Here is a 72,089-nt window from a genome sequence, read left to right on the forward strand (position 1 = left end):
AGGTGAATATTTTCGCGTGAAGCGAATTTTTTTCGAGTACAGGCATGCGCAGTATAATTTCAGGCGACGCCACACTTTTCGCTGGCTCTTTTCTCTGCGATTAAGTGAGTTCGACCAGTTTCTATTTTCCAGCTGCGAAAAAAGGAGCAAGCCAATGAGAATTCGCGCGAAAAAAATCGTCTAGTGGAAATCAGGCTTTAAACTATAGAACAAGACGAGGATGTCGATTCCGTTGGTCGCTTCATTTCAAAGCGGTCGCATATGTAGCGGTGATAATCTTAACTGATATAATTTACAGGATAATACAAAGACAAATAATAAATATAACTGGTTTGCAGGCATTGGTCTGTAAGAATGGAGAGAAAACTCATTGGGTTTAACTAATAATTGTTGTTTCTTATTTCGATATTTCATGCCCAAAATTGACATTTTCAACAACAAATATCATCATAGTTTTGGAGAAAGTCAAAAGATAATTATTTCTATATATCTGTTGCTTAATAGGCTGTCAAATCAATATTATACAATCATAAGAATCATTATTGCACTTAAAAGTATTCGCAAACAACTTTGAAATATATCTACTCGCCAACTGTACTTGGAAATCGTACCATTTTTTATTATGTCTACATAATGTAAGTAGGGAGTTGTCTCTATTGTCCAGGTCTGTGGTTAAGCAGATAAGGATACTAATGCCTGGTTGACCAGGGTAACATTACCGCTTTTATTTTCGGACAACCACACTTTCAATAAGAATATTATATATCTGCCAATTCCCCAACTGACAATAGTAAATCATATTATAGGATTAATAGGATTATTCTTTTATTTAAGAAATACTGCAATTCGACTGGCTGACCAGTAAATCAATTTGCATATATCCAATTTGCATATTGGTCAGCCAATCGAATTGCAGTATTTCTTAAAATTTCGATTTTATCTTAGTTTAAGTTTTCGTGAATAAGGGCCCGGATCTATATTTCGTTTCGTTTTTTTATACTTTCGATGGCCTACACTACATGAAGATCTGACCGGTTGTAGCAATAGGTCGCGTCAGAGGTCATACGAGCCGCTTTTGACCCTATGACTTCAGACATTTGATTAACCAATCAGCATTGATGTTACTAGTGGATTACCCACACTTCTGTGTAAAACAAGCATAAAGCTCGCCGTAACATACCGTTTCATTGGCTAATTCCTCACACCATTCAGAACACGTCAGTGATAACAACAAATAAAACGAAATTTTGAACTATAAAAACGAAACGAAATAGGATCCGTGTTTTAATCCGATTGTAATAATACATTGCTTTATAAGAGTGTAAAAAAATTGAACTCTTCTGAAAATATTTTCAACGTTTCAAAAAGGTTTGAAATTAAAATCTTGAAATGAAAAAGTGAAGAAATTGACATTATAGTGTTTGTGTACAACTTTAATAAAGACTATAGATTATGTTTACAGTAGTTAGTTGTTATGATGATAAAAAAAAAAAAACTCGAAATGGTTTTTAATAACAATACTCGTAACTTCTATAATTTATAAAATTATAAAAGATCTTTGTGTTTCTATGTAAACAGGCCCACTAGTTGCATTGTGGTTTGTTTGCTGTCAAGTATGCTCGTGTGTAAAGAATTCAATTTCAAATAATTATCTTAACCCATTACGTTTGTAATTGTTCATATTATTTTTCAATTCTATATTTTTGGTAAAATAAATAGAATCTACATATACTATATCATATCGGTATTGAATTAAAAAATATATATTCATGCCATCAAGAAGCTATTTAAGAACAATCACACGTAAATATTTCAGAACAATATCGAGGGAGGGTAGGAATATTATATATGTTCTGAAGAATCTGTTGTATTCCGGCAAAAAAAAAAGAATATAGTTTTTCCTAAGATTACCTAATGAGAAAATGTGATCCAATGCCTATAATTCTTGCAGTAATTGTTAAATTTATGACTATCATAATTTTCAGCCAATTTACAAAAAAACCCTTATTATATTCAATTTCTAATTTCCCATAAAAAATGAGATGCAATATAATAAAACAATAATCCTAACTAATACTGTTATGCTATTCGAAATCAGAGTTTCCATTTCCCGGTTGGTGCTCAACCACCTGTACAACATGTCCTGAAGCTATCACTAATTCTATACCATTCAGTAACAGTGGCGCTGAACTATATTTTGAGTTTCAATTCTAGGAGGGTAGGGGGCAAGCGGCGGGGATTTTCTCTCCCGCTCTTGAGAATTTTTTGGAAATTTCTGTATTCTAGACATTTTTTAGTATATCTGCGGGAATATACATACCTGATTTTATATATATGGCTGTTTATGGGTTCATAGCTGGAGGCTACTCACGTAGTACTATTTTAAAGAATGAAAAGGGCTTGCAAATTATACCTTTTGCCGACCACATTGAAAAGGTCTATGGAGTTAAATACTTTTAAAATTCGACAATTATTTACACTCAAGCTGGTCACAATTGGTGTCTAAAAGCGCCATACGTCTCGTGTATTACCTTTAAAAATATAAATCAGGTTTTATAAATTCACAAGACACAGCCAAAAACTAAATACTATAATAGCATTCTATGACTTGACCATACACCACGTTCCTTCCTGTACTCTTGGAACTGGTACTTTTGAAAATGAAACATTATCTCTCGGAAACTATAGTATTGAGGTAATCTGGGTCGGTTTTCACCAGCTTTTCTGACGCACCCCACAGTTGCTCACCATTTACCGAAAGCACTTCTGAAAGGAAGCTAGGCTTTAGATAGTTTGTTAATGCTATAATAAGAACTCTGATAAGTTGGTTTATTATAGGTTATATTTGTAAAATCAACTTACAATATGTTGCACTATGATGAATCTTAATATACATGTATGTGTTCAGATACTTTTGTTAAGATGGACGCATGTCAGTATTATGTTGAATGGTTATTTGCGGGACATTTTGAGGTATGATGGGTGGGGTAAGTGATCAAGAAAGGACGACCCCTCTAAATATTCTACCCTATCAGAAATTACATTCTAAAAAGAAGCAAATAAGCATTCTAGGCTTTTTTAAAAATGTTTTTGAAATCTCTAAAAAGTGCTTGGGTTTACAGACACAGGCCCTTTATGTATTTTCGCTAAAGCCACTATTATCGACTTGTATGACAGCTGTTGGCCCATTAACCTTCATTTGACCTTTGCTCATTTTGCTGGGAAAGAAAATATCAAAGTTTTATCAAATTGCCCAATACGAAACTAATCATCATCGAGATCGACCTACCTAGACAAATTGTGACTAAGTTCTTAAACACCAAGATGTGGCAGTAAAATTGGTTTGCACGTTGCCATAAAATAAAAACAAAAAACAACATGGTTTAACAGGTAGGCTAAAATTAGCAATCAGTACTTTTGAAAACGTGTCCTCTTCCCAAAATAGTGTACCAATTGTTTTATCTGTTTGAAATTAAACTAAATCAGCACGAAACCTGTTGATAGAATTGCTAGTAAATAATATAATATGGTTTATTATAGGCTAAATTTGAAAATAAACTTACGGTATGATCCACTATGATAAATCTTGATATCTGTGATTGGATATGTTTGTTGTAAATCTACCAACCACCAGCCTTGTTCAGATATATACATATCAGTACATGTCGAATAATTATCAGTATCTATATAACCATCAACAGCTATAGAAGATGGTTTGCTCAAGGTATAAAGAGAACTCTGAATAGATCTTTTATTATAGGCTATATTTTCTGTAAAACAAAAACAGTATGTTATTACCAAACAAATCATATAACAATTCCTCGTCTTCAACAGAATGTCGTATATCTGTTATACCTCTCTTCTTCTATCGGTAATAATAATAACAGATTTCATTGTTTTCGCTACTTACGGAATCCTCTGGTAGTTGCTGTGCAAAGGTAGAATGAATGTTCACATTATATTTGGTATCTAAATAAGAAGTAGTTTCTGTAGACGCTGGTATTTAACCATTAATATGAGACACCTGGTGGGTTTTACATAATGTTAACAAATTAAAGGAATCCAGAAAAAGGAAAATAGATCTACCGTCATGCCAAATAATCATTACGAATTTTATAACATGTTTATTAAAATATATTATTATAGTGAGCCAGAAAATTACATTGGGGCGAAATAAGTTAGTAAATTATGTTGGGGCGAATTTCCACATTTTTCACACAGTTCGTTTCTCAGGGTGTAATAAGAAAGTATAGAAAATTATAAACCTTTTTGACAAGTGGGACCATACCATCCTTGTTTACATCCTCCAGTACTACATATACCAGAATCTTGACAACTTTCTTCATTATTACAGTTACAGGTTAAACTGTTGTTATAACCAAACTGTCTACCTACAAACATAATAACAGTTACATGCAATACTATTGTTATAACCAAACGCACTACCTACAAATATAATAACAGTCAGATTTCCTACCTACAAACATTATAAATGTTACAAGTTAATCTGTGAGGTAATATGGGACTTACTTGTGCTTCCTTTGTGATTGTAAATAAAACTACAGGTAAGTTCGTTTATACAGCTTTATTATTAAACTGCTTGCAAGGCTTCTATGTTCCACTTTCTTAATAAAGTATAAATAATAGATGCTAGGAATATCTGGGTGAGTTCTGATCAATTTCGCTCAACTCCCTCTTTTATAACCCCCTTATTTCTGTACGTTATTGACTGACCTTGGCGTTAATTTCCTTCCCAAATATGGAATAAACATCCCCATTCTCCCAAGACCAGGGGGAGAACATTACCTTATTTGGTCTACCAAACACATGTCATAAACAGATATAATTTGATGGATATTGTGACAATGGTAAGGATTTTAGCAAAATATCACTGTTTTTGTGTTTATATAAACATGTGATTCGCTTTCATTAGTACGTGGGATTTGACTCTATAGAAAGTGTGAACCAATGATTAGTTAAAGATACAATAAAGTTTTAAGGACCAACGTATTACACCTGTTGTTATAACCAAACTGACTACCCAACTCTTTCTAATTCAAACTATATTTATAGAAGAAAAGAACCTTACCGTGTATCGTAGAAATAAGAGAAAAACATATTATGACGGTCTTAACTAATATCGCCATCGTCTCTAACTCGAATATTTTATACAAGGAAGTAAATTAACATTGCGTCCCCTTTCTTTCTAAAGAAAATGCTGCTCCTTTAGCAAACATTGTAATTTCTAAATTAAAGTTACCGTCTTTAAAGATTTTATCTATGAATACATTCATAACATAAACCTTTTAATTAATTAAAATGGAGGATAGGAGGTAATGGTCACAGTTTCAAATCGCGAACATCGAAGTGTATTTCAACGCTTCGTGAAGTCAACTCAAGGGTATAGCCCAGCGCCATTTACGGCACCTCATTTTTCTATAAGCATTTTTTGTGGTCTACTTCTTGCAGAACGCGTATCAATATCTAGTGAACTAAGACACCAGTTTTGTTATAGATGATCTGACGTGGGTTGAACGTAAGGAAGTGGTCTAGCGTTTAACATCGCTCAATACATATTTTTAATATACTATTCTAGACATCGTAAGGCTCTTACACAAACCCCTAAAATCCCCATCGTTGGTTAGGTCTAAACAGTGATATCTTAGAATGAGTAAAGGGCAACAAAACTCCCACTTGCATAAAGTAGAGTTCGACTAAACGGGCCAATACCTTTAAGTATTAAAAATTGTGACTCCCCACAGTATATACACGAGTTAAAAGAGATAACCCGAGGCGTTTAAACACACAAATAAAACGAATAAGTGATGTACACACGGAATACACCTAGTATTATGATATTTCACACACTATTACCAGCAACACAGATTGCATAATCCTTAACATCAATATTTGAATTTAAATTTACTGCTATTGTTCAACTATTAACACAATTTTCTTTGTGCCAAGATACTTTTTTACAATTTCAACCGAAAATTCGACAAAGAGCAGGTTCCGCGACAGGACCCCCCGGCCCTGGGACAAACAACTCGGAGTAGGGGAATCCGGGGTTGGGGGGATCCCTCCCCCCACCCCCGGGCTCGAAAATATATGAAAAATACGTGTCTCCACCGTCATTTTGGCGTATATCTGGGGTAACTGTAGGTTACATAACATAACATATGACAACAAATACATATACTACGTTTAAGTTTTACTGATGTAATAATAATCAGATGTACAATGTACACGATTTTGACAGGAAATTTTCAAACGGCGTGAAGGCCCGGGTAGGTGGTTTATGGTTTTTAATTCACCAATTTTTTCCCCCAAAAGTGGACTGACAGAAACCGATTCTAATCCTACCCACGCCTCTAGGTACCCACATCTAGAAAAGTCACCGGTTTTCGTCGACCTTACCATCAAGTAACAGTGGTTTTTTATTCTTAATTTACAACCAAAAAATTGTTTTTAAAACATTACTCGGCATACCTCCGGGCCTCTCTAGGCTGCGGGTCCCTGGACAAGTGTCCCAGCTGTCCCTCCCTCTCATGGGCCCCGAGGGCGCGTTTCCTATTCGGAAGGAAAATCAAGCATCTACTAGATCGTAGTGCAAAACGAGCTCCTTGTTTGTTGTTTAATAACTGTGATATACGCAATTCATATTGGTAAACATCTTTTGGCTGTCGGGAACAGCTGAGTAGGCTAATACCAACAGCAGATTTCTTTGAGACACCCAGACACCCGACCTGAATCCAAATGGGATTCCTTGGAGGTAAAATCACCCAGAGGGATACACCAATGCAGAATCTTAACGATGTCAATTAAGTACTACACCAGGGTACGATGGTGGCTTAGTGATTAAGATGTTTGCTTGCTAACCTGGGGGCTCCGTGTTCGATCGCGGTGTTGCTCGAGAAAGTTCATCGGATGGCCTGGAAAGGAACAACGTACATTCGTTTGGGTAGGACGAGGTCCCATGTTGGCGTGCACGTAAAAGAACCCATGACAATGGAATTCGAAATAAGAGTAGGGCGTAGTGTCGCTGTCCGGATAAAATTGAATCACAGCACACTGGATGGCGTATGCCCAACTTCATTAGCCTGGTCGGAGCAGAACAATAGGACGTTCAACCCCATTTCATTTCTTTTTGCTCTATAAGAGGAACGCTAGCTCAGATCCAAAGTCCATCCAGTCAAAGAGGAGGATAGTTCAACAGGTGATCAAGACTAGCAGACACTACACTATATATTGACATTTTTCATTGTTTTCACTGCTCTATTGACAACTTGACCATGAAATGAGATGAGCTGAACTGTGGGATTTCCTATTGATTAGTATTATAGTATCCATGCTGGTTTGCATTTAGTTTCATCAATTTTCCGCCTTTGTTCTTTGCTCCACCTAAAGTTCAGTTTTTTGTCTTTCCTTGCTGATTCAGTGTTCCCTCGAGGCAGTTCAGAAAGATTGAATACCTTTCAGAACGTTAAATAGCTATCATATCTGATTACGATATTGAAATAGGGTGTTGCCATACTTTGTTTGCTGTTTATGAGATTTGTTCGCGAATAAAAACTATATTCCAAAAACTGTGTCAAATTTGATTCCATGGACATACAAGAATTTAATCCGAGGAATTTCTAATCAGTGATGTGGATGATTCCTAGGATATGATCCGGAAACAAATCGTGTGAGATAATAAAACCCCACCGTCTTCAAAAATACCCCAACGTCACATCTCTGTCCCAATTTGTTTTCTTCAAGATAAAAGAAAACATTCAATTGGTTAATTTTTTTAATGCATATTAAATTGTTTAAATCCAGCTTTGTTGTTTTTCAAGTAAATACTGTAACTAAACATATTATTACAGAGCAATATCACAATTTGTATAAATAGTGAACATATATCTACATAACACAATTGATATATATAGTTAATATATATCTATAACATCATTATAGAGTAATATCATAAATGATATTCTTCATCATAATTATAGTTTTTTTTACAAACGGGGTATCAATTACCAATCTATTAATCTATTAAATAAATTATCGACCCACTGGATTCCTTCATTATTATCATTGATATATATATTTGTATTCGAAAATATTAGCACAACCGCAAAGCTGCACTATAATCTTTTACGGTAAACGATGAAAAGTTAAAAGGTCTGGCGACAAGAAACGATTTCAACACTGGTTTAATAACATTTTAACATTTTAAAGTAGTTTTGCTCATTTGGGAAGCTCGTCAGAAAAAAATGGCATTATGCCATAATTCAGAAAGAACCTGTATCGCAATATAAATATCAATAAAGCGAACTATAATAACAATTTAGATTTTAAATTTTTTTGATAAGTTTAAAATTGACTTGGGTAAAACATTTATATCAATAACTAAAATATTCGCTTTAAAAGTTCGGTAAATATTTTCATAAAGTTGTTAATTTTGCTATTTTACGTATCCTGTTGTGTTGTTCTTCCCAGTTTCTTTTTCTCCAGTTTCTCTAATGATTTTATGAACGCAGTTATTCTGTCTTTGTCTTCTGTAATCTAAAAAAAGTGAAAATAAAGACTATTTCTTTCCTGTACATCAGGACGTACATTTCTGATTTTTAACGAATCAAAAAGACGTACTTTTGGCATTTGGTGAATTGGGCAAAACAAACCAACCGTGATACTTTGGTCTGGTTGGGATAACCATATGGCCATTTCTGTTATGTATGAGAGAGGGAAATGTGATTTAACGCCCACTCGACACAAACTAGGTAATATCGGGACAAACACATGGTTTAATTTTATTTCAATAATTCGCTTGCGCGCAGGGGATTTTAGCAGCTGGAGGAAACCGGAGGACCCGGAGAGAACCCACGAAGTTGGACAGGCGACCCTACTCCTTGTTACTTACAACCGGGGAATCGAAACCACGCCAGTTGACTCAATGACAGACCTAATGATATAACGCGCATGCGCTAACCAATCGCTCCCCTCCCCTCCCCATTTCTGTTGTAATTTGTACAACTCAAATTGGGCTATTGCTGTTCGGATAGGGGCGTTATCACCTGCTATTTTTGATTCTGTCATGGTCATCGATTCTTTTAGGCCATTCGTACACGAATAGGTCACGGGCTTGGTCTCATGAGAACGACTTCGCACACTTTTTGTAGGCCGTTCCGACTTTATAATGAACCCTCTACGATTCAAATTTAAATTAAAAAAAAATACATTTATTTATCTATTCCGTTTGAGTTTCTTCTATAGTTAAGGATATGACAGATTATATATCTTCCATTAATAATCAATCTTGATCACTATTAATTTATTAAGCGTATATTTAAAATCAACTTATTCTAATTTGTGACGAAACCGTTTTGGTTATGATATGTATTTCCTAATAAAAAAAACCCGTAAAGTTTTAAAAACTGCTATCGAGAATTGTATTGTTTTAACAAAATTTTAATCAATCTGAACATAAATGGGGTGATAACTCCGAAAATTGCGACTGAAAAACCGAGTTTTACGTGGTTCTTCCTCATAACCAAATGAACAACCTACAATAGACGGGCGGACTGAATAACGACAATAGTCAACCACATTAAAATGCACGCCTATAAAAACGAGGTCCATACCTGGAAGGTTGCTTCCGATAATTTTGCTTTCTTAATAGCTTCGTTATACTTTTGTTTCTCTTTCAGAGCCATGGCCTCAAATTCCAGAGCCTTTCCCTTCTGTGCTCTGGTACAACATGAGAAAGATGATGCTGTAAAATAGAGATCATGTCGAATAACCACAACTCTAACCACCGTTTAAAAATACGGGTCCTGGGAATTGTAACCGAATTGTTATTACAGGGTGCCAAAAGAAATATACATTTTCCATTATTTTTTAGGAAATGGAAACTACGTCTTGAAGAATTGCACCGAAGAAGGATTATTGCTGTCTTAAAGCATAAATACTTACCCGTTTTAGAAGCACCGATTACATAATCCGAGAATATCTGCAAGTCCAATAAAATAATGAATGAAAAATCCCCTAGATATTATATATTATCATACTATTTGGACAATACAGGTTTTAAATTAAACACATTTATATTTATTCTTTTAATTTGATTTTTAGCATTTCGAGTGCTGGAGACCACTACATAAATAATTTGATTATTCTCTTTGATCTGTCTATAACGGTAAAAAAAGTAATTGCCATCTACGGATGCGACATCCACCGGGTGGATCTAAAACAAAATTTGGTTACTGATCTATACATAACTATTTTTAATCGTTAAAGGTTTCTATGGAGATAACTTCAGAACTGTTACATAAGTTTTTTTTCTATATCCGATGTTTATTGCCGTCAGCGTTGTCTATAAAAATGACAATGAGAGGAATCATTTCCTTAACGTTAATAAACCACCTTTATATCTACACTGCTAATGTGTAGAAGAAATAAATCTGGTAGAAGAGTCATCCCTTCTTCTCCTCCAGACATATGCAGCATGTGTAATCTGACGATATAATCTGTTAGATACAAACACGAATCTGTATTGCTGTTTGTTAAAGCCAGCTTAGCTATTTCCATAAATTCTGCCAGCAATACTGCTACATCCTACAAAAATAATAATACTTAATGATATAAAAGTAATAATATTAAATATGAAAAATCGTTTAAAACATTGTTGTCGGGCATCGAAATTTACACTCTCAATTTTATGTCGTCCAAAACATAATTATATTATGCGAATCTTATTTGTACAGAACTGTTTGTACAGTTCTAGTAGCAAATGGATTAACAGCAGCAATGTTAAGCCAGCCAAGAAGATCACGGTATTTAGAAGAATCAATAACTCTACATAACCTGATGAGTGATTCTGACATTTGATAGAGTTTTTTGAATTTTCTAACAATCCCAGACGACGGTCAATTGAGTGACTTCAAAGGTTAACGTATAAAAATGAAAATCATAAGAAAACTTGCACTGTTAGTGGTGTTTCCTCCAAATACTTTCGGTAGACAGTCCTCAATCAGTTCACCCAATTTCTCATTTATTAGGATCTCCGGTTTGTCGGTGACTGTTTTATTCCTTTTACAGCTCACACCAAGCAAAGAAATAACTGAAAAAATATAACACCTCCTTCAATTACTTTGCATTCGCCAATAAAGTTCATTCAAAATAAAAGCGGTTCTTAGCAAATCGTCTGGACCTTAGTAAGTAGGGCAAATTTGAATTGAACGTCAGAATTGTGATTTTTGTATTGGGACATAAATGTTCGATTTATGTGATCCGACTTTATATATTTACCGTTAGATTGATAGTGCCTGGCAGATGGACAAACCCATATTTAACAATAGACGTAAGAAACATAATTATAAAAAATTATGTTCATTATATTTAATAAAGCCATAATTCACAGGATTAAAGGGGGAATACAAAGTGGCATAGCAAATAATTGATCTCTACAAATTTCGTATTATATTACCAAGAAATGTAATAAACATACTGTGAAAAACATATCTTAAAATTCCCAACCAAACATCACGTGATTCAGATAAATTCTAAAAATGAAAGCAAATAATATTATATTTAACCACTGAATAAATAGTTTATCATTTTGATGATCTTAAATGTGTAAATGGCTAGCTAAAGCTCCACAGACAATTAATTCGGTTGACAATCCAACTGCTCCACTAAAATCACAAGGTTGTCACGAAGGTTCCAATGACGGCCGCAACCAATCTGTGAACAGTAAGACCGCAAGACAACCGTGACATGTTGCAGCCGGAGGGAGGGGGAATGGGGTTTAACGTCTACTCGACACAATGTTGCAGCCGAACGATACACAAACATACAGGGATGACATCAGATTCTTTTAATTTTATTTCTTGCGTTTCGTGTGCTGGAGACAACTATATTTATACACTGACTACATAAATAATTTGATTATTCTCTTTGATCTCTGTCTATAACGGTCATAAAGTAATTGCCAACTACAGATGCGACATCCATCGGGTGGATCTAAAACCAAATTTGGTTATTTATTTTTTCAGAACTATTTTAATCGTTAAAGGTTTCTATGGAGATAACTTCAGAACTGTGACAGAAGGTTTATTTTCTATATCAGATTGTTGGTGCATATTTTGGCTAACCTTTCTTAGGATGTCCAATCCAGATATAAATCGAAAAAAGAGTTTGTTTTCTGTAGGCATTTCGCCTTCTTCTTCTTTAGCCCTCGATATTAAATATTTGATTATACTTTCGTGGAATTGTTCGGCTGTAGAACAGCTAAACTGTCCTTTGACAATCTGTAACTCTGCACCACTTATAACAGGCTCAATATGAACATCAAGTACCAGGATTTTAGCAGCCTATAAGGTAACAATAAAACTGTTCGTTTTTTAAAACATTCGAATTATTTACTATAAAACTGATCTGCTGTGGGATCACATTTCTTATAATTTTACTTGACTTCTGTATTCTGTATATCTCGTTAGCTGGAGTTTTCTTGTTTTAGGACGCTATTTTTGTTTGAAAATTACTAAAAAAATTACGACCTGTGAAATTACTACAAAAAATTATATAATCTGTGAAAATGAATTTAGAAAAAAAAGTAAACCTTACAGCCTCGTAATGTGTTGGTTTGGTCTTTTCTTTTTTCTTAACAGGTTCTGGTTCTGGTTGAATCTTTACGGCACTCTTTGATTCTTTCAGTCTTTGCTTCTCTTCCATTCTTTTAATTAACTCCGTCATCTCCTCCTTATCTCCATCAGTCTAAATAATTAAAATAACGAGCCTAAGCCATCGAGATATGAATGACTGGACACGCCCCGTTTAAGCTTTGGTATGTTTCCCACTGACATTTATAAGGGTACCTAACTTTATAAACTACCTTTCCCACTGACATTTATAAGGATAGCTAACTTGTACGCGCCAGCGCCTAAAAAGACTAGTGAATAGATGCTAAAGAGAAATATACCCCCCCCCCCCAAAAAAAAAACCCCAAAACAAAACAAACCCCCCCCCCAAAAAAAAAACAAAAAAACAACACGAAATGTCTTACGTCCAATAAATCTCTAGCTTCTTTCCCACGTTGTATGGCAAGGCTGCAGATACCCTTAAATTCGTACGCTTCGGCCTGTATCTTCAATTTCTGAGCTTGTTGGGCGTGGTCTGGTAAAAATGCTGGGACTTTGTTTTCAGGAAGATAATAAAACAAAAACAAAACAGAAAGCAGTGATACAATGATTAAGAATAACAGAAAATAAATACTATGCAAGGCTGTATGTGCTACATATATGACGAGGTATTCTGGCAAGTTATTTTGACAAATATTGGTTGGTAAATCCTTCCGCCCCACTAAGCCATCTCCGCTAACAGTGCTGTTATTACTAGAAGTTGTATTCTTACAGTTGAATTATATACTTTAAATTACTTTGTGTTATATTACATATTCGACTCACCATTTTTAATTTTGTTCAGAATAAAGTCAGGATATTTCTGAAACAGATTAATTATAAGTCAGTCTGATTAAAATTAGACCTTACGTTTACATTAAAACTATCATCTTTAAAATGTCCGTGTTCAATTGACATGTCCCGGCGCATCATTTAGCCAAGGGAAGGATGATTTTCGTTGTGGAATAATGGTTTTAACTAATTACAATGGCTCTTTCAGTAATGTCGACAGGGATTATAACTAAAACTATTTAAAGAAGCCCAGTAAGATTCACCCGCACAATAAGTTTGGCATGCGAACAAACGAGACCCAAGGTTGGCATACTCCTTTGAATATACCTAATCCCACTTAACACTGCAGTAAAGGAGGCGAATTTCTGTTCCAAATTATGACTGGTCAATACTCCGATTAACAACCAATAGCTAAGTGCGTAACAATATCATTACGCTTTAAACAGAGTTCCAAATTGGACCAAATATGTCTACATAACGTTACGTCATGACTCATGATTTTATTAAGCCTAATTCACCAATGCATAGCAGAATATTGCAGAAAGGCCATCAAAACGGCTACAATGTAAACAAATAATACTTTTACCGTTTTTAATACCTTAAATCACTGTCCAAAGTTTTAGGGAAGACCCCAGATTAAATGAAGGACTGTCACGTTGGTGTACTTAAGAGAGATTTGATTGGAATGGAAGAATAGACACACTCCCTCAAAAGCTCAAGTATCAGAAGCCAATCCAGCAATGACCAGAGAGAGTATCTCGGGCCATTGCTTCAGGAATATAAAGGTTGGCGGCAATGTGAACACATTAACTTTTGGGCGTATGCAAATGATTTAATAAAATAATTATTAAAGGCGAGGGCAGTTGAAAATAATATTTTTATCAGACCATCGTAAATATTCATCATAATTGGTTGCCCCGTATTTAGGAAATCAAGAACCGGATTCACTTACATTTTCATAACAAGTCGATTTAATTGTGGGGCCATGAGAGAATCGAATCATTGTGGCTTTACACATTTCTTACCATTATAGGAAGAGACTGGCATAGCAGTATCAGGAGATCCGTAGCAACGGGATGACATTCAATATACATCAAAGACATTTTACATACATCATCTATCAAGTTTAACAACCTAGTTGTAATGAAATAGGAAGCCGCCACATTACCATCTATATTCGCTGCCTTTGCAATATCGTAAAATTCTTTAAAGATATCCATCTGAAAGATATACCAAATTCAACCATGAATAAAATTGATTGCAACTGGAAATAAACAGATGATGTGTCGAATGGCCTACTTAAATGTTTTGTTGGATTTGAATGTTTTTTTATTTTACAAGAAATACGTTCAGCAGGTTTGGTAATAAGAAGTTAACTTACATATTGCTGTAGCTGTATAACGGTTAGTTTCTCTTTTAATGTATCAATTGTTTTGTCGAACTCAGTCAAGTATATAACTCTTATACGTATCAGTGGTTCACCGTCTTTATCAATTAACACACAAATCGTATCAACCACACTTACAGCTGTAGATTAAATACAAAACAAAATTTTCCTAAATTTCGAAGTCCAAATTTACTTATTGGACCAAAGATATTATACAACTATCGCGACATTTAGCTATAATTTGTTGTTAGTAAGTTAAATAGGTTTGGTAAGCTTACTGTTTATAAGCCACCTAATAACACTTCACATAGCTAACAATATTTCTTGCATTTTTGTCATGTCAGTCAAATCAAAAACAGCGCCAATCCTTCAAGGAAACCAACGCCAGATATTATTTCGATCGATACGATTTTCATATGTAAGAAACTTGCATGAATTGCCGATTTTAATTACTTTCTAACTGACCCCGAAATAACAAACCTTTTATTAACTTGATTGCAGCTAAGATAAAAAAAACATGTTGAAAGTTTAAATTCTGTTGTACTTTTGTTTACATTATCTACCCATTTCTGGTGTGTTTTCTTAACACATTAGCCAACAATGTCTAGGTTACATTTACTGTTGTACTTTTGTATACAGTATAGTTAGCAATTTCGACTGTACTTTTGTTTACATACTGTTGAAATTTTGTATACATTATAGCTAACAATTACTATTGCACGTTTGTATACATGTGCATTATAGCTAACAATTTCTTTTGCATACATTATAGCTTACAATTTCTATTTTAGTTTTGTTTACATTATAGATAACAATTTCTATTGTACTACATATTATAGCTGCCAATTTCTACTGTTGTAGCCAACAAATGCCGTTGTATTTATATAGCTATCAGTTTCAGTTGCATTTTCATGGATCATTTACATTGTATATTACATTTTATGTTGTATTTTTACTATATTTAACAATTTTCGCTGTATTTATGAGATATATTATAGGTAATAATTTATGTTATACTTTTGTTTTCACTTTAGGAATCGTGGTGGATCAGTAAGTAAGACGCTGGTTCACTAACAGGAGGCTCCGGGTGCGTTCAGGACGGAGAGCCTGACAAGGACAGTCACTAGTCGTTCGGATGGGACGAATAACTGAGGTACCCCACATTGGCATAAACGTAAAAGAACCCTTCGAAATAATAGTAGGCTGTAGTGCCGCTGTCCGGGCAAAATGTCTCTTATAGCACGTTGTATCGGTTCAGAAAAGTTGAACGTTAAACTCTATTTCATTTCATTATGTTTACATTTTAGCAATCTATTGCACTTTTGTTTACCTCTAAACACATATCGCATTACAGCAAATAATGAAAGGATATCGTCTGGATGATTCTGAAAAAAAGACCAAAACATTTCGTGAAACACTTGAAACTGAACAGAACATGGTTAAATCCGATTGTTAGCCTTAGTGACCTATTTATCCATCTGATAATGTCCATGCATACTTAAGATCATTTTTACATAATGAATTATGAATGTAATACTACACACATGGGATGATCAAGGGATTGATTTGGTGATTTAAGTGGGTGTGGTGAGAGGGGTGCTTATCTCCCTCTTTAAAGGTATTTTACCGAGTATAATGCAAAAGTCGTTGATCCCTTAAATCATCCCCTGCATGCAAAATATAGCTTCAGCCCATACCTGTGGGAGGCCAGGTTTATTAGAAAGTTTTTTTGGAATACATTGTCGATTATTAACACACTATTGAACGTCAAACTGTTAAAGGTGTGTTGTGTAAGATTGGACAGTTCCCGCTATATTAGCTAAAGTAAAAAAGAAACATATAATGAAACGGGAACATGTTGAAAATTTCAGTCACATTACTTCACTGGGAGCCGAGTTATCGCCGATAGAAGAACAGTGTAGCCTCGATTGTCACTTCTACCGTTGTTGAGATAATAAACAAAGTCACGATTATCCATTTTTAAATTAAATCATTTAATGGCCGAACCGTCCTAATCTACTTAAAATCAGATCCATCCGATGGCATCGAGAGTTGATTATGGTCTTGTACTAATTAATGTCTAATTGGTACTTTATATAACATTAAAGGCCCAAAGAAAGACCTGTAACAGGCAGATTTAGCTCTTGCATAATGCCGTTTAATATAATTGACAATAAATATTATGACCTGGAATGTGAAAAATGCCATACGCTGTGTTAAGAAATCTTTTCCCATTTCCGAATCCAATATCAACACCTCATCCAAATTAGCAGTTAATCTTTCTTGAAATAACTTCCCACTTTCACGATCAAAACAGCCAAGGGTGAGTTTTCTAACAGCTTCACACACTTCTACATTCATATTATCTTGGGCTCTTTGGATAATCACCATTCGTCCATAATGTAGAAATGGATTATCCATGTTTTTCTTTTTGTTCAGGGCTTGTTCTATGAAATAATAATAAAAAAGGTCCAATAGAAATTGGTACATACAAGAAAAAGAAATAGGGTTACGCACACATTAACGTATTCTGAAAAGAAATAAGTATCATTATAGTAATGAAAGCCCCGGCAATGATCAATGTAACGATCATGATAATTTGAGTGTGAAGCAGAATCGGGTGTGGTTAAATTAGATGGGATATAGATAGATAAAGGATAGCACATTTTTTTTATACATCAATATTTCAGCCCGGGCGTATAATGTCGCCACCATGTCCATCGGTCTGGCAACTATTCTCATGTGAACGCAATAGAGGCTACATGTATCAGCATATTATTTTGAGATGGCGAAATGGTATATAAAGAACTATTGATGTTAAAAGTTTTGCAACCTTCATTTCGGAAAGGATGAACCCTGTTGATTTTTAGCATTTAACTATGTTGATCATTAAACGCCATTTAACCATGTAGATCATTAAACGCCATTTTACTCCATTTAATATACATACAAATATATACAGTAGAAATTGACAGCCAATTTTGCTATAAATATTATGTAACTTGTGTGTTATTGTTATGGCAAAATTTTAAATACAGTTTTGTGTATTTCTGTGAGATTTCAAGTTAAATTTCTACTATTAGAATATGTATAACACAACACGTATAGCCCAACCAAAAAATAGTTGCTTTAAGGCGCTTTATAAAACTTAGACATGGAAATTATATTTTTGTTAAAAATAGAGCTACAAAATAAAGATAAATTACACGTGTAGGGTAACACAAATAGATATCGATAAACACATTATAAAACAATTTGATACGATAAAATTGTTTTATAATGTGTTTATCGATACCCATTGCGTTACGGGAAGTGTTCATTAATACATTCGGGCAAAGCGTTATAGAACTATCTGATACATAGGTAAGTATATTTACACCTCTGGTATGTAACTGTGTAACTGTCAAACAACTCTGTGCGTAGTGAAGCGCTTACGCATTTCGGTCGGTGCACTCCCCACAGGGTATGGAACTCCTTCTGTACGCTCTGTGGTATTATTTACAACTAATGAAATCGAGGCACGCGAACTAATTCTGCAATTGACAAAATACATCGAAATACAGTGAATGTGGATACTCGGATAATTTCGGCGAATGTCGAAGCGACATCTGTTACGGATAGAAAGGTCATGTCACGTATTCTCCACCGCGATTTGGGCCCAAGGAAACCAGCTGGTCCGAAGGTCCAGAACAACTTTGTCCGCCCCTGGGCAAAATAATACTGTATAATGGAGGTTGGGCATCAAAATATTTTGTATCTTTCAGAAAATCGGCTCGGCTGTTCCTTGGAAAATTGAGTCTTTAATATTACGTAACAATTCTAATGTGGTGGCAGTGAAGGCGTACTCGGTCCCTAGTCCATTGTAAGCTCGTACTTGTTAATCAAGAATGCAATTAATTCGATATCTTGTCAAGACACTAAACAATTATATGAATTTTCTAAACAGAACTGCTTTACAATGACTTAGTTTATGAAAATGACGTGAAAGATTGAGCTTGGAAGTGGCTGTTCTTCTTACCGTAATTATAAATGATTAACATACCTTATTGTTCTGTACCACACCCAAATTTATTTCAGGAGCCTTCTGACAACTAGTATTTCAGCTGCATTATTTTATAATACTGAGAATGAAAGTAGAGTTTTCCTAGAAAGCACAGGCGCATGTGTGGTTGTTTAGAAATGCAACTACAATATGGAATACCAATGAGGACATAGTCTACACGAAACTCGTGGTCACGGAAGAAAATTATTTCGAAAAAGTAAATGCTTGTGATGGGTGGGGTACGGAATGTAAGGGTACAAAATAGGCTTAAAAATTATTTTGTGACGATATAAGGGAAACAGAAACAACACCTGCACTGTTAATTATTTTAAAAAACCCATACAGACATTTTTAAAAGCTTAAACTGAGAAATAAAGAATGTAAAATGAGTTGAACGTGAACAGATAGGTGGGTAGATATAACAATATGATAGGGGGACCTAGAACAAACTGCAACAGAAATCATTTCTTTGGGAACTGTTCAGGTATGGTCTCTAGTACTCCCATAACAAAAACGGCCATTATCGGTCTTGGGGAAATTTGCATAAATAACTTAATTCCAAAATGGCCGCCAGTGGACTAGAAAATCGACGAAATCTCCGAAAAAGTTGGCTTTAGTGCAACTAAATGTGTTACCGACCTATAGGAAATCGATACTCCCGAGTTCAAAATTGCCAACATTTTTTTCCTACGACCTTATCGTAACCAAAGCCCTATATAAGGAAAGTTACGACAACTCATTTCCAGGCGCCATTTTGGATCCCAACTATGACGCCACAGAAACCATGGCGTCATACAGCTTTACTTATCATTACAAAACGTTTTATTTACTTCATGCAGCATTATATAGGTGGGGAAAGATATAACGTTTTACCTTAAACAAATTGCACCAATGCAGTTTGGTTCAATGATAAATATGTCAGACAAAATTATACTCAAAATCGGTCGAATTTGGCCAAGGTAAAATGACGTAATCAACATAATTCAATATGGCGACATCTCGTAATCAATGTGTTTCAGTGGTGGAAGAATAAATAATTTTTAAATTCCTCAAACACAGAACGATTATGCAAGCCAAATGTGCCGAAAAGTCGAATTTGACAAATATCAATTAAAAAATTGTATTTTTCATATGGTGCCGAGCAGTTCTTTCAAAGTGGCTGCCAAATTTGGTAATATAATGCAATTCAAAAAAACCCCAACATAAATGTAATAAAAGGGCAGCGATAATTTCGTAAGATATGACTTTTGCTATGACTTTTATATGGTTTTCGATGTCCGAATTAAAAGATAAATTTCTAAAATCCAAAATGGCAGCAACACAAATCGGCAGATGTTAATTTAATCGTCATTTTTCCTTGTTGGATATTACTTGTAACATGTCATTTACACGGTTCTCGATGTCGCCGGGTTCAATACTGATCTCAAAAATGACTCCATGATGGCAGAAATTCAAATTTGCGGAATTTGGTTATATATGTGTTTTGGAGTTGTTGGTACAACTCTGATCTCAAAAATAAATTTCGAGATTTCTTGATGGTAGAAATTCAAAATGGTCGGCAAAATGAAATCTAAATTGGTGCTATTTTAATTAACCTCATTTTTTTCCGTTGGATATGTCTTATATGTGGATTTGGTAGTTTTTAGGGTTACTGAAATAAATGTTGGGTTCAAAACTTAATTTCAAATAGGATTGTCACCCACCAAGTTTGTGCGTAAGCTAGAAACATCAGGACAAATTACAGAAATCATCTTTTACGGTCAGTTTTGTAAAAGCAAGGACAGAACCTCACCGGACTACTGTACTACTGGGGTAATCACAAGTGCCGGTCGTGAAATGAATAACAAACAGAAATGAAACTGCAGTAACTATCGGTCTTGATGTTACCAGAGACGGACCGGGAGTCGAGGGTCTCTAAATCACGATGCACCCTGTAGTTCGGATATAGACTCTAAACTATGATGTGCACTGTAGTTCGTATTGATTCTCCAAATCATGATGTATCCTGTAGTTCGTATTGAGTCTTTAAACTATGATGTACCCTGTAATTCGGATAGAGTCGCTCTAAACAACCATGTACCCTATAGTTCGGATGTACTCTGTAGTTAAGATAGAGTTTCTAAACCATGTTTATACTGTAGTTCGTATGCACTATAGTTTTGTAAATAGGAGGTCGATCATCACATAAATATGAATTGTGCGATATGTTAATCCCAAAATGACATAGTTTTTCTTAAATGATATATTGTTAACACGCTTTAAATATCTGGATGTGATAGACTTGGTGTAGAAAATTCTAGATACATTAAAATATTGGCAACAGGAGGGATTTCTTGCTATGACTTGTTTGTGGTATAGGACGGAATTTATTGTTTTATTAATTGTAATCACAATGTTACACACTAAATTATACCCCTCTCGCTCCCCACTGAGTATTGTAATTAAAATATGTAATGATATCTTAGTTTATATCATGTCTTTGAATCTACCTTGGAGGTATGTGCAACCGTATGACACCTTAAATTTATTAATATGATTATTCTTACAAAGATCCAATTATAGTCTTTAATTACGCGCTGTTAACCAGCCATTGGTGTTTTAATGACAATAAATCATATAGTTTATTCAGTTCGACGTAAGATTTAAAATAAGTATATACAGTTGGTTTAACTTGAATGTGGATCTGTTAATCTATGTCGCATATATATCACATTTCAGTTGAATCATATATCATTTGTTACGTATGTTCATGTTGTCTTACGTATTTGTCAACATCAAAGTGAGCTTGTTATATTGTTCCATTAGCTTATTCAGATTTGTTGAGATGAACTTAGTACTAAAATGGCAATAATTTACTATGTCTTTTAAATGGATATCGATGTCTCTGAATTAAAGGTCATCGTCGAGTGTAGAAGTCGTGAAACACGATGTCGTGGGATTTGTTGGGGCCTGTCTTTCCCACAAAATTGACGAAAATTACAAGCCGGAAAACGCGTTTTCTTGCTACACAATTCAGGTCGTGAATACAGCAACCTGAAAGTAGTCCATCATAATGAAGACATCTGAACTCCAATCAACAAATCAATCAACCAGGCTGTTGTCGTTGCATTCACATGTCACCTGTCACACAATCCGGAATATCACTGATGAAACAAATATGCCCGAAAAACACACTTTTTTTAATTTAAATTACAGTGATTTTAAATGTTTTATCCATTAGTCAACTTAAAGAAATTTCGATTACGGAAATATTGATGATACAATTAATGATCGATGACCGAAAACTGTCACACAATCCGGAATATCACCAGACCAAAAGTCATGGAATTTCGAGCACTTTATTTTGCCGGCTAGAAGGAAAATGGGTTTTTCTCCCTCAAAATATTATTCTCAGACTTAAGTTGTGAATTTACTCAAAATTGTTCGCCTTATTTTAACTAAAATATAGCCCTTTATAAAACTTTTGTTGTTTTAATGTATCAAATACATCCATAAGAAACTATGCACAAAGTTGTGTGTTTCTGCATCAAAGATATTTCTCATAAACAATGATTGAAAGTTGAGCAAATTCTCAACATAAGTCTGAGAATGCTTTGTGAACTAGGGGCCATATTTTTAAAAGCGTATTCAAGTTAACTATCTTTAATAGCGCTTTTATCTGGTGTATCTTTTATTTTGATTTTTCTTATGAATTCAATTAGGTTATATGACAATTATGTGCGCTTTTGTTTTTCGTCTCATCCGAAGATGTACATTGTCCCTTGCCAGGTCTTCTGCCCTGCATCACTGAAAAGGGGTACCTCGCCGTAAAATCCCGATGAACATTCTCGGCCAACGCAGGGATCAAGCACTGAACCCCCAGGTAAGCAAGCCAACGTCTTACTCTCTGAGCCACCGTGTCTCCCAGCTATAGATGAACGATGATGTACAGTTTCAGTTTGGATGAAGATGTGTTCTTTTATAGAAATTGTACAGCGGTTCCTGGTTTCAATACAATTTGATAATGAGAACGACGTAATGCCATCAAAATGACGTTACGACGTCATAATAAGGTCGTAGGTAAAAAATGTTGGCATTTTTGAACTCGGGAGTATCGATTTCCTATAGGTCGTTAATACATTTATTTACACTGAAGTCAACCGATTCGGAGATTTCGGCGATTTTCTTATCCACTGGCGGCCATCTGGGATTTATGTTAATTATGCAAATTTCCCCAAGACCGATAATGGCCGCTTTTGTTATGGAAGTACTAGAGACCACACCTGCACAGTTCCCAAAGAAATGATTTCTGTTGCAATTTGTTCTAGGTGCATTGTTATCTACACCCGCCTAAGAAAGGGATTGATGTTAAAGGACAGCGGGGCATAGGTAAGGAGGGTACCAGTGTTCTATGTACCAGGAATTAAGTATGGCGCCAATCGAAGTCCGTCAATCGATGCGCAATTATTTAAGGAACAAGCAACGAATAAACTGAGAAATGGTGTGTATTTTAAATTTAATACCCACCTTCAACTATTGGGGAGTTAGATATCTGGTGGTCTTTAAAGCGGAAATTTCAAATTTTTAAGTTATATTTTTAATATTTATTAAAATAAAGCCTTAAAATAGATGGTATCCATAAACAGTCCTACCTTGTTAAAGAATAATCATATTAATCCTATAATTCACTATTGCCAGCTGAGAAATTGGCAAAAATATCATTTTCAACTTCAAATTCAAACGTTGAGGAAATGGCTGACCATTGTTTTCAATAGGAAAACAAGGGGGGTTATTGTGTTATTTCCTGTGTAAATGAGTTTTAAGTGTGAGAATGACACCTATGAGCGTATAATAGTGAGTTGATAACCTATTGAGCAAAAGACATAGAAATAATTATGTTTTGACTTTCTTAGAAAATATGAAATTCTCGCTTTAAAGTGTTTTTTTAAAACCAGTAACTAGGTAAAGGTAACTAGATTACTACTTTATGTAATGGACGTGCTAATGAATTGAATGTCCTGAAACCAATCACTGAACATGTTTGTTATTAATTAGTTTGAACTTCTCTGTAATATCATATTTGGTAGCTCAAACTGTTGGTGAAATCCAGTTTTAGATTAGCCAATTTAAAAGCAACAGTACCCGAAATACTCCAGATATCATACAGCTTATTGTGGGCCAAAGTCTATCGCGGCGAACGCCAAGACCCAGCCCCATTCCAAGACTTCAAAGATAAAATATGACTGAGAGAAGCTCAATCACCTCGCTCCAATGCATATAGACCATGACACATCAAAGACATATTTTCGAAAAAATACTCTACTGGCATTAAAATGCTAAGCATATTACCTGATTTAAAAGTTTATGGTATGGTATGTTTTAGTGCTTCCAAAATTCACCACACTGCAGGAAACGAAGTAAATACTCAAAAAAGATAGATGATGCCCATTGCTGGGCCCAAACCTCACCCTGTGTGAATGAGCTACTATCAGCAAAACTGCAGCGCTATCTGTATACAATGTGAACTATCCCTGATCTATTCCTAGAATGCACTGTTCGGTATGAGTTAAATAACTACCAATAACTTTTAGAAATGATTTAGATAACCATATTTACAAATGTCACAAAAATAAGGCCAATTATATAGATACCTAATGGTACACGAGCAAAAAAACATTTGGACCCTACAGAAGGATTAATCTTACTCCAGTTCTAACGACAAACAACTGGTCTATTTAAGATATGGTCTTTCGCTTATTGGCCAACCTCTGGGACCTTTAAGAGGATGGTTAGGGTGCCCAATTTCATATATACTCTTCAAAAATAGTAGGGGATGTTGAAATGCAAATACCTATGTAGGTTGTGATATGATAAATAGTCATGGACACTTGACATGCTTTGAGAGTATGTTCACAGATGAAGAGCTTATCGCCCCAACAGAAACACTGAGTGCACATGCGACACGCAATAGCGCCATACACGTGGAAGGGGTTCATTGTGAAATTTGACACTTCAAGGAAGGGTTGATGAACACTGTCGCGTGCTGGTTTATCTATCCATGTTTGCTTTCCTATCGGTTCTTGCATAAGATTTACTGTTTAGCGTATCTTTGCTTTAGTGTGTTACGTTTAATTTGATCGGGAGACGTGTTCATCGACGTCAACTGACAACACTACAAGAATTGGCCGTGGGACTGCAAGAGGGGTAGGTCAGATTGCCCCAAATCATGATTGGACGGTTGATTAGGAGCATGCCACGATGAATTGCTGTCTGAGGATTGGTGAAGCAATTACTCATTATTAAGACCAAAAACAAAAACGTCCATTTTCACTTTTGACGGTGTTTCTCTTTGCGAGTGAAATTGGGCCGCCAGATAAGCCGCCCATATTGTTATGTTCATGTGTAGGCAATTGGCCTGTTATTAACATACACTGGTTACCTCTAATAAAAACAGCAGTGCATTTCCACAGTTTTGTATTGTTTCAGAATATCACCTACTTTTTTTGAAGAGTGTATTTTGACTATTCTAACTTGTTACCATACTGAACAGTAACTTATTATGTGTGTGTTTTTGTGTATTGCTTATAATTACAGTTTTCGACTAATTTAAAAGAAGACATACACAAGAAGAGAGTTTTTATAAATATTATTTAATGGGAGTATTAAGTAAAGAATAATACAGATAGGTTTCTATTATAAATATAGTTTCATCTGTTTGTATTTCACTCTGTTCTAACCTAAAAAATAAACAACAATATATAATCATAAAGTAATCATCTGTCAGACCACATAAACATTACTTAATACATAATATAAAATACACATGTCTATGAACTCCTAAACATTACTTTCTAGATGTATACATTCCTATAAACTCAAAAGTAAACAAAATTAATTACACAGCTATTTATAAACTAATTCTAGGTATTCAACCGAGACTAACAAACCTATGCTTAATGAAAATGTGAGAAATCGACACAAATGGATTCAATCTTGTGTGATAATATTTAATAATGTTATCATTATTAAACTTACATGTTGACAGTAGTTCTGCATCTTTCTAATTGTTCTTTTTCTGGAGGTGTAATTGTCTCTTTAATCTCTTCTTTCTGTGCTTCATCAGCACCAGCCTGATCTAGAGATGCTATAATAGCATCAACACGTTCTTGTTTATCTAGAACACGTCTGAATAGAAAAATGGATATTTAGTCTAAATATGTATTATGTCTTTTATACATTGCAGACATGATGCAACAACTACATAAAATTCTTTTTATATTGTGATATTTCATTTCTGCTATATCCATACAATACATACTTAGTACTGAAAACTAATGCATCTGATTAAATTCATGCAAGGAATTTTGTTCTGATTTCATTTTCCAGTAATTTTAAGACATCAAGTAAAATTGTTTCAAGAGTGCGAACTAAATATAATATAACTTACTTATGTTTAGCTACCTCCATCTGTCTGCGTATTATAGCATTCCCTGCAGCCTAAAGATTAAAAATCAAACAATGTTATACTGTGTATGCTGATATCAACTCTCATTTGCTGGTGTTCATATAGCCAACAAATTTAGTTATACATGTTCATACTTTAGTTTTTAAATAATAAAATGGGGGTTTAATGTCCTACTGTTCTGCACTGACTGGTCTAATGAAGATGGGTTTACACCAAATAGTGTGCTATAATGAAGATGGGTTATGCCAAATAGTGTGCTATAAGGAAAAGTTTGCCCAGACAGTGGCACTACGGCCTACTCTTATACCGAAGGGTTCTTTTATGTGTATGCCAATGTGTACATGGGACCTTCGTTTTCCATCCCATACGAATGACATTGTCCCATGCCAGGCCCTCCTTCCTGCACCACTGACAACTGAGAACCACCTCAGAAAATCCTGATAAACTCCCTCAGTCAACTCAGGGATGGAACACCCTTTTAAGAACAACTACTGATGAACTCTTCCTCGAAACATGTCAATTAACATTCAATACTTTGACAAGAAAACTAAATTGCACTTATAAACTGGATAAATTATCAACAATGAAAGTTTCTTGGTTCTAATCAACTCCTGTAAAGCAAAACTGCTTTGATTTCGGTCAAAATACAATGTTGAATTGGGTTTAATTTGTTGATTAGTGATGGGTAAAGCTGACTTTATAAGCTGCACTGTTTACTTATAATTTAAGCTTTTTGTTTTGCTTAAAATGTCAAATGCTTGACAGAAAATGGGTCCTTTCTGAATACTGGCTTTAAATCTTAAATCAAATCCATATGTTCATATTTTTACCAAAATCAAAGAAATCAGGCAATTTGAAAGTTTATAAATAAAATCTATATTACCTTATAACATTTTTCTAGTATAATCCTAGCTACTTGATCTATATTTACACGGAATACATAATACGTTCTGGATGGGGCATGGTCAACTGTTTTTGATATTTCCTGTAAAAAAGATCACAAAAACAGACAATTCAGGTGACTGCACAAACCACATACAGAACAAAAATGATAAAAGAACACATTCCTAGAGAAAATAAACAGTTGAAAAAAACCCCCAACCAAAACATTTTTAATGATATAAATCTGTCTGTCTTTTAATACTTACAAAACATTTTTCTAGAACTTTCAGTGTCCCTTTAACATCAAGGGAATAAAATTAAGCACTAAATTCCATGACTTTCGAAATAAAGAAATATAATTTGTATTTATAAAGATTAAGTACTTACTGTAAGAGTAATAAAATGTTCAGCAAACATATTATATAATAGTTCTTTAGCTTCTTTGGTTGGTATCATAGCATATTCTTCTATCTAAATAAACATTTTTAATAAAAACACTATCAATATCAAATCCTACTCTTCTATCTAAACATTTGAATAAAACATTGATATCAAATCATACAATTCTATCAAAACATTTTAATATTGGATTTCACACATTTTCCATCTAGTCGTTGGTCTTAATGGATTGCTTGACACTAAATATCGATGTATAATAACATCCCTAAAATAAATAGCAAAGGGTGGTATGGTCAGTTACATAGAATGGTGGCCATCTTGGATGTTATCTTCAAGTTTACTCTTCCTTCCCATTTTTCAGAGTGGCTACCCAAGATTTATTACTCCCACAAAATTCAAGAGTCAAATTGAGAGATAAATGCATACAGATACTCCCTCAGTTGATAGACTATATCTAACAGACCATGATAACCTATACATTATATCATAATTACCTGTTTTTGTTCTAAGTGTTTCTTTAGAATTAAAACTCGAAATATTCTCAAACACTTTGAACCAAATCTGAAAATAAAGTCACATATAAAGTTAATTCATAACATAAATTATGAAAACCAGACATTCCAAGAAACCAACAGAGATTGTGGTGAGACAACAATTGGTTAGGAGACAAACATCCCTTAGCTTGGATGCATTGACTCGAAAAAACCATTTTAATAGTCGCCAATTTTTATACAAGGGTGTACTGGAGGACAATTATCAACTAATTGCATACATACCTTTCTTGAACAAAAGATTCAATATGAGCTTGACATAATGATTTTAGCACCCTAAAAATATCTGGAACAAGTTAAGGAATCCGAAAACAATTCATTTTTCTGTTATTATCATTCTTTATATTTTCTTGATCAACTGATGACTATATATAGCATCTGCCGAATAATAAAAGCCATATGTTGACTTCTGATGCTATTATGTATGTGTATTAATAATAAAGGATACTTATAACATAAAGACCACCACTACTATCACAGACTTTACTTATAACATCTACCTGTAACAAAACCAAAAAAATATATAAATTGCAAATCTGTGAATATATTCAATAATGCTTAAAAATCTTTGCTCAAATTTTCTGAAAAATGTTTTTGGTGCAACTTATCCACTTGCATTTACAATTACCATTGTTTATTTCTACTTGCATTGAACAATCTCTTCAAATTTTATATCAAAAATAACTTGAGAATTCAATTGCTTTTAGATCAAATATAGTTTCAATATATATCTTTGCTTATCCACCTGCAATTACAATTACCATTGTTTATTTCGACTTGCACTGAACAATCTCCTCACATTTTGTATCAAAAATAATTGCTTTTAAACAAAATATAGTTTTAATATATAACTTGTTGATATTAAAAAAATGAACTTACAGAATCTTCTGTTAATATTGATAAATATTGTTCTACTATATGTTTCGTCATTCCTAGTTCTTTAGGTAGAGAATGGAAAATCTGAAAGTCAAAAAAAAAAAGGGTAATAAATGTTATTTTGCATTCATACACCACCTGATTTTACATAGTTGTGCACAACAAAAACAAGATGGCAGCATGAGTTGAATAGAATGTAGAGGGGGAATTAGAAGACAATAACTTTGTTTGGATTCAAAAATAATTGTAAACCAACATGCCTTTTAAAAGGGCTACTTTTTATTGCAGACTACTTATATTTGCTCTTCTAAGGACGTACAATGCACTAATTAATACCCACCTCAGTTATTGTCATGGTAGCTGATACAGTAGAATGTGGTTCAGTTTTAATTTCACTTAATCGCAACATATTCCTTATAATTTCACCAGCTTGCTAAAAATATATTTTAAAGAAATTTAAAGAATGGCCTTTCCATTTCTTAGGACATTTGTTTACTTTTGTCACATACATCAATTCAAATATTAAATATACAAATAATTTTATGACACATGTAGGTGTTGAGAAAACAATAACAAATAATCAAGGTGAAACTAAATTAGACGAATAATGTGATTATTGTAAAAATAGACATACCTTGTCTATTTTACTGTTGACACAGTTTATTATCAGCTGATCTCTAAAATATTGATGAAATCGTTCCACATTAACCATCCAATATACACCGTCGTCAGGAGGAATATCCTTTAATGTAAATAATAAATAAATATAAACAATTATCTTTTAAGTATAGGGTAATGTTTGAAGACTGCAGTGCTAACTAAGCATTGCTGATATAAAACTGTATCACTATTTTATGCCCTGCACCACTTGCCAATATGATCATAGACTCACTGGAGCAGAACGGTAGGACCTTAAACACTATTTCATTTCATACTCACATAGCAAACTGCTTTAAATTAAATTTAGTGTTTTCATTTGGTGCAGTCATGCTGACTTGATAGTGCTAGGTTCAAACTCCTACACACTGATGTTGTCAAAAACATAACTTCTTACATTGTCACATTTGTGAGCTTATAGCTTACCATGCAATTGATAATGAAGCATGGGAATAGCTCACTTGCAGCCAGTTACAAACAACGTATGTGACTGTAGGACAAAGGTCTGACTTGAATAAAATATCTTTCGTAGAATTAAGCCTTAATCTTACCATTTCCTCTGTTTTTGAACGTTTTGAAGGTGGACCAGATCCATCTGGGTTTCGTTTTCTTTTAGAACCAACTGTTAAAAAAGAAAAAGATTCAAATTCAAATTACATGAATATATTAAGTAGAATGTTTGCCATAATAACCAATACCAAAACTGTGTTATAGGCACCAAGTAATAAATGCAGTTAATAAGCAGTGTTAGATTTTTGTGTACAGCTTTTATCTTACAGCTTTTTATTTTTGCTAAAGTATCAAAGAAAACAAAATACCACCCCTTAGATTCAATCTGATTGAATATTAGGCCCATCAGATTTGCCATAAACGATGGCAGTGTGGTGAGAAGCGTAGATTGATAAAATTTCAATTTATCGTAACTTTGTAAATGCTGAATGGAAATGAACCATTTTTGGACTGATATTCATATTTAAGAGATTCAACTTTCACAATATTGTGGTTTGTAAGGGATTCCTATAGCTCTAAATGACACATCACACCTTAAATTCATATCTAATAAGCTTATTTCCTATTTAAGTAAAGATAATTTGCAGGTTTTCAGGATGATCACATCAAAATACCTTCTAAGGGTGGGAGAATAAACAAGGATTCTGTTTCTTTAGGTTCTTCTGAGCTTATAACTCGATTTTCATCATCTGTCAGAACTGTTTGACATCTTCGCAAAAAATGTGTTTTTACCATTAATCCAAATTTATCTCGAACCAAACTTGATGTTATTTTTGGATTTCCTGAAATTAGATTTAAATTCACATTATAATAAATAAACAATATTTACAACTAAATAATAGGTTTGCAAGTAATATATTTACAATGTAACACAGAAATGATGTTTATAAATAAACAATGTTTATAAAACAAAGCGATGTTTATGAATAATGCTTTATCAATAAACAATTTACTGAAACTTCAACATAATACACTAACTACCTAATAATCTTTTACTGGCATTTAGTCAATAGATAGACTAGAGAGAGAAACTAGGTCATTTCAGGACTAATATATGGTTCAATTTTATTCAAATAATTCACTTGCTTGTAGGGGTCTTTAGAACTGGAAGGAAACCAGAGAAAACCCATGAGGTGGGACAGGCGACCTACTCCTTGTCATGTACAAGCTGGGAATTAAAACTACACCACTTGACTCAATCACAGACCTCCTGATTCAACGCACACATGTTAACCATTCGGACACATGATGAACTACATGTATAACACATATTTATGGAAAACAGCTCCTAGTACATTTTTAAGATACCCTCAAAGTTATCAAGCTAACATCAGTTAGAAGTACGTGTTCTAGTTTATTAAGTAGACCTACATACCTGTTGCTTCTAGGGCTTCATTTAATCTTTGGGTTACTCGTTCCGAAGCTATACTCATTAATGATTGACCATTCTGTAATAATTCTTCCACTAGCAGTTCAGCAGCATCGCCATACAATGTCTTTGCACAATAAATATATCTAGGATATCTTAGCTGAAGGCTGACAGCATCAGTGTTTATTGCATATTCTGTGACGCCTTTTTTATTACGATCAAATTTCACAAAATTATGCTGAATTAGAATACAGATTCCTTTTTTGATCTGAAACGTAAAAAAAAAGAATATATTACGACATTTTCACATGTACATGTAGCTCATTATGTGAGCTTCAGGGTATGCACAAAAGACATATAGGTGCAATAATCTGTCTGTATTAATTGAGTAATCAATTCCACTGTCTCTCAAAATCACCATACAAAACAAATACAAGGTACTGTGTTAATCTAGCTCCTAAAAGTGTTGATGAAATTTTCATGTTCACATGTGCCTGCGCTGAGTTTTGGTTCTTTTTTCATGTTCGCATATATGCTGAGTTTTGGTGTACATGTATTTTTACATGTTGTTGTTTATAGGCTATAGCAGGTGTTAATGAATCATCATTTAATGGTATAAAATGTCATCTAAATTGGGTGCTCCTAGCAATAAGTAGGTATTCATAAGGGAATGCTCACTAGTTCGCGGGTTCACTAGTCCGCGGGTGCACTAGTGCACAGGTTCACTAGTCCGTGGTTGTATTAGTCCACCGATATTTCTTATTAGGGTTGGGTTAGGAATAGGTTTATTGATACCCATATTTCTAGTATTTCTTATAGCGGCGGACTAGTGCACCTGTGGATTAGTGAACCCGCGGACTAGTGAACCCCTCTTGATCATAAACAGGTGGGGAGGGAACCATTATTACATTGGTCTATGTGAGTTGAATAAAAGACACTAACAATTCTTGGTTGATATGTAGGTACAATGATATGAAGGAAGCAACCTAGCTCAGGTCTGAACGTAGTCTCATTACCCTCGCCCTGTACATTCTGGAACGGGCCTATAGACTCCTTGTTGAAACTTTTTCAGTCCCCAGTAAATTTTACTGGGAAACTTTTTAAAAACTGCTAAACGGTCACGTCAGTCCCTGTGACTGACTGTACAATGTAAAGGAACATTTTAGTGAGAAAATAAGACCTTGCTTACCTCCCTGAACGTACAGGGTGAGTGTAACAAGACTTATCTTCAGAGCTGAACTACAAGGTACCCAGCCTTGGGCTGGTTAAATTTATCTAGACATAATTAATGAAATGAAATGGGGTTTAACATCCTACTGTTCTGCTCCGACTGGGCTAATGAAGAAGGGCATACGCCATACAGTGTGCTATGAGGGAAATTTTGCCTGGACTCTTATATCGAGTTCTAAATGCCAAGGGATCTTTGACGTGTACACAGGTCCTTGGTTTTCATCCCATTCGAACGACTATACATTGCCAGGCCCTCGGTCCTGCACCACTGACAAGGAGGAACCACACAGGAAAATCCTGATGAACTTTCTTGGCCAACACAGGACTTCCAGGTTACTCACTGAGCCACCGTGACTCCCCTAATGTCTAGAGATGACAATTATGATGATGAAATTATAGACTTGTTACAGAAATAACAACACCCAGTTAGATACAGTACAATAATTAACTGACTATCAAAAGTCTATTAGTATTAGTTAATAGATTGTGCATGTAGATGACAGTCATTTTTAGACAGGAATTGTGAACGTGATGAAGTAGAGGGTGGCAGTTCGACTGAACGGTTAAGTGAACAGGCCTAAGTCCAAGATAAACACTACCGGCAACAAGCGAAACTCAAGCTGTCGATTAAGATGGGCAGTGCTACCTGGTCAACTCTCAGTTGAGTTACTTCACTGATTAACTTTATGTGTCTTGGTCCAAACTTCATCAAGTGACGGGCTATCTCTGCTACCACTTCTCCATGCAATTCTTTTAAAATCTGATATGCCAATTCTACTTTGCACTTCGACATTTTTCACGTGTTCGCTACACTTCTAACATTGTTTACAGAGGGCGCTATGGTAATTTGTTAAGAGTGACCTCCCTCTAGGTGATGGAAAATTGGGTTTAAGGGAAGCAACTGCAGTAAACACGGATATCAGCTGTTTCGTAACCTGGCTGTTTCGTACTTAGTGCATTCGTACCTCACATGAGCCGTTTCGTACTTTACTTCGTACCCCAAATTGATTAATCGTACCTTTTCCTATTTTGTTGAAATCAGTTAAAAGAAATTGGAATAAAGGTGAAACGATTTGGTCAAATCCAACGGCTACGCTAAATTTATAAAAGTGGCTGCCGAGCCATAATTAGAATGTGCACGAGATTTGTACCTCAACTTGATTAGTTTGTTTTCCTAAATGTGTTTGAAAGAAATTGAAATAAAGGTGAAACATAATTAAACGATTTGATCAAATCCAACGACTGCGCTAAATTTATAAAAATGGCTGCTGAACGAGCATTAGCTACGATGATTTAATAACAAAAAGCGAATTTTATGCATTGATAATTACATGAATATGAAACATTTAAATCATATACCACAGCCTGTTAAAATATTAAAAAAGAACAACTTTTTTTTTTATAAAAATGGCTGTCGAACGAGAATTAGCTACGATGATTTAATAACAAAAAGCAAATTAATGTATGCATTGAAAACAAAAAAAATAAATAAATAAAAAAAAAAAAAAATTAGAAATTTCCATATTGATATTACCATGGACCTTATAATACATGTATTATAGGTCCATGATATTACATTGCCTGCCCGATAGTAGTAATTCACACACAAAGGATACATTTAAACTAAAATTGCTTCATGATATAGCCTAACAGATCAAAGAAACGCGTACGCCCATCTTCACACCTTTTGGAGACGTGCTGCGTACTAATGTTAGGCTCAAATAACTCAACCATATCAGAAAGCATACAGTTTCACCTTACAATGAGTTAAATTGATTTTGGAATTCTTAGTGTATCGATAATTCAATCGTTTATTAAAGGCTCAATACCACTCTTGTTGTAACTGAATAATATGTCCCAATCTTTATTCTGGTCAACAAATTGTACTATTTTAGAATATTTCAATTAATTGATGATACAAATTTCATCTTAACACACCTTATTTAAAAATTTTGAAAAATTCAACATAATGGTTTGAAACGCCTAACGTAAACCTTTTCAAATGAAACTTCGATTTAAAAATATTTTCGAACCCTCTGGACAAGTAAAATAGGATGTAATGGATAATTTACACAACAGGTAGGACACTTAAACATCTAGTACTTAGATAGAGATATTATTTATTTTCTGGAGCTTTCAAGCCAGCAAGAGTGTTATTGTCCCTTTAACCGCTTTAACAATCTCCAATCATTATAATCACAAATCACAATCACCACTCACTTAGCAGAATGAGTTCAAAATGAAATGAAATGAAATGGGGTTCGTCCTACTGTTCTGCTCCTAAACTGGGCTAATGAAGACGGGCAAACGCCATACAGTGTGCAATGAGGGGAATTTTGCCCGGGCAGCGGCACTACGGCCTACTCTTATATCGAATTCCAACTGCCAAGGGATCTTTTACGTGCACGCCAATGTGTACACGGGACCTCGGTTTTTCGGCAAACGCCATACAGTGTGCAATGGAGGGAATTTTGCCCGGGCAACGGCACTACGGCCTACTCTTATATCGAATTCCAACTGCCAAGGGATCTTTTACGTGCATGCCAATGTGTACACGGGACCTCGGTTTTTCGTCTCATCCGCACGACTAGACAGGCTGTATTTCCGGCAACCTGTTTTTCAAAATTTTCTGGGGGAGGCCCCCTACCCCTAGTTGAGAAGCTCGTGCCTTTGCCCCCTTAACCTTGGACTTTGCCCCAGCTTTGCCCCTCCAATCACCGAAGGCTGGCGCCGCCACTGTCGATAATCAACACCAGATTTAAAAAAAGGCAGGTAATCGTTTATTATTTCAATTTCTTTCAACAACATATAGATTTGTTTTAATTTCTTTCAATTTATACAACAGCATATAGGGAAAGGTACGAATCCATTTGAGGTACAAATCACGTGTGTAGGGCCTATTCTAATTCTCGTTCGGTAGCCATTTATAAATTTAGCGCAGCCGTTGGATTTAGGAAAAGGAACTAATCAATTTGAGGTACAGTGCATATTCTAATTCTGGTTCGGCATATTCAATTTCTTTCAACTGATTTCAACAACATAGGAAAAGGTACGAATCGATTTGAGGTACGAAGTGGGGTACGAATGAACTAAGAACGAAACAGCCAGGTTACTAAACAGCCTGCATACAACATTCGTCGTCTTCCCATCGTCCCACGAGGCATGCCTGCTCTTTTCAGAACACCAGGTGTTACTCACCTCTGTTGGAGGAATGTTTAATTGTGGTTGGTACAGGCACTTTTTAAATCCGATAGCGTGAGGGTCGAACCCAACCTATAAAATTAAATAAGCCGACTAGTATTGTACCATGGGGAGCGGCGGTGTCTCAATGGTAAGACGTTGGCTCGCTAACCTGGAGATCCTGTGTTTGATCCCGTTGTTGGCCGGCATGCTCCCCTCCCCCCGTCAGCAGCTGTCCGACCATAATTTTCCTCGTAGCATACTGTGGCATATGCCCAGGTTCTTCATTATCCCTGTCGGAGCAGAACAGTAGGACATTATACTATGGTGATCGGATATTTAGTTGACGACAAACTCTCATAAGATTGAAGTTCAGAAAATATAATATAACGATAAAAACTAGTTCCCATGTAAAAGAACCCTTGACGGTTGGAATTGGAAATCAGAGTAGAGACCGCCGCTGTCCGGCCAAATTTCCCTCATAGCACACTGCATGTCATATGCCCGTGTTCATTATCCCGGTTGATGCATTTCATTTAAAATTCAGAGAACAAGAACGTGAGATAGTTCCGAAACGGCCCAATTACCTAGAGTAATGGAAGAATTAACTGGTGTATAGTGTAAATTTGAATCACGTTTTGCATAATTTGCATAATTATAAATTATCTTTTGCACACGAGCCAATCAATGTTCTGATACAACTCTTTCATTCACCATTTTGAACGCAACGACTGATCAGTGGTTAAAAAATTATAATAAATCCGTTATATTAAGGATATTATTAATTTATTCAATATACCCCAGATATATACATGAACGGTAATGACATTCTATATGGAGTATATGACGGTTAACTCGGTGGTTGAAAACATAGACAAGCGAAGCAATGGGTGAAAAATTAAATGATTGCATGAAATAACACCATAGAAAATAATCTATTCGTAGGGCAGTTTTTACCGATAATTCAGATATATCACAGAAGTAAAGTTGTTTTAAGTCCTCTTCAATTTTTAAAATACTAGTAAAAAATATGAATCCTCAGCAGTTTCACAATGTGTCTGTGCTTTTCTATGCCGCTGTTTTGTGTTTCTTTAACAGCAATATTTTGAGATATATATGAATATGTAGCCCCCAGCTTGCAACATCTCTAACCGTGGTCTAAGGAATTAGCATATTAGGAGATAAAAAAGGAAACATAACGTTTGTGGACACAGACAGATGGGTAATGTCGATGGTATGTTTAGCGTTCGTAACCGAATTATACGAAATTTGGGTCCAGACCATCGCTTAGATGTCTATGGATAGTGATTAGTGTCGTAAAACGGGATATGTTCTCCCGAATTTGTCGTACCAATTTAAAGGTTTGCTATTCTTTTATATAATGATAAAGCATGATTAATGAAAGATAGATTATCATAAATTAATAAAAGTTGAGCCAATAGGTAAAGAAATCGTTGTTTTATAATTCATAACTATTAAATGATCTGATATTTATAGCACTATTTATCAATAACATCGTCTATAAATTGGCGTAGAGACTGGATGATTTCACATATTCTGCTGCAAATCTATGTAAGCTGAGGTATTCATCCTGAAATTAAAATAAAACCAATTAATGTAACCAAAGGACCACGAGTTCAACTCCATATTATTTAGGTCAATGCCTAACTTTAGAATGATAAATTGTGAAAATTTAAAATGCTACCCTTTTTCTCGGGATGTTGTGAATTTAGAGAGATAATGAATGTCGGTTAAAAATAGGTATGCTCGTTCATCACTTGACGGTAGTTAATCCTCAGGAACACTCGCGAATTATAAAACAAAACGATAATAGAAATGGGGTTTAACGTCCATTTGACACGCACTAGGCCATTTCGGGACTAAAATATGGTTCAATTATAATTCTATTATTCGTTTGCGCGTGGGGGTCTTTAGCAGTGGGAGCAAACCGGAGGAGCCGGAGAAAACCCACGAGGCTGGACATGCGACCCCACTGCTTGTCACATACAACTGGGTAATCGAAACCGCATCAGTTGACTCAATGACAGACCTTATGATACAACGCACACGCGCTAACCATTTACTCCCCCCATGCTATAAGCAGCCTTTATGGATTAACAAGAGTTTTCTCATAAAGAAAAACTTGTAAACAAACATCAAAATCAAATTACTTACCTGCGAGTTTATCACACAAGAAATCTGTTGATGCATTTTTCTAACATTTTCAAATATCTCAACTTCATTGTCCAGTTTTATTCTCTGTATGATATTTCTTATTACACAGAATAATTGACCAACACAAAGTTCACTGAAATAATAAGCAGACTGACCAATAAATCTCATGAAAAGAGTAATTGTTTTAATGCCAATGAAAATGAAATAATAGGAATGTACTAATTATCATAATTATTCGAATAAATTTGGTTCATTGCACTACCCTGAAATCTACTGAGGTCCGCGAATACAGAACACCCACGTTCGGTCATTTCATATGATGTGTTCAATTGCTGCCCAAAATCGAAGTAAGAAAATATATTTTTTATCCAAGTGATTCCGTCTCCGCCTTTCCAGTAGCTGGATACTTTTGCGATATTTCGGAAAATGGGTTTCTCGATCCATATACGTGACCATTTTCGTTAATTTTAAATTTTGAATTTATCTAGACTTACTTCGAAAACACAGCTATTGGATTATTATCATTATTATGGTGAATATCTATCTGTTCCACCAACTCTTTTATCTGATTAGCCAATACCAGCCATGATCTGTGCTCGTCTACATTCATCAACAAAACTTTTACAATTTTTCTTTCTGTATTCTGAAACAAAGCCACAATTTTAAATTTCTTCGTAATTACACATATTCTATATTATTGAAATGATAAAAGTCAAGAGCTTTTTCGATGAACCAGTTATTCTTGAGGGAACTTATCTTGTAGTTGTTGATTTGCAATACTATTTATTTCCAACTTACCTCATATTGTGAAGCTGAAACAGTTATCAAATTTAAATTATTTGAAACCCGTGTATCAGATTTATTTTCCAGTTCTACTGATCCGTATTTTTCTTCTGTATCACGTTCTGGGCAAATAGCCACTTCATTCTGAGAGGAAAGAGTAATTAAATTATAATTGTATCAATAAAATTCTCGCTTCTACCATCTTTATTTCTACGATAGCGACAAAACTGTTATTTTTCCTCAAAATGATAACATTTTTTTTCTTCTTGTATAACGCTTAGAGAAAAAGCTAGTTATAAAATGTGCATGCTTAAACGCGCTTTGTAATTTTATCTGGCTTCTGCATTCCAAGTAAAAATCATCAAACCAATAAGGTGACTAGTGTTGAGTGCTTATTTTCGTTTTGCAATGAAGTATCATTTTGTACTGGGTTCGGTTGATTTTGCTGTATAGGTTACCTTTATGAAGGCTCTGTTCATAAGAACCGATATCTTATAATTAATTAGACATCTTATAATTATTTAGCTTTTTATCTGACTGTAATGGTGTTAGTCGATCAAAATTGCAAACATATGACTCAAAGAGAATAGGGAAGCGATTAAAAAAATAACCAACCCAATTAAAAAAAATGAAGAAAAAATAACCTTACCGAACTATTCAAAAAGGCTACAGTAACTGAACAGTTGTGATTTTGTATTAGCTGCCATATTGATTCCGTGTTATATCCATTCATATCAGCCATGATATAACCAATCTTGTTTGTTCTAGACTGAAGGTTTAAAAATTCCACAAATAATACACCCATATACATAAAAAACATACATATGTGTTTAATTTTGTTAGTGTAATATTGGAGACATCTACTTTTCAAGAGAGAGAGAGAAATGGGGTTTAACGTCCACTCAACACAAACTGGAGGACCCGGAGAAAACCCACGAGGTTGGACAGGAGGTTGGACTACCTGTCACGTACAATCGGGGAATCGAAACCCCGCCAGTTGACTCAATGCCAGACCGTATGATACAGCGCGCACGTGCTAACCATTCGCCCCCTCTACTTTTCAAATACTATTAATAAAATAATTAAAGATTGTAAGAAACATTTAAAAGATCAGCAATTTATGATACAACCAAAGTATATGTTACTTAAACCTACGGGGTAAATATAGGCTGATGAATCCTGGTCCTTGTCAATGCCATGGGTATCTGAAATAAGAAAGATGGAAATAAGGCAAATCAAGCATGGCGTTTCATCGACTATTAAATGAACTACCAGTAACGAGAATACATTATAGCAAGACAAGCGACGATATAATTCCTATATTTTGGATTTTACTCGAATTACCGGTATTTTAAAAACTTATTACATCTGTTTATTACTTTATGATATCCAACTTGGTTGTTAGGGGGAATATAATAATTACATTGTCCTGTGACAAATTACAGACATAAAAGTCCACCACAGTATACATTTGTTTGTAACAGTATCACGTTCTCAAACTCCACATATTCGCAAAGAAATGGATGGCCCAAGAGATCCCTAAGTTATTAAATAAAAAATCATACGAAACACTGCAATTATCATCACCCCATCGCTTACCTGTATTTACTGTAATCTGCCTTAAATATTCACATTGTTCATGAAGGGGCATTTGACCAATTATTGTCGAAGAATTATTTGCATCCAACTGCGATTCTAACACAGTCTTGTCTAAACTAGTATCACCATATTTAAATCCCTCCGTTAATGCTTCATAAACAAACTGTAACTGACCCTAGCGAAACGTAAAATTAAAGCATATTATAATAAATGTACAAAACAAACCTGCTTTATCGACTGGTACATGTTTTTATTGAGGTCATGGTAATGCTTTATTTCTCAGTGTTTGGTGCTATGTTAGGATATTTGCTTACTCTGCCGGAATAGACGATACCATGGTAAATCAATACGGAATTTACGTACAAATATAATACATGAATATTAATGGTCCAGCTGCTGATATTTTGATATCACCTAGTCGATGTTATTCTGTTCTTATCTATACGCTGTACAAAAGTTATACTGAGAATTAATGACAAATTGAAGTTCTTGATTGTCACTTGCATTTTTTGGACAATATCTAATCTACTCAAAATAATCCACGCCAAAATTTAAATGTCCCCAATGTAACTATGCATTTAATTTAGAAAATAAAACGTCAATGGCAGATATAATCTGGCTTGTATTCAATCAGTTTAAATAGAGGCCAAACAAATGATTTCAGAGAAAACTATAGGTGGACCGATGGCTATTTCTGACCATATCCTATATATCGTCTGTAGTGCATGGTGAATGTTGACAAAAATTTTCAATTCATCATATCTTTGCAAATAATAAACATAATTTACCCATTTGAGGAATGATATTTCTTATTAGAAATTATACTTTTACAACATTGCAGATTACAATGGATTCAAATCCTTTACATGACGGCCAAAGACCATAATAGAAGTAATGGGCACATATTTAAATTATTTAATTCTACTTACGGCTGTTTGTATCATACCCCTCCTCTGATTTCTAATCGTTTTAATAAATTCAATAACATCAAAGCTTCCTGTCTCTTTTCCTTGTTTTAATCCACAATCTATAGCTATATATGTTCCTGTTCTACCAACACCAGCACTGTAATATAATAATATAATATATAACTATACATGTTCCTGTTCTACCAACACTGTAATCTATAACTATACGTGAATGATCTATATAATGATATAATCTATAGCTGTAAAATTATATGTTCATGTTCTACCAGCACTGTAATAAAACAATATACATGTAATAATATAATCTGTAACTGTATATAGAAGATAATTATATACGTACCTACAATGAACAATCTGTGGTATATTTGAATTAGGTTTATGTTTATTAACCATGTAGAGAAAATCTAACAAATCGCTGGCATTAGGAACATCATGATCAGGCCAACTTGTATAATGGAAGTGATGAAATTCATGTTTAACTCCATCCTGATATAAGTAATCAACATCAGAATATAATGTAATAAGTATATGCCATTGTAGTACCAAATGTGTACAATAAATGACACACACCCTATTCTGTAAAACAGAACGTCTACACTGTTAACTTTATTTACCCCAAACGTTTCTGTTTTTGTTTGTCAAAAACAGCATTTATAGTTTCTTACAAATTTTGTGATCTATCAGAAAATATAAGTTAAAAGAATAAAATGATGACCTTCGAATACCTTAATCATGAATATATGACGTATGGTGAAATCAGCCCGAACAGTTTCTTCCTGTAAAGTCAAAGTTATGCCTCCAAATCTTTCACATCCCTCTTCTGGCCAATATTGCTCACATTTTAGCTAGGAATGAAAATGGTATTTAAATAAATTAACTATTACAAAAAGCCCTTTTTAAAAACATAAAATAAAGAAGTCGACCATATATTTCGTATTGAAAACAAATAAATGCAGATTAGTCCCATGTAATACATACAATGGTCTATGAAAATGAAAAAAATAAATAACACAGACAAGATCTTACCTTCCCCATTTCGCGTGTATTAGTTAACATGATAACCTTATCACTTTTCTGTTCCCAGATCATTCTAATAAAATCATTAATAGTAACTGCTGTAGCACCTGAAAGGTAAAATGAGATTCTAAATTAACACGATAATTGGTTTATAATGCATGGCTATGCTCAACAAGAGTTTACGTTTGAATGGATGTATGTTATTCTAAGACGCAGCAACTGGAATACTACTACTTAGTCAAACTGAAACCGGACGTGGTGGCAGCAACTTTCCCATTTCCTTCATCAAGTCGTTCAAAGAATTACATTCAGTCATTCTAATAAGGAAGACCTTTAGGACAACTTAAAATTTACCTCTTGAGTAACCTGGATAAAGATCACCCTGACAACATACCTACCAAATGTTTTCGAGTGCATTACACGGCTTCGGACAAGAAAGAAGCCGAAAATGACTCATCAATTATATACCCCGAACGGACGGACAGACGATCGGTGGATGTGTCGACAGAAGTCCTTCTAACAGTAAACCGAGAACAATTATACTTGTGGCGATAGTTAAGGGGCACATAGTTCCAGTTACCATTGTTTCCGGATATGGTTATCGATATAAAAGGTTAATATAACAAATTCACTAGAATATGGAAATATTCACCCTGTGCTGCTATATAGGTCTTTGGATGAATGATGCCCTGTGAAGAAAAAAATCAATGCAAAATGAGAACGTATACAACAAGTAAAATACTTGCGACCCACTGTTTTTTTTCACAGATACTTCGTAAACGAACATTGATTCTAACCAGTTTGATATTTTATTACTTCTGTAATCTTGGACACTTTATCCAGAGTGAGCAGTCATGATATTGGTTCGTTTGGTGTAGATCGTAATCTTCAATTCCTTTCTGATTATTGTGCCCCACCTACCATTATCTAATCCTCAAGTTAACAAAATTTTATTATATCATGAATTAGTCACCTTCTAATTAAAATGCTAGATATAAGTATACCTTATATGTCAATCTATATATTCTAGAATTATGGATAACAGTTAGTTAAATTTGTGTGTTTAAAATGTTATCTGCATGATAAGATATAGAATAATTGATACTTACATCAATATAGTTTGCATTGATGAAGTCTGAATTGGGATCTGTAGCGGAATTTTTGAGCACAACTCTACTGTGGTCATCTGTAACACAACATAGAACAAACAATGGATGAACACAGCACACCCAATCTAAAAGTTGAGTGATCCCGCCAAATAACAATCTGTGACTGACGGTCGAGTATTATTAAATACTAGCAGGATACCCGGCTTCGCTCAGGGGTCATAACTGCGAAACCGGAAGTGGTAGACTAACGCCACCTGGCCTATGTTACTCCCCGTTCCGAGCTACCCCTATACCCCAAATTTCAGACTCGGGGCAGACCTAGTGTAGCCGCCAACCCCGAACAGACCGGCTTCGCTCGGGGGTCATAACTCCGAAACCGGAAGTGGTAGACTAACGCCACCTGGCCTGTTACTCCACGGTCCGAGCTACCCCTATACCCAAATTTCAGACTCGGGGCAGACCTAGTGTAGCCGCCAACCTCGAACAGACAGACTTCGCTCGGGGTCATAACTCCGAAACCGGAAGTGGTAGACTAACGCCACCTGGCCTATGTTACTCCTCGGTCCGAGCTACCCCTATAGCCCAAATTTCAGAATCGGGGCAGACCTAGTGTAGCCGCCAACCCCGAACAGACCGGCTTCGCTCGGGGGTCATAACTCCGAAACCGGAAGTGGTAGACTAACGCCACCTAGCCTATGTTACTCCCCGGTCCGAGCTACCCCTATACCCCAAATTTCAGACTCGGGGCAGATGTAGCCGCCAACCCCGAACAGACAGACTTCGCTCGGGGGTCATAACTCCGAAACCGGAAGTGGTAGACTAACGCCACCTGGCCTATGTACTCCCCAGTCCAAGCTACCCCTATACCCCAAATTTCAGACTCGGGGCAGACCTAGTGTAGCCGCCAACCCCGAACAGACAGACGGACAGACAGACAGACAAACGACAGTCACAAATATTAGTATAGATAGATAGATAGCCTGTCGTTATCGGCAACGTGAAGTTGGCACGTATTCGGGATTCGCGAATGACGAATAACAAATAACGAGCCAGACCGTAGAGGTAAGTGAACTTTAGGTGGCACACTAGGAAGGAGACGACCGTTTTTGTCAAGCCAGTAGGGTGTTGACTGGTTTGTTGTTAGCGTGCACGAGGCAGTCCTCTCCCGCACTCATTATTCATGATTCGCGAATGACAAAAAATGAGTAACAAGCTGCACGTTATTCGGAAATCGGCACTAAAAAAGACCGGCCTACCCTGCATCCGACCATTTCCTCGCTACCTCCAAACGTACGGGTTAAGTGAACGTTAGGTGGCTGACTAGCAACGAGACGACCGTTTGTCAAGCGAATGGGGTGTTGACTGGTTTGTTGGCGTGTACGGGACAGTCCTCTCCCGCACTCACCTACTTTATTCCAGAATCCCGCATCCCGAATAACGAGCCAGTACGTTAATCGGGATTCGGCAGTAAAACAGAGCGGCCTACCGTCCATCCGAACATTTCCTCGCTACCCCCGACCGTAGCGGTAAGTGAACGTTGGATGGCCTACTAGAAAGGAGACGACCGTTTGGCGAACAATCCTGAACGGCTAAATTTGAGCTGAAAAGATCAGCACGTTTTTCGGAATTCGGCAGTAAAACGGACCGGCCGGGCCTACCTTCCATCCGAACATTTCCTCGCTACGTCCGACCGTATCGGTAAGTGAACGTTGGGTGGTCGACTAGAAAGGAGACGAACGTTTAGCGAACAATCCTGATTGGCTAAATTTGAGGTGAAAAAATCAGCACGTTATTTGGGATTCGGGATTCGGCGGTAAAACAGACCGGTATACCTTCCATCCGAACATTTCCTCGCTACCTCCGAATGTATCGGTAAGTGAACGTTGAGTGGCCGGCTTGGCTTGGCGAACAATCCCGAACGGCTAAATTTGAGCTGAAAAGATCAAACATGGTATCTTCAACAACCCACTCTAGACTGTTCCATAAAAAACTTTTTTTCCAAATAATAGTAAGTGCAATAGGACCGCACTACAAGCAAACCAAAATCCACCATATAAACCTGCGGACAAGACAGAATACATAGACACTGCAAGAAATAAACAAACGTTACGGAATATAATTAATGAATTTTAAATTAATATACTATTCAAAAAAAGTAGGGGATATTTGATTTTGGGGGCATAATACTAAAATATGCAAATGACTACGAAAAAAGTCACTATAGAACCTAACAGAAGAAACATTTCCAGTTACATGTGACGCCCAAACGCACCAATAGCTACCGCATGGAATGCAGGTGATGCTTAGGATCATCATGGGGGTCCAACCCAAGATTTGCACGACTCTGACTTTGAATGTTACAGTCATTGTGGCATTGAATTCCAGGGTGGAAACATCAGTTTAATTGTTTTAGTGACCAGAAAACAAATTTTGATATGCGTCGGCTTACCCAAAATGAAAGGTTACGTGCCCTTGGCATGCTACAGATCGGCACAACACAGGCGGTTGTGGCGCGGACGATGAATGTTTCTCAGTCTGTCATAAGCAGGCTATTGTCCAGATACCGTGATACACAATCTGTACAGGACAGACCACGCTCAGGTCGACCAAGGGCGACAACTCAAGCCCAGGATCGATTTATCCGTACCTTGGCCTTGAGAAATCGTGTCATCACAGCAAATCAGATCAGCGCTCGTCTTCAAACAGACACTGGTGTGAGAGTGAGTGGCCAGACGATTCGGAATCGACTGCATAGGGGTCACCTTCGCGCCCGACGTCCTCGCGTGATCCCTTGTTTGAGAGATCATCACATTCAGGCAAGACATCGTTGGTGTAGGGATCGTCAACACTGGGATAATCGACGCTGGAGCAATGTGATGTTTTCAGATGAGTCAAGGTTCACTGTTGATTTTTTGGACAGACGTAGGAGGGTGTGGCGTCGTCGAAACGAGCGCTTCCAAGACGTTAACGTCATCAGACATGATCGATTTGGGGGTGGTTCTGTTATGGTGTGGGGAGGCATCACTGTTGCTGGAAGAACGGCTTTACATGTTGTTGCAGGGCGTGTTACAGGCCAGTACTACCGGGACAACATCTTGGCAGTCCATGTTGTGCCGTTCGCACGACGTCATGGCCGCCGTTTCATCTTCCAGGATGACAACGCAAGGTGTCACAGGGCCAGGATCGTTACAGGTTACCTCCAACAACAGAACATCACCACATTACCTTGGCCAGCACTGAGTCCCGACCTCTCCCCCATCGAGCATGTCTGGGACATGCTTGGACAGAGGTTACGTCAACGTCAACAACGTCCTGCCAATGTCCAAGAACTTGCTGCTGCGTTGCAACAGGAATGGGACAATCTGGACCAAAATGACCTTAGACGTCTCATTAGGAGTATGCCACGTCGGATCAATGCTTGTTTGGCAAACAGAGGAGGATTTACCCGTTACTGACTTGGTTGTGATGCTGTGGTAACTTTGCTGTTTGACCCCGGGTATCATTTTACCCTTATAATGGTCAGTCTGTGCCTTACTTAGTCTAACGATCATTTGGAATATATCGATGAATGTGAACTTCATTTCATTTTGTCATTTGTTTCTTCGTCAGTTTCATTAGGTGACTTTAATAACACTTAAAAATCAAATATCCCCTACTTTTTTTTAATAGTATACTAACATGGATAATAACCACGAAATCGGTTCTTCATTCTGTTTTCTGGTTTCATGGCTACTTCATAGCTGGTAGTAAAATGGTTCTGCAATTGCTACAATAAAAGTGGGTTACACTACACTACACTATCATGGTATTTTAATTAAAATATCTTATAAGAATATGTCTATATTGAGACTAAAGCAGCTTATAGACAACATTTCTACAAATTGTTATTCAATGGTAATAACAAAATATCTAAAAGCTCATAAAGTAAATGTATAGTTATAAATATTTTCAAATTTAAGAATAGTTAAAATATATTCAAATATTACCAGGAACATGTGTTTAAATCCATTAAGAGTTTTTGTTTCAGTGACAAACGTTTCAAATTCATCTATTTTTAGTTTGGTCTTTGTATTTACAACGTTATAATAATCTGGATCGACGGATTCTTCAGGTGCCAGTCTAGTAGTATCAAATGAGTTGTCAACTGCTGGTTGATCTGTCAGAATGTCTATGTCCATTGAAGCAAGGGATTTATCATCTTCGTCAACATACATAATACCATTGGTATTGCCAGCTGTGTCAATTTGATTGCTAGTGGTATTTTGTTGATTATTAAGGATGATATCAGTTGGAGTTATTGGACCTGCTTCTGTTATTACTTCAGATAGCATAGTTGATTCCGGCTCCTCGCTGTGTATGGTAGCAACATGGTTGTTATTTACTCTTAAAACATGTTCTGAAACAGATATTTCACGCGAACGTAATAACTACATATATACATACAATACAGAATGATTTGATATTATAAATAATGAGATTATTAGTTCAACATTATCCCATAATAAATATTAGTGTTTTGAAAATGTCAGCGTGTAGATGTTAACTGGTACAACATAAATGTTCTTGTTACATTTAAGACGCAAAGCTTACAATTTACTTTTGAATGCAAACATAAATTATTATAAAATGGACACAGATATTTATTATTTTGGTTTACACAGATCATCTTTTCTTAAAAGAGATGTAAAAAAACACCCCGAACCTTCCTTATCATCAGGTCTTTGTGATCGTTTTATAGGGTGAACTACGGCCAACACTGGATTTTCACGTTCATGTTCCTCACCCTGATCACCACTTCCTGGATTAGCTTTACTTATATTGCGTCTCCGTCTTCTACAATGATATAACGATTAAATCTACCGTATTGGGGGAACTTAAAGTCTAGATATCAAATACAGAAATATTCTTGATTTTTGACCTGCACAGAAACTCTATATCCGACATTAAAAACCGCGTCGATTTATTAAGTACCCATTTCCGGTAACAGATTATATTTTGAACGCTGTAACTACATAGAATTCCTAATAAAACGAGAGAGAGAGAGATAGAGAGAGAGAGAGAGAGAGAGAGAGAGAGAGAGACAAACTAGGTCATTTCGGGACTGACATATGGTTTAATTTTATTTCAGTTTTCGAAGTTCTTCTAGATGGCACAAGGGAGACGATCAGAATTTCTCAAATAATGCCACTTATTACACATTGTCAAACATATGTAACATGTTGTTGATCTAAATCTATTTATGACACAATAAGTGCAACAATAATTAAATAATTACCTTACTAACAGAAGACAAACAATACAAATGACCAGTAACAACACACCACCTCCCGCAGCAGCTGTTATGATCTCTATAGGCAATGAAATTTCATCCTTTTTTCCGTCAACTATAAAACATATAATTCATTAGAACACGTATTTAAAATCTCAGTAGAGCGGCTAACCTGATTTCTACTATAATCGTCCACTTCTTTTATAAAGCGTGATACATTGCGTAGGGGTACTATGATACCTAAGGATCATAAAAATAAATGTTGCCGCGATCTTGAATTTCAAAATGTTCACCAAAATAACCGATTTTTGCTCAATTCTACTGCAAATAGGACAGGATATCAAGTGTTATGCCCACATTTTCAATATGAAGGAACATTATGGTGGTATTAGAGATTCAACCAAACAACCGCCATATTGAACTAAAAGGTGGCTGCCGCGTTTTAGAAATTCATTTATATCCCAAAAACTATAAATGCTTATTTTTACTTGATGAGTAAAATTTGCTCACAACAGCTGCCATATTGGATTGCAAGATGGCCACCGGATTTTATACATGGATTTGTATCTTAAAAGATATACATGCCAGAAGCAAAATTCGATTGCCCATTGATACCTACTGCATCCGACTTCACACACTGTTAAAATACACTTACAGTAGATGCCATATTGTAATTTTCAAGATTAACGCCATTGTATACAGTTTTTCCGATACTTATGTCGAGATTTAGAATTACCCACTCTTCATGGTTTTGTTGCTGAATGTATATCTCCATAATGTTCTTTGATATTGAGAATAATGGGCATAGGCACTGAACTGAACAAAAATAGGTTTTCTTGGTGACCATTTTGGAATTCAAGATGGTAGTCACCAAGGCGAGTCATTTTTGGGGTCCACCTCTTTTCGGCGGGACGATTTACCCAATACTACCCAATACTACCCAATACCACCCAATACCGGTATCGCATTTGAAGTACATTTCCCGCGATATAACTCTCTATTTTTGAAAAAATCAAACGATATGTCTATTTTGCATCATTATGTTGTTGTATTGGGCAGTATGTGGTGATATTGGGGTGGTATTGTGTGGTATGGGGTATTATTGGGTAGTATTGGGTAAATCGTCCAACCCCCCTCTTTTAATGATCCTTAGAGTCATATTGAAAACATAGACATAGGCCTTTGACATTATGTCCGAAACGCAGTAGAACTGGAGACATTGACAAACATTATCTTACTGACTATTAATTTAGAATTCAAGATGGCAGTCACCGGGGCGCGTCAATTTTAGGGGTGCACTCCATTTAATGATCCTTAGTAGTCATAGTTCCCCTGTGCAAAGTATCATGTTTTAGTCAAGAAGTGAACGTTGTTTATGCTTAACCACTCTACTATCTTGGCTTTTCAACGCAGTAGAAAGTATGAGCTTTGAGCAATTTTATTCTGATTTTTAACCCGGTTCACCACTGGGGCTTTAGTTCCTCTCTAAACCTATTAGTACCCTTCGGTTTTGAGTTCTAGGCTGGATTTATTCAACTATTTTTGGAATAATTGTTATCGAGAACATAATTGGACAGCTTAAAGAGGATCACATCACCCCATTTCACCGTTCGTTAGTCATATTATTATAAACAATTGTTACCGAATTAGCTACAAGTTTATTATATTTTAATATGCATAACGCATCTTAAACCATACTGATACTGTTCGTACATGCGGCAGTATACAACACAGGCTTAAAGAGAGGGTTAAGCGTATAATATTTGTTTAAAAGAATTATAATATATGATATTACTTTAAAGAGAATCATAAAGTATTAAAGTATAACTTTGCAAATACAATTTTAATTTTAATTTAGAGAAAGTTATAGTATGCACTTCTATTTTAAACTATACCATTAATCGTAGTATTGAGAGAATTTTAGTCTGTCTGCATGGCTGTCTCTGGGAGCCACAGTGGGTAAGACGCTGCATTGGTCGAGAACGCTCATCGGGATTTTCCGACGTGGTTTCCCCTTGTCAGTGGTGCAGGAAGGAGGGCCTGACAAAGGCAACTGTCTAGTAGTTCGGATGGGAAAGCGAGGTTAAGTCTCGAATATACCAGTGCTCTGGTTACCACAATGCACACATCTTGTCAAAACTACAAACAGTGATAACGTGGCCCAGAATGAAGTAATTTGAATGAAATTTTCAATATTTTCATTTTACATTACCTATTTTTGAGCTATTAAAGCAAAAATGGTGAGTTCTTTATCTAAATCTTACATAATGTATCTTTAAAGGAGATTTTAGTTCTACAATATTATATTGTTGAAATACAGTGTCAGTTTAAAGAAAAGCATTACTTCAAGGAGAACCATGCTATTACAATATTACATTGTTTAAATACAGAAGCTTTGTTTACTTTGTGGAGTTCTGAGTGAGAAATGGAATCAGGTATTTTAGAAAGTGTAAGCAGACCCTGTCAATGATTTAATTAAAGATACACACATATGTCCAATTCACAAGCTATAATATACATATATATATATTCATTTAAAAGTACGTGCTCTTTACCTTTACTGCAATCATATGCTGTCCAACCGGCTTTGCAGCCACCAACACAAGTTCCGTTCACGTGATCGCATATTGGATCAGTTGCTTTACAATTTACAGAACACAGTTGTTGACATTTATGACCATAATATCCCGCTGAACATTCTAAAAATATAGAATTACATTTAGTGGCAACATGCTATTATGCAGTAGGTTTAATTAACTATTAGATTTATGGCATTTTGAAATTAAATCAAAATTAAAACATCTGTTAGTTCCACAATAAATAGCTTTTACTTATTCCATAATAAGGAATACGTTTCAAAGCTTAAGCATCAAATTATTTGGATTCGCTTATTACAGCAATAACTCTTTCCCCAGCAACTTTATCGGAAAATGAAGGTCTATAATAGCTGTCCATAAACAAAGCAAATTAGAAACTTTGCATTAGGTATGAATTTACTTTCTGTGCAATCATTATTTTCCCACCCATCTTGACAACCATACAAACAGGTTCCATTCACGGGATTGCAATTTGATGTTCCATTACACTTTCTGTTACCACATCTGTATTTACAACCATCACCATAGCTGTTTGTATCAGAACAACCTTTAAATATAGAAATTACTATTACATTTATCTTCACCAATGCTGATCTAATACAAATGTTATTAAAGTAGCTATTCTAGCTCATCAACATTGATAAGCAACAACCCTGTCGAATTATTAAAAAAAAAAATACAAACCAACCAGTAGGTCTAGTTAATATTCTTGACTTCTTCACACTATCACCGAAGCATAATGAATTAAGATTTTAAAAGTTATGGGCATCAATCAAAACAGGTGTGTGTGTGTGTGTGTGTGTGTGTGTGTGGGGGGGGGTAATTATTTAACAGATTGGTTTGGGCCATATTCTACTCATGTTTAAGAAAGTTAAGGAATGGTATGAAACTATACATGGAATAATTTACGATATGTCTAGAAAATGACAGCTAGGTTAAAAATGCGTTATGAGAGATCGAGCTAAACTTGTATATTGCCTGGCGTTTTCTGGCTTCAATTATGATTTAAACAATAAATTCAAATGACAAATCCACTAGACCATAGGATAGCTTGGATATTGAGTGGATTAGACAATGCCCGTCATATCTGCGTTAAACGCTAATATGGTCTGTCCATGTCGATAAAAGGACTGACAATCGAGACTTTGTCTATTATTATGACAATGGTACATGACAATTCATAATTTACTGTAAACAAAGTAATTCGACTGAAATATTCTATAGGCCTATATTCATTTGACATTAACGGCCAGCCCTGTCTCTAAATCTTTCATAATTTATCTTTACATTTCGTAAGAGATGTTCTGACAAGAAACATATTTCGCCCGGGAGATGGATATAATTTAGGATCTTGACTAAAATATGTAATAAATAAGGAATTTACCACAATGGCATTAGTAATATTTTATGCCAATTACTTATTGTCATTTGAAGTCACTTTTGAAGTAAATTGCTACATACATGTGCATTTCATTCCCTTGGAAATGAAGTGAAATGGGTTTGAACGTCTTACTGCTCTTCTTCGATTGGGCTAATAAGACGGGCATACGCCATACCGTGTGCTATGGGGGAGATTTTGCCCTACGACCTACACTTATATCGATCCTTAACGTACACGTATATGTGTACACGGGACCTCGTTTTTGCGTCCCATCCGATGCCTGGTCATCTGCCCTGCACCATTGGCAAGGGAGAACCACGCAGGAAATCCCGATGAACCTTCTCGGCGAACGCAGGGACATCCAGGTTAGCGAGCCATCGTCTTTGACACTGAGCCACCGTGGCTTCTCAGTCCCTTGGAATAAACAGAGTAATGTACTAACAATCCGCACATTACATCGGTCAGACTGCCAGAGTAGATAAACAGATGTTTCTATTGATGTGATACTTGTAGAGTCGAACAGGGAAATATTTTATAAAACAGACGGCCCTAAAAATATGTCGTTGTTATTTCTTACTTTGATTACAACTGCTGCCATTCAACCCTGGTAAGCATCCATCTTTACAATACCCAGTGACATCATCACATCGTGTGTACTGGGAACATTGACAGAAGCTTGAACAGTCTGGGCCGTATGTACCAACAGAACAAACTGAAATAGATTACCGTGTTAATCAAATCATAATTTTCTAGTATCATTCTACATAGGATCCGGCTCGATACGACAGGTTAGCGTGTTTGGAGGGGCGGGGGGTAAATTGGCGGGAAATGATGATTTTCTTAGAGCTTGGTAAAAACATTACTTTTTAATTCCGCTGCACGCCTCTATATATGGGTGTAAGTTTCTCATTGTGAGGGGCGGGGGAAGGGGGTCTAATTTGGGGGACAGAAACAACTTGGTTCAAAATTAGCCAATGAAGCGGTCTGTTACGGCGAGTTCTTGGCGTGCTCTGTACGGAACTGTGGGTAAACCCCCAGAAACGTCAACGCTGATTGATTAATCAATGCCTGACGTCATAGGGTCAAAAGCCGCTCGTATGACTCCTGACGCTACCTCCCAGTACAACTGGTCAAATCTTCATGTAGTGTAGGCCATCGAAAGTATAAGAAAAACCAAACAAAATATACATTTGTATTTTAACCGGTTTGCTTTTTCGTTCAGTGCGAATTTCGTTATTCCAAATATTAAATTATAATGGTACTTTTTCGAGAGATCTGGAAATGTACATAACAACACAGTAAATCGGAGACATGTTTAGATATTAGTTTATTCTTAGTCTTCATCAGAAGATTCAAAATCCAAGTTCATAAAATGAGCGGGATAGATATCTTCTGGATGGCTAATCAACAGCTCGCATATATCCTTTGGATATGCTTCAGATACCCATTCACATAGTAAATCTTAATTCCAGCCTTGTATCGCAGAATCATCTTGTTCAATCATTGGTTTTGCAGCCTGTCTTCATATTGTTGCAACATAATTGTTGCGTTTAATGTGCAGCAAAAGACTACTCAGGCAAGATGGTAATAAAGAAAGAAAGGTTTGATATTTTTCATCGCAATTAAAATTCCTCCAGAAAATCTTTCTTCTAGTGCCATCTGCTGATGTAAGCCGCCTTTCGCCGTACATGGTACAAACATTTGTTTCTACACTAGTAATTACGTCATCAGAAACATCATTTGTCTGTTCAAGCTCTTTAAAATGACAGATAGTCATTACCACTGAAAGCATGTAGGCCAAGATATTCTTGACACTTCAATACTAATCTTGATTGGATAAAAAAAATATATTAAGATTAGTATTGAATGTGTCGAGAATATCCTATAACGGACAACAAACCATGAGGACACCAAAATAGCTTACCTACCCCTCTTCGCATTGCAAATTAATGGAGTCGCTGAAACAAATTGTATTTTGCGTTCTTGCTTGGGTGAAATAGACATCCCAATCATTCTCCTCGCAAACAATGATCCAAATATACACATTCTGATCGATAATGAAACTTGCAAAGGTAGAAAATATCGCGGAAGGCGACATACATCAGTAGATTACGCTAGAAGAAAGACTTTCTGGGTGAAAAAAATAACAGACCTTCCTTTATTACCACGTTGCCGTAGCGGTCTTTTGCTGCATGGCTGGAATGAAGATTTATAATGTGAATTGGTATCTGAAGCATATGCAAAGGATATATGCAAGCTGTTGGTCAGCAACCAAGAAGATATTTATCCCGCTCATATTATGACCCCTGATTTTGAATCTTCTGATGAAGACTAAGAATAAACTAATATCTAAACATGTCTCTGATTTACTGTGTTTTTGATTAACATTTCCAGATCTCTTGAAAAGTACCTTTATAATTTAATATATTGAATGACGAAATAGGTATTGAATGAAAAGGCTAACCAGAAACCACTTTTAAACTTGTAAGGTCAATTTTGAACGAAACGATTTCTGCCCACAAAAACACATGTTACCCCCTCCCCCTTCAGGCATCCACCCCGGCGCCCACCCCAACACAATGGGAATCTTATAAACATATATTTACAGATGTTTCATCAAGCTCTCAGAAAATCATCATTTAAATCGACGTGAGCTCATTTCCCGCCACCCCCCCCCCTTACACGCAAACCTGCAACCACCCCACCCCACTTCGCCACAAATCAATACGGTTGTCCAGGGGCATCATACACACTTCTTTAGAGATGGACAGTCCTAGAAATTTATGTTTTATTAATCTATATCATGATAATCATTTATGTCAACATAATGACATTACCCGCCAATTGTAGACATTGGACCCCCATATATCTCGAAAACGCCCCCTCAAACGCCTGATCACCTACCAGATTCGGAATCTACGCAAAAAACTGGTCTAGAAAAACTTGGTCTCATAAATTCACAGCTTGTATACAGCTCACATTATTTTAAGTACGATACACTGTGGGTTGGTTCACGTTTCTTTCAGGGAATCAGTTATCGATAAAGGACATTGTAAAACAAACATTTTTAAAAATTTGGCATTCTATATTTACCTAGCCATTTACATTTTGATTACTCAATCGCCTGAACGCCATCTTGGTCGATCGAATGTCGTTTAACTTGTTTATGGTATTTCTTTATTGATAGCGTTTATGGCAGTTCACATAATCGTTCACATTTCTCCGATGTTTATTTTAACAAACAACAAATATTATAAAATATGACCCACCGTATATCTCCACTTCACACAAGTTTAATACGCCGTCTGGACTAGAAGGAACGTGATCGGAAGGAATTATAGCACTGGTTATATTAACATAACGACCAGTATTGTTACATCGTATCTTATATTCAACTGTTAATTGTTCATTGGTATGATGATAACATAAAGTTGATACCAGATCTTCATCAATAATATATACAGAAAATCCTTGATATCTGAAAACGTCTGAAATAGACGAACATAAACACTCAACTATCGTATTCAAAAACGCCCATTCTTTGGAAGTGCGATATATTTTCAGACATGTACATTGCGTGAAACTACAGCAGAACGGCTTGTTTACACCAAGAGGGATATCTGCTACAGTATAGAACCCTGTTTCTTCGTTGCTAGAAATTGGTTTAAAATTTAGAACAAAAACGCTGGTCTGTCGAAAAGAGATGGTTCACTAGTCCGGTGGCTGACGGGAGGGGGGGGCGCCACCCGGGGGGGGGGGGGGTCGACCCGAGCTGAGACCAACTTTTTCTTGACCAGTTTTTTGCGTAGATACCGAATCTGAGTGGTGATCAAGCGTTTGAGGGGGCGTTTTTGAGATATGGGACGTCCAATGTCTACAATTGGGGGGGGGGGGAATGTCATTATGTTGACATATATGATTATCATGTTGTATATTAATAAAACATAAATTTCTAGGACTGTCCATCTCCAAAAGCCGCTCGTATGACCCCTGAGGCGACCTCCCAGTACAACTGGTCAGATCCTCATGTAGTGTAGGCCATCGAAAGTATAAAAACACGAAACGAAATATACATCAGAGACATGTTTAGATATTAGTTTATTCTTAGTCTTCATCAGAAGATTCAAAATCAAAGTTCATAATATGAGCGGTATAGATATCTTCTTGATGGCTAATCAACAGCTCGCAAATATCCTTTGGATATGCCTTAGATACCCATTCACATTGTAAATCTTCATTCCAGCCTTGTATCGCAGGATCATCTTGTTCGATCATATTGTTGCAACAAGCAAGATGGTAATAAAGAAAGAAAGGTTTGTTATTTTTCATCAAATTTAAAATTCCACCAGAAAATCTTTCTTCTAGTGTCATCTACACTGATGTAAGTCGCCTTTCGCCGTACAAGGTACAAACATTATTTTCTAAACCTGCAATTTCCTCATCAGAAACATCATTTGTCTGTCCCAGTTAGAAAGTTGGAAAAAGAAAGACAGATAGTCATTACCACTGAAAGCATGTAGGCCAAGATATTTTCGACACTTCAATACTAATCTTGATTGGCTAAAATAATACATCAAGAATAGTATTGAAAGTGTCGAAGATATCCTATAACGGACAACAAACCACGAGGACACCAAAATAGCTTACCTACTCCTCTTCGCATTGCAAATTAATGGAGGCGCTGAAACAAATTGTATTTTGCGTTCTTGCTAGGGCGAAATAGACATCCCAATCATTCGCCTCGCAAACAGTTATCCAAATATAAACATTTTGATCGATAATGAAACGGGCAAAGGTAGAAAATATCGCGACTTACATCAGTAGATGACGCTAGAAGAAAGATTTTCTGGGTGAAAAAATAACAAACCTTTCTTTATTACCACCTTGCCGTAGTGGTCTTTTGCTGCATGGCTGAAATGAATATTTACAATGTGAATTGATATATCCAAAGGATATATGCGAGCTGTTGGTCAGCAACCAAGAAGATATCTATACCGCTCATATTATGAACTCTGAATTTGAATCTTCTGATGAGAAACCACTTTTAAATTTTTAAGGTCAATTTTGAACCAAATGATTTCTGTCAACAAAAACACATGTTGCCCGCCCCCAACCCGACGGGCACCAACCCTGCACCCATGTAGACATTGAAGCCCGGATATCTCGAAAACGCCCCCTCGAACGCTTGATCACCACCACCCAAATTCGGAATCTACGCAAAAACTGGTGTAGAAAACTTGGTCTCATAAATTCACAGTTAGGGTGGCGACCCCCCCCCCCTTCAGCCACCGGACTACACCTGTAACACCGCTTCTCTATCGTCATAAGTACATGTAATGAATTTCATATTTTCGCCGTGATCAATTATAAAGTTCGAAAATGCTACTATTCTAAATGCTCCTTATTCACATGGCCACAGTGTATTTAGAAAATAAACTTACAGTATGGTCCACTATGATAAATCTTGATATCTGTGATTGGATATGTTTGTTGTAAATCTACCAACCACCAACCTTGTTTAGATGGATTCATATCAGTACATGTAGAATAATTATCAGTATCTATATAACCATCAACAGCTAGAGAAGATGGTCCAGCCTTGAAATAATAAGAACTCTGGTTAGATGGTTTATTATAGGCTACATCTTCTGAAAGAAAACAATAAAGGTAAACTAATTGTTTTCATTTCAAATGTTGCGACTGGGTTATATATTGTAATGGTAAAGATCCTGTCATTGGTTTTATTTGAGTTAATTCCCTTTGTTGGTTAGCGGTTAATGAACGAATAGGGACGTCTTTATGCTTGAAAAAATAAACAAAATCTTCTTAGATTCAGCACGTTTTGATTGAACCCGACAAAGTTATTTATAGCGCCATAGGTCAAGTACAAATATCAATGTATAACCATAAAATTGCATACAAAGGTCAATTACAAATATGAATGTATAACCATAAAATCACATACAAATAAGAGCTTTGTGTATAGGATTAGGTTGGATATAAATCATGAAAGACATCAGAGAAAATATAGTAATGGTAAATTATAAGAAAAAATATCACAAACGAAAAAAAAAGTGTATAATACTATCATTATGAAGGGTGTAAACATAACCGAATGGTGCGTCTAATAACGACATAGGGTATAACGCCCTGCTTTTCTGCAGCAACAGGGCCACTGAAGGAAAATGTCTTACCCTAACAGTGTCGTTTCGATCAACACTTCATAGAATTCAACATCAAGGTATTATTTACCTGCACAGCAGCACATACAAAGGGCCTCAGAATGTTGTCCTATCCGAACAACAAGGCGCTGCTCGTACACGCCCTTCCTCGGCGGGCATCACTAACAAGGAAAAGCCAATCGGGAAAATCCCGAGGAACACCGTGGTCGAAATGTGAACCCACTGGTTAATTCGCCAGTGCCTTACTCACTGAGCCACCGTGGCGCCTTTATTTTACAGGCGCCATTCTGAAGGACCGACTTTTATATTTTTGTATAAAATAAACATAGATTGATTGCGTACCACCTTGACTAAGCAAGATATTTTAGACAATCTCAAATTAGTTATTCGGAATTAGTTCTGGAGATAAAGATTCCGATTTTGAATACAGCTGGATCACAGTATCTGCTCTTCTACAAAACCTCTATACAGGCCACTTATGTCAAATCTTACAACAATAAGGAAAACACTACAGTTCTTTGAACAATATTGTCAATACAGTTCTTGAACTTTATTGTCAATCTGGAGTTAGGTTATTCCTTCCCAAAACAAATCCCAGTTCGTTGTTTGTCGTCCATTTATACTTCTATACAATTTTGTTCTGCGTTCTAAATATCAGTAGTACATTGTTTTCTTATTAAACTTTGGCAGGTATCGTACTCGAGGCGGCGTATTTGAACGCTTTATATTACTTGACACCTGACTTATCTGTTTTGTATTCATATTGACATTCGATTTATTCTGATATTTGGTTAATAGTTTTTTTTATGTCGATGAGACGGTTATTGTCACTCTCTTGGACATTTCGAATTACCTGCATAGTTTTGATCTTTTGTTAGACTGTATGAGCTTGAATAACTACTTTGTCTATATCTTGGAACTAAATACCCAGTTTGGTTCTAGTTTGTTCAAAATCTTAAAGACACAAACTAAAAACTGAACAGCAAAAATGTTTCTAATAACCGTATTACTGTTGGCCAGTTTGTTACAAGTATTCGTTTATTGTGTTATTTATTGAATAACGAGCTCTTAACCGATGTTCCGTTTGTTCGCTATTGTCCTGAAATGTATAACAAACTTCGTATATTGTGGCCAGGTTGTTTCCAGTCTGTTATTAATATTCTATATTAGGCCATGTCATTAAGACCCAATATGCAAAAGCTTGTCTGCATCTAAATTAACAAGATATGCAACCAGGTTTCTAGAAACCTAGAGATAAATGATATATTCCTGACTGCTCTCATCGCAGATCTTTTCCATTCTAATCATTCCCTTTCAATTCAATAGGCGTATTCATATGATAGTATTTCATTGCTTTGTATTTATGTTCTTTGGTAATTTCTCCATGGGCCATTTAGTTGTTATCCGTGTACTATTACAAATCTGCCTTACGCTTTATGGACGTTTGTTCTTTTTATGTATACCACGCCATGTAGGGTTACGACAAAAAAGAACACATTTATGCTAGGAATACGTTAAACTAACCTTTTTGACAAGTAGGACCATACCATCCTTGTTTACATCCTCCAGTACTACACATACCAGAATCTTGACAACTTTCTTCATTATTACAATTACAGGTTAAACTGTTGTTATAACCAAATTTCACACCTACAAACATTATAACAATTATATGTTAAAGGGCCAATCTCGATTATATACTCTTCAAGAAAAGTAGGGGATATTGAAATGCAAATACCTATGCAGGTTGCGATATGATAAATAGTCATGGACATTTGACATGTTTTGAGAGTATGTTCACAGATGAAGAACTTATCGCCCCAACAGAACCACTGAGCTGCACATGCGACACACAATAGCGCCATACACGTGGGAGGGGTTCATTGTCAAATTTGACACTTCAAGGAAGAGTTGATGAAAACTGCCGCGTGCTAGTTTATCTATCCATGTTTGCTTTCCTATCGGTTCTTGCATACGATTTACTGTTTAGAGTATCTTTGCTTTAGTGTGTTACGTTTAATTTGATCGGGAGACGTGTTCGTCGACGTCAACGTCAACCGACAACACTACAAGAATTGGCCGTGACACTGCAAGAGGAGTGGGTCAGATTGCCCCAAATCGTGATTGGACGGTTGATTAGAAGCATGCCACGACGAATTGCTGAATGTCTAAGGATTGGTGGAGCAATTACTCATTATTAAGAAAAAATCAAAAACGTCCATTTTCACTTTTGACGGTATATCTCTTTGCGAGTGAAATGGGGCCGTCAGATAAGCCGCCCATATGAACTGTTTATGTTAATGTGTAGGCAATTGTCCTGTTATTAACATACACTGGTTACCTCTAATAAAAACAGCAGTGCATTTCCGCAGTTTTGTATTGTTTCTGAATATCCCCTACTTTTTTTGAAGAGTATATTTTGGAGAAAAAAACTGGTTAATTTTATGTTAAAAGCCTTTAAAATCCTCTACCTTAGGGCCGAGCAACTAACTCAAAATACATGATACGTTTTCAAACAACTTAAACCCGCCAGTCAGTCTTCATCAGTGTCCCAAGCTGTATTATACAGTGTTGGGATAAACCAGATTTTTATTTACCTTTCGTTATCATGTACAACACGTGTATCATGCACTGTATAGACCTCTAAAAGAACGACAATAGATTATCAGGTCATCCAACAAAAAAACTGACCCGGAATCTTAAAAGGGTTATGTGTTCGGGTAAGGGGTTTTGGCGTTCACAGTTCAGGTCCAAACGACTCAATATTTTGTGCTAAAATTTTAAGACAAGGTAAATACACCATTCCTCTATATTTAAGCGGTTAAATAAAATAAAACCAAGTACGAACAATCCAAACCATTAGACAAAATTCGAAGTCCTAAAAAAAAAACGGTATATTCAAAATAGTGTAATAAGGCAAAATAGTGTAATCAGCATATGGACTGTTCACCGTGTACAAAATACACGACAAACAGTGGTAACAGGTGTCCGGAAGAGTAAGCTTACCCTGCCTGGCGCCACACCCGCCATAGCTGCATCCAAACTATTACGCGAAATCTCGGTAAAATAGCGTGATTGGCCAATGAACTATCGGTATGCAAAATGCACGTGATGAACAGTGTTAACGATGTAGTAGACAGACATTATAGTGGGGCGGTTAAGGAAGAATTTTTGGTAGAATCGTGCATTTTGGGTTAAAAGCATGAAACTTAGCACATAGATGGCATCAACCCTACTGATTATATTGGGATGTGGATCCACCTCAGCAGCTCCCCCTGGTGATCGTTACGGCCATCTTTTCCAAAATGGCCGCCTATTCATTGATATACATATAACTAGGGTGTCACAATAAGACATTTTTTTTACAAATCATTTCAGGCCAGCAATTTCCAAAGGCGAAATTAATAGCTGAACGCGATTTATCTAAGACGTCATTTTCGTTTGGGGTTTGGCTGATTTCAAAAATGACCACCGAAATTTTAAGAAAAATGAATTTCCAGATAGGATGGGTGATTATCACACAATGTATGGCTTGTAATATATCAAATATAAGGTTTTTGTTGTAATTGAACTGAAAAATAATCTCTAAAACTAGTATCTCCAAATCCAAGATGGCGGGAATTCATAATGGCGACCAAAATATATACAAAATGGCCGATTAATCAGATTAAAGTCATTTCACTGTTTCATTTGGTTTGTAATATATAATTTAAAGGGTATACATTGTCACTGAACTTAAAATTAATCTAAATAAAAAAATAGTTTCCAAAATCCAAGATGGCGGAAATTCAAAAAGGCAACCAACATTTATCTAAAATGGCCCATTTGTCAGATAAAAGTCATTTCACTCTTTGATATGGTTTGTAATATGTAATGTAAAGAGTTTTCAAAGTGATTTAACTTAAAATCAAACTAAAAAAAAAAGAGTTTCCAAAATCTAAGATGGCGGAAGTTCAAAATGGCGGCCAGAATTTGCCAATAATGATCAAATTTTAGGATAATCATGGATTTTCTGTTTGATATGCCTTGTAATATGTCCTCTATTAAGTTTTCAGAGTTAGTGAATTTGATAATTGTAGATGATTGTTTCAGAAAAAAAGGGACAATCATCAATCTTTCTATTGGATTGGTTTATAATAGCAAAGTGTAATAGTTTTTCGAGGGCAACTAAAATTGACCGGACTCAGGAATCTACACGTCAGTCAATTAACCATGTGCAGAACTTACCAGTCAGCTAATTAGAATTTCAAAGAATTTAACCTTAAGACACAATAAATGTAGTTTAATTGTTTTATGCAAAAAAACATATGATGCTAATGATAATGTTAAGAATTGACACATTCTTTTGAGAAAATATCTGCGTCACTAAAGAAAATTACCCGTGGATACCACATCTAGACTCTACCACAAAAGTTACTGGACACAGAGTCTTCCGATGCAAAAACGGACCACATTACCATTTCTGAACGAATAGGAGAACTTAAATTCTTTACAACTGCATGTACTATAAATGATTCCCACTACGGTAAAATGGTGCAAAAACAAAGGAGATGAAATTAAAAATGCCTCAGTTGGCCCCGTTGTATTTTTATGGGGTGGGGGTGGAGGGTCAGAATAACCAGATATTTTCTCCAAAGAATGTGTCAATTCTTAACATTATCATTAGCATCATATGTTTTAATGCATAAAACAATTAAACTACATTTATTGTGTCTTAAGGTTAAATTCTTTAAAATTCTAATTAGCTAACTGGTAAGTTCTGCACATGGTTAATTGACTGACAGGTAGATTCCTGAGTCCGGTCAATTTCAGTTGCCCTCCAAAAACTAGTACACTTTGCTATTATAAACCAATCCAATAGAAAGATTGATGATTGTCCCTTTTTTTCTGAAACAATCATCTACAATTATCAAATTCACTAACTCTGAAAACTTAATAGAGGACATATTACAAAGCATATCAAACAGAAAATTCACGATTATCCTAAAATTTGATCATTATTGGCAAATTCTGGCCGCCATTTTGAATTTCCGCCATCTTAGATTTTGGAAACTCTTTTTTTAGATTGATTTTAATTTCAATGACTTTGAAAACTCTTTATATTACATATTACAAACCATATCAATGAGTGAAATGACTTTTATCTGACAAATCGGCCATTTTAGATAAATGTTGGTTGCCATTTTGAATTTCCGCCATTTTGGATTTTGGAAACTATTTTTTTATTTAGATTAATTTAAAGTTCAGTGACAATGTAAACCCTTTAAATTATATATTACAAACCATATCAAACAGTGAAATGACTTTAATCTGATCAATCGGCCATTTTGGGTATATTTTGGCCGCCATTTTGAATTTCCGCCATCTTGGATTTAGGGAAACTAGTTTTATAGATTATTTTTCAGTTAAATTACAACAAAAATCTTATATTTGATATGTTACAAGCATCATGCATTGCGTGATAATCACCCATCCTATCTGGAAATTCATTTTTCTTCAAATTTTGGCGGCCATTTTTGAAATCAGGCAAACCCCGAACGAAAATGACGTCATAGATAAATCTTTTTTTCAAAAATCGTGTTCAGCTAGCAATTTCACATCTGGAAATTGTTGGCCTGAAATGATTTGTAAAAAAAATGTCTTATTGTGACACCCCTAGTTATATGTATATCAATGAATAGGCGGCCATTTTGGAGCTGCTGAGGTGGATCCACATCCCAAAATAATCAGTAGGGTTGATGCCATCTATGTGCCAAGTTTAATGCTTTTAACCCAAAGTGCACGATTTTTTGCTTAACCGCCCCACTATTATCAGGGAGATAGTATACGCGTCAATTAAATATATCTAGAATAATAGCCGAGAGAGACATGTTATATTTACCAATCAAGTCAATATGACGGCCATAAAACTTTTTAAAGGTTTTAATACGTACACGGACTTTTATTTTTGAGACTCTGTTAAAATCGAGATGGCCCCTTTAAACTGTTGTTATAACCAAACATACTGCCTACAAACATTTTAACAGTTACATGTTTAACAATTGCTATAACCAATCTTCCTACCTACAATCATTGTAACAGTTACATGTTAAACTATTGTTATAGCCAAATTTTTTACCTGCAAACATTTCAACATATAATAGCCATAATTCATACCAAAGTTAAACATGTACTTTGAATAACACCAGCCCGATGGAGTCATATTAATCGCATTCTCTGATTATAGATGCATTATGCAAGATTTTTATCAAGAGGTGTCCGTTCCAATTATAGTTCAAAATAGATAATTCAAAATTAATATATATATTGAAAATTTCATTCAAATTACTTCATTCTGAGCGAAGGTATCACTGTTTGGAGTTTTAACAAGATGTGGCATAGTTTGTTTACTATCGTAGCAACGTTACTCGTTAATCAAGAACCAGTCTCACGTCTTCATTTTTCAATTAAGTCATTAAATAGCGATTGTCTGTAAATCCAGTTAAATCTCTGCCATCCGATGCTCTAGAGAGTTTATTACAGGCTTGCCATCCGAGGGTTGATTATGGGTTTTATGTAAATAAAGCCTAAATAATAATATATATAACATTTTAAGCCAAAATAAAAATCTGCAATGCAGGTTTGAGTGATAATTATAGTTTATTTATATAGCCCTATAAATAAAGTCATACTTTTATTATTGTTATTTTATTTTAAAGTAAGACTTCTCCGTCACGTGGATTGCAAATCGGAACGAGACCAGACGGAAACATTTTAGGCCGAGACAAGTGAATTACAATGCTACAGGCCACTACGTAGATTACAAATAGGAAATCTGCGTTCGACTCTAAAACATTATGAACGCGATCTATTTACTTTTGCCATGCAATTATGGCAAACATACAGACTATTGAGATTGTATTCCATGCCTGATGTTTACAATTAAACGTCTTCTTCGTGGGTGTGGTATTTCAGAGAAATTTTTAGTATGCCGGGTAAGTATATGACCGGGCATAATGACCAGCCAGTTTTAGATAGTATTTAATTTCTCATGGTTAATATCAACCAGGGTAGAAGCTAATTAGTTAAGTATTTTAATCCATTATTGTTTATTTATGTTAATGTCCCTAGTGATAATCCTGTATAGTATATGTTTTGATGTACATCCATAGGCAGGTCATTAGGTCACCCGACTTAGTAGCAGTTTTGTCGGTTATCCACTGTACTGGAAGTGTACCTCGTATGTATTGAATTGTCATTTGTAAGATATAATTTCTAGTAATTAAGTTCCCATTCCAGACTTATTAGTTATTGAAGAACCGAGCGATTATATATGGTGGAGATAACGGGTGAGATCATGGAAACCTTTCTCCAACCCCCAACCAAAGATGGAACCAGTGATCCCCAGTACACTTGCAGAAATACTTAAGGTAATGCATTTATATTCAGAAGCACATCTGCGGAGATGTGAAAATAGAAATAATCATTTCTCAGTTACCGTGACATGGAAAAAAACAGCAGCTCACACGGACAACCCAAAATCTTCTAGTAGAAAGACGAGAGATATTCTTAGATGCCAGAAGTATAAAGAAAGATGTGTCTTACTCAATAAAGAGAATAATTTAAATCAGATTAATTCTCTGACTGTAGGTCCTGTTGAGCAAGGGATGTTGTGTTCAACAAAAGACAGCGAGTCTCAAAGGAATACGTCTGATAAAAATATTCCATCAAAAACAATAGTGGCTGCAGCCACAACCTAGACCGTTGATAATGGACATGTTCAAACAAAATGGGAAACATGGACAGAAACAACACCACAACCTGATATGCCGATAGATGAAATTTTACAAAAGAAGAAGAAGAAGTAATTCGTTTGGTGAATTTGAGTCCCTAATTAAGTGGATAAATAAACCACATGCAGAGAGTACGCGGGTCTCGGAATATGATCTAGATGAGTATGGAAGATCATTGACTGGGGTAAACAAGAATAAGATTCCAGGACCATTTCCAAAGCCAAAATGTGACATATACGAACTTCCAACACAGACAGAAATCAGAATGTATGAATGTGACGAAACAGTATATCCAAATGGTAAAAGATTCATAGCAAATGCTTGTCTAGTCGTTCGGATGGGACGAAAAACCGAGGTCCCGTGTACACATTGGCGTGCACGTAAAAGATCCCTTGGCGGTTGGAATTCGATATAAGAGTAGGCCGTAGCACCACTCCCCGGGCAAAATTTCCCTCATAGCACACTGTATGGCGTATGCCCGTCTTCATTAGCCCAGGTTAGAAGCACAACAGAAGAATGTTAAACCCCATTTCATTTCACTTCATTTCAGAGCAAATGCTCAATTTCAAGATCCAGAAACTGGTATACAGTATTTCCAGATTGAAAGACGGATATACAGAACTAGAAAATTGATTGAGTGCTTCACTGAGTGGGAATAATTAACGAAGATCCAGAATTTTATCAGAGAATGCCATATTACAGAGTTCCAAGGATAGGTCTTAAGTTATGGAAATAAATTGCTAGATAACTGAACTGTCAATACATGGGAACAAGTTAATAAGAGTTTTACTGCAGCACTATAAGGAAAATTGAAAATATACAGTTTATGATAGTCTCTAATATTTTGTACATTATAATTTTTTTATGAGTGTCGAGGTCGACTCATCGTGAAGGGGACGCATATATGACCAGGCATAATGACCAGTCAGTTTTTGCATAGAACTAGAATATTCTAGTTCTATGGTTTTAGATAGTATTTGATTTCTCGTGGTTAATATCAATCATGGTAGAAGCTAATTAGTTAAGTATTTAATCCATTATTGTTTATTTATGTTAATGGATCTAGTGATAATTCTGTATAGTATACTATTCAAAAAAAGTAGGGGATATTTGATTTTGGGGGCATAATACTAAAATATGCAAATGACTACGAAAAAAGTCACTATAGAACCTAATAGAAGAAACATTTCCAGTTACATGTGACGCCCAAACGCACGAATAGCTACCGCATGGAATGCAGGTGATGCTTGGGATCATCATGGGGGTCCAACCCAAGATTTGCACGACTCTGACTTTGAATGTTACAGTCATTGTGGCATTGAATTCCAGGGTGGAAACATCAGTTTAATTGTTTTAGTGACCAGAAAACAAATTTTGATATGCGTCGGCTTACCCAAAATGAAAGGTTACGTGCCCTTGGCATGCTACAGATCGGCACAACACAGGCGGTTGTGGCGCGGACGATGAATGTTTCTCAGTCTGTCATAAGCAGGCTATGGTCCAGATACCGTGATACACAATCTGTACAGGACAGACCACGCTCAGGTCGACCAAGGGCGACAACTCAAGCCCAGGATCGATTTATCCGTACCTTGGCCTTGAGAAATCGTGTCATCACAGCAAATCAGATCAGCGCTCGTCTTCAAACAGACACTGGTGTGAGAGTGAGTGGCCAGACGATTCGGAATCGACTGCATAGGGGTCACCTTCGCGCCCGACGTCCTCGCGTGATCCCTTGTTTGAGAGATCATCACATTCAGGCAAGACGTCGTTGGTGTAGGGATCGTCAACACTGGGATAATCGACGCTGGAGCAATGTGATGTTTTCAGATGAGTCAAGGTTCACTGTTGATTTTTTGGACAGACGTAGGAGGGTGTGGCGTCGTCGAAACGAGCGCTTCCAAGACGTTAACGTCATCAGACATGATCGATTTGGGGGTGGTTCTGTTATGGTGTGGGGAGGCATCACTGTTGCTGGAAGAACGGCTTTACATGTTGTTGCAGGGCGTGTTACAGGCCAGTACTACCGGGACAACATCTTGGCAGTCCATGTTGTGCCGTTCGCACGACGTCATGGCCGCCGTTTCATCTTCCAGGATGACAACGCAAGATGTCACAGGGCCAGGATCGTTACAGGTTACCTCCAACAACAGAACATCACCACATTACCTTGGCCAGCACTGAGTCCCGACCTCTCCCCCATCGAGCATGTCTGGGACATGCTTGGACAGAGGTTACGTCAACGTCAACAACGTCCTGCCAATGTCCAAGAACTTGCTGCTGCGTTGCAACAGGAATGGGACAATCTGGACCAAAATGACCTTAGACGTCTCATTAGGAGTATGCCACGTCGGATCAATGCTTGTTTGGCAAACAGAGGAGGATTTACCCGTTACTGACTTGGTTGTGATGCTGTGGTAACTTTGCTGTTTGACCCCGGGTATCATTTTACCCTTATAATGGTCAGTCTGTGCCTTACTTAGTCTAACGATCATTTGGAATAAATCGATGAATGTGAACTTCATTTCATTTTGTCATTTGTTTCTTCGTCAGTTTCATTAGGTGACTTTAATAACACTTAAAAATCAAATATCCCCTACTTTTTTTGAATAGTATATATGTTTTGATGTCAACACTTAAGCTTATCCATTTATAGTTAGAATATAAAAAGGCTAATGTACATCAATAGGCAGGTCATTAGGCCACCCGACTTAGTAGGAGCTACGTCGGGCATCCACTGTACTGGAAGTGCACCCCTTATGTATTGAATTGTCACTTGTAAGATATAAGTTCCAATAATTAAAAGATTGAAGAACAGAGCGGTTATAAGTAGTAGCCTAGTATTGATCGGTCTTGTCTACGATTTCACATACAGAACCAGTTTTTATTTTACTTTTGTTTATAAATACAAGTGTTGTTAAATACCGATTTTCTAGTTTGCAGTTTCCAAATCTAAGCTACATTTTCTACAAGTCTAAGAATGCAGTATTTGATAAACAAATACAGCCTAATTGACGTTTAGAACAGAGACGTGGCGGAGACCGAAGTAATTGTCAATAATATATAAAATTATATTAATAACTTTAGTTTGTTTGTCGGGCCTCCTGAATAAACTATAATTATCGCTTATGTTGTAAGTTAGTATAAATTATAAATGGAGAATTATTCTATTTATTTGATCTCATAATCATAACAGGAAGTATCACTCCGTGAGCTAAGGGGAGGGGCGCCTTTGCTAAATAACCAAATTTCTTATTATGGTCTGCTGGTTTGAGACAATTTGTATTGTCTGCTTGTTTGATATAGAACATTAACGGCCGTTGGGTATATTGGTCGTGTCCATCATTTGCGTATCAACGTTTTCGTTATTGCTACGAGAAAGATGCTGTGTAGAAACTGATATGCAAAAGATGTTATGTTAAAACTGCTTTGCGAAATATCATATGTAGAAAGTGTAAAAGGCAAATGGGGTGTCACAAAACGCAAATGTTAAATGTATTCAGTGATGTTCTCAACAATACACTCGACTCGTTACATTTGACTTAGTCATTTGGTATTTTGACATGATCATTATCGATATTATTAGGACATTGTATATTTTACTTTTTACATCACTGGAAAAAGCCATTTTAGCAGAGCATTTAATATTGGCAGCGATACCCTTCCATACTCTACACGCAAACCCAAACTAACAACAAATAAACAACAAATATCAAATCAAGTGAATGGATCCGGGGGCCAGTCGTAAGCGTCCCGGGTCTGTGATGATACAGGTTTTACATAACTGAACTAATCTGGCCGATCGTTTGGCAACTAACTTCCGGTCAAACAAAAACATGCGAGTCCTGTGAGTTTCGGAATAAAATAAGAACAAAACTACTTTTGCAAAAGTACCAAGATATATCCGAAATTAATATTTAAACATGTGTAAGTTGTTTTCTATCAATCTGATTAGTTGTCAGTAAATGTTTCGTTCGTATAAAAGGGTATTATCTACGTATTTTACCATACAAGCGTAACAAGAGTAACATCTAACGTTTATGATTACATTAACACTAAACAACACGATAAGAAATTATAACAATAATCATTTTCCGTAAGGATGCGACCAGGAACATGTATTATAAAACCTAATTTATTTTTATCTGAAATAATATTTCGTCGAATAAAAACAAAACAGCTAGTCTGGAATCTACATTTTTCTAACAGGCATAATATAGGCCAAGCCATGTTTTATCTTTATTTCTTTTATTATTCCAACGTTTCTTCATCGCCCACAAATACGATGTTAATGGCTAAAATTTCTTATTCAGATTGTTAAAAAAATTGTACGCTTATAACTTTATGAGATATACTGTATACATGTATAATAATAATTATGTTTTTATTAACTTCATTAAATATGTAGGAACATTCCGTTAAGATTCTAAGGAAATTCTCTATAATAATTTGGTCTTTTATAAATGGTTTCAGCATTTTGCCAATTCCAAAGTGCTACCGGTGCTTTAAATATACAAACATATGTATGCACACTGAAATTTCAAACTAAATATTTAAAAAAAACATTTGAAGGGGTCTCTGAAATGCATGTAACTAAGTGTCTATGTCCTGATTTAACATTCTACCCAGTTATATTGATGTATATTAAAGAAGCACAGTATATCGGAGGTCTTGGGTGGTGCCGGTTGCTAGAAAATAATTTTCGACTGAACTAGTACAAACTGGGCCATACTATATACCGGAAAACACCGGAAAACAACCGGAAAACACCGGAAAACAACTGGAAAACACCGGAAAACAACCGGAAAACACCATTTTATACTGAATACCGGAAAACACCGGAAAAACACTAAATACCGGAAAACATCCTAAATACCGGAAAACACCCTAAATAGGTAACCCGGTGTGCGGTTTTGGACCAAGTGAGCATCGATGGAGGAAGGTCAAATTTCCGATTTTTTTTTCTCCAAAATTTTGTTGATGCCTATTATGTTTTGAATGTTTTAAAAGACGCAATCAGTCTACCTCCATCATTGACCATATTATATTTTGTATTTTAATTTTTGTTTTCAGTAAATTTCAGTGTTTCAGTATTTCAGTAGATTAAACACTGCCCTCGAAGGGCACCATTATATGCCGGTTGCGCCGGTCTCCTGATTCTTACTAGTAACGCTGGAATCAGGGTGGTACGAATTAGTGGAAGGCGCGACTAGGCCAACTCCTCCCTAGGTAACAAAAAAATCGCATCATAAAACAGCAAGTATCATAAATCTCTGAATAGTTCGAGTTGAA

General features: G+C 35.9%; 3 protein-coding genes across 5 annotated transcripts; all 3 read right to left on the reverse strand.

Annotated features, from left to right (window-relative positions):
• Nucleotides 1-7,784: 7,784 nt before the first annotated feature.
• LOC126818968 (uncharacterized) lies at nucleotides 7,785-19,024 on the reverse strand. 2 transcript variants are annotated; one of them, XM_050546690.2, is made up of 15 exons: nucleotides 18,887-19,024; nucleotides 17,032-17,291; nucleotides 16,175-16,229; nucleotides 14,839-14,984; nucleotides 14,483-14,677; nucleotides 13,452-13,488; nucleotides 13,052-13,179; nucleotides 12,613-12,762; nucleotides 12,141-12,359; nucleotides 11,495-11,549; nucleotides 10,971-11,107; nucleotides 10,411-10,602; nucleotides 9,961-9,997; nucleotides 9,630-9,760; nucleotides 7,785-8,553 (listed from the first exon to the last, which is right to left on the reverse strand). In XM_050546690.2, exons 2-15 carry the CDS (start codon nucleotides 17,263-17,265, stop codon nucleotides 8,458-8,460), a joined length of 1,812 nt encoding a protein of 603 aa, XP_050402647.1. In that variant the 5' UTR covers nucleotides 17,266-17,291; nucleotides 18,887-19,024; the 3' UTR covers nucleotides 7,785-8,457. The 2 variants fall into 2 exon arrangements, with proteins under 2 accessions (XP_050402647.1, XP_050402648.1); XM_050546691.2 differs by lacking the exon at nucleotides 11,495-11,549.
• A 6,472-nt stretch (nucleotides 19,025-25,496) lies between these two features.
• Nucleotides 25,497-33,657, reverse strand: LOC126818971 (DNA-directed RNA polymerase III subunit RPC3). Its single transcript, XM_050546696.2, has 15 exons — nucleotides 33,451-33,657; nucleotides 31,581-31,842; nucleotides 30,820-30,987; nucleotides 30,247-30,317; nucleotides 29,673-29,780; nucleotides 29,379-29,471; nucleotides 29,042-29,122; nucleotides 28,611-28,662; nucleotides 28,388-28,448; nucleotides 28,106-28,172; nucleotides 27,600-27,683; nucleotides 27,214-27,315; nucleotides 26,313-26,362; nucleotides 25,901-26,050; nucleotides 25,497-25,602 (listed from the first exon to the last, which is right to left on the reverse strand). Exons 1-15 carry the CDS (start codon nucleotides 33,595-33,597, stop codon nucleotides 25,512-25,514), a joined length of 1,587 nt encoding a protein of 528 aa, XP_050402653.1. The 5' UTR covers nucleotides 33,598-33,657; the 3' UTR covers nucleotides 25,497-25,511.
• Nucleotides 33,658-36,789: 3,132 nt separating this feature from the next.
• LOC126817956 (receptor-type tyrosine-protein phosphatase epsilon) lies at nucleotides 36,790-43,244 on the reverse strand. 2 transcript variants are annotated; one of them, XM_050545128.2, is made up of 12 exons: nucleotides 43,140-43,244; nucleotides 42,497-42,594; nucleotides 42,196-42,315; nucleotides 41,811-41,956; nucleotides 41,471-41,606; nucleotides 40,542-40,716; nucleotides 40,098-40,147; nucleotides 39,592-39,711; nucleotides 38,958-39,086; nucleotides 38,654-38,802; nucleotides 38,160-38,292; nucleotides 36,790-37,575 (listed from the first exon to the last, which is right to left on the reverse strand). In XM_050545128.2, exons 2-12 carry the CDS (start codon nucleotides 42,557-42,559, stop codon nucleotides 37,504-37,506), a joined length of 1,293 nt encoding a protein of 430 aa, XP_050401085.2. In that variant the 5' UTR covers nucleotides 42,560-42,594; nucleotides 43,140-43,244; the 3' UTR covers nucleotides 36,790-37,503. The 2 variants fall into 2 exon arrangements, with proteins under 2 accessions (XP_050401085.2, XP_055956572.1); XM_056100597.1 differs by lacking the exon at nucleotides 43,140-43,244 and having other exon boundaries at nucleotides 42,497-42,618.
• Between the last annotated feature and the right edge of the window lie 28,845 nt (nucleotides 43,245-72,089).

The sequence above is a fragment of the Patella vulgata genome, chromosome 4 (genome assembly GCF_932274485.2).
Source record: "Patella vulgata chromosome 4, xgPatVulg1.2, whole genome shotgun sequence".
NCBI classification, from domain to species: domain Eukaryota; kingdom Metazoa; phylum Mollusca; class Gastropoda; family Patellidae; genus Patella; species Patella vulgata.

What these genes read in the sequence shown, in the direction of transcription:
- LOC126818968 (XM_050546690.2), bottom strand. Translation starts at nt 17,265, where the DNA reads ATGGATAATCCATTTCTACATTATGGACGAATGGTGATTATCCAAAGA. An exon ending in AATGCGATATGTGTTTAGAG is followed by an intron (nt 14,985 to 16,174) that starts GTAAACAAAAGT and finishes TTTAATCTACAG; the next exon opens with CTGTAAGTGTGGTTGATACG. An exon ending in TCTGAACAAAATTAAAAATG is followed by an intron (nt 13,180 to 13,451) that starts GTGAGTCGAATA and finishes CTGAAAACAAAG; the next exon opens with TCCCAGCATTTTTACCAGAC.
- LOC126818971 (XM_050546696.2), bottom strand. Translation starts at nt 33,597, where the DNA reads ATGTCGAAGTGCAAAGTAGAATTGGCATATCAGATTTTAAAAGAATTG. An exon ending in CTCAACTGAGAGTTGACCAG is followed by an intron (nt 31,843 to 33,450) that starts GTAGCACTGCCC and finishes TTTACGTTTCAG; the next exon opens with ATCAAAAAAGGAATCTGTAT. An exon ending in ATGGAGGTAGCTAAACATAA is followed by an intron (nt 26,051 to 26,312) that starts GTAAGTTATATT and finishes TTTTCTATTCAG; the next exon opens with ACGTGTTCTAGATAAACAAG.
- LOC126817956 (XM_050545128.2), bottom strand. Translation starts at nt 42,559, where the DNA reads ATGATCTGGGAACAGAAAAGTGATAAGGTTATCATGTTAACTAATACA. An exon ending in CATCAGCCTATATTTACCCC is followed by an intron (nt 39,712 to 40,097) that starts GTAGGTTTAAGT and finishes TTAAACCTTCAG; the next exon opens with TCTAGAACAAACAAGATTGG. An exon ending in CTTGTGTGATAAACTCGCAG is followed by an intron (nt 37,576 to 38,159) that starts GTAAGTAATTTG and finishes TTTTAATTTCAG; the next exon opens with GATGAATACCTCAGCTTACA.